Below are 72,089 nucleotides of genomic sequence, written 5' to 3'. Positions count from 1 at the left end.
TCAAGTTATATTACAAAGCTGTAATGATCAAAACAGTATGGTACTGGCACAAAAAAATAGACACATAGGTCACTGGAACATAATAGAAAATGCAGAAATCAACCCACAATTATATGGTCAATTAATCTTCAACAAATCAGAAAAGGATATCTAGCAGGAAAAAGTCTCTTCAACAAATGGTGTTGGGAAAACTGGACAGCAACATGCAAAAGAATGAATTATACCACTTTCTTAAACCACACACAAAAGTAAACTCAAAATGGATGACAGACCTAAATGTAAATCTTAGAGGTTCTGCACATTTTAAGTTTTTAAATGATAGGTCATTCTTCAAACATATTTACATTATGTTTGGAAAGTATACTCAAATTTTAAATTGTGTAAAATAGAAACAATTATCAGAAAGAAGAAAAATCAAGATGACTTCCCCTACTAGCAATAACTTCTCTTTTCTTGTTCATATTATTGTGAGAATTTCTACATATGTGTGTACCTGTATAAATGTATATAATGCATGTATATAAATGTCACTGGCATGCATTTGGGGTACCTTCTCTGATCCTGTGCTGAAAGATTTGGCAGATGTAAGAGTTCTGGGGTCAGAATCAAGAGGCTAGAACAGTGTGTGGAAACTATGGCATCCCATACTAATGATCAGAGGCACAGACTCCAAGGTGGAGGATGGCAGAAATATAGATGGTTTCCTCTCATTTCTCAACACATTTGGGATAAGTTAACTTACTACTTAGAAATAGCTTTGATTCTCATTTTTAATATGATGGGGTCACATTCCTTCTCACGGTTACATTTCCAGACACACTCTAGAAGAATTATGGTGTTAAGCATCTCTTTTATGGGAGGATAGAAGATGTGGGAGGATGGAAGAGGTAGGCTAAGGCCTGGAATAACATTTTTTTGCTACATACAAGTCACTTCATGTGGGTTTTCTCAGCTTCTGCTCACCACAATCCTGTGAGAAATATACTGTTAGTCTTATTTTACATATAACCCAACTGAGGCACACAATGACATCCACCCTGTAAGAGACAGAAGAGGAGTTCTGCATCTTGACCAACGACACCCAGAAACCTCCCTTCTGGAAACCTTGTGGTCTTCTAGTCTCAAGGATTAGGTGTCTGAACTTGCAGGGTTGCCTTCATAGGTTATATCTTGAAGACAAGAGGTAAGTGGCTTAGCATGGTGGCTTCATGACTCAGCCCAGTCCTCAAGTTACTAAGGTAGTTTTATAAAAGCACAGGCTTGGGGCGCCTGGGTGGCTCAGTCGGTTAAGCGTCCGACTTCGGCTCAGGTCACGATCTCGCGGTCCGTGGGTTTGAGCCCCGCATCAGGCTCTGGGCTGACGGCTCAGAGCCTGGAGCCTGCTTCCGATTCTGTGTCTCCCTCTCTCTCTGCCCCTCCCCCGTTCATGCTCCGTCTCTCTCTCTCTCTCTCTCTCTCTCTCTCTCTCTGTCTCAAAAATAAATAAACGTTAAAAAAAATTAAAAAAAAAAAAAGCACAGGCTTTACAATGGGGAAAGAAACCCTGGGAGAATGGTGATAAACTAACTATTTTAGAGTTTCATCTCATGCCAGCATTTTTTGAACCCTTGATTTCTAACTACAACCAATGGAAACCAGATCTGCAATTCCCACTATACAAGTGAAGAAAGCAAAGTAAGGACAAAGAGGGTAAGATTCTTGAAAGCTGAACCAAGCCTAAAACAAATGTTCCTTTCACATTATCCTGATGCTTTTCTAATATGAAAATAACTTTGAACTTTGTAAGCATGTAATTTACAGCTGAGGGATTATGTTATAGCTGAACTTGGTGGTATCCTGGAGGGAATATAGGGTTGGCAGTCAGAAAAGCATTAGTTAGCATCTCTGTATTTTTCTCCAGTGATTGTGAGACACTAGATAATATCTCTCTTGTTTTCAAAACTCAGTTTCCTTATCTAGAAAATGGAGATAATCATCTTCCTCGCAGGAATAAATAAAATAACATATGTGGGACAAATGTTCAGAATTATTGGAGTTCCCTACAGGGCAGGAACCAGGGAATCCATCTGCAATGGAACCATATACCAGTGGATATTTAAATAACAATAGTAATAGAAGTAAATTGATGGAAAGTACAATCAAGTATAGTGGTGAAAATAACCAGTAATCCAAACACCAACTGATAAACAAAGTTAGAATTTGGATACAGTTTCTTTAGATAGACAGATAGATAGATACATAGATAGATTTATAATTTATATAACCAGATTAATATCTAACATAGATGGAAGGAAAAGAAAATATAAGCTAATAACTTGTTTTGAGCAAATATATCAATTTTTTAATCAGTGAAAGTAAACAGTATAGTATCTTTTAAATATAGGAGAAACTTGTGAATTAAACCACAAAAATTATTTTAGAAATGTATTCAATTACTTGGAAAATATGTCATATGAAAAAGACATGTTGCAAACATGAGTTATGGTAAGATTGAATTTTCCTTTGAAAATATATTTGTCTTTATATTTTTATTATATATATATTAATATCTCAAACATGTATGTGTATGCACACAGATATGCAGAGTCCTCTTTAGGTGAGAGTAGTTGAAGGGAACTTGCTATCACTTACTGTGGTTTAAGATTGTGTACATTGTGGAGGAAAGTCAATTCCAATAATTTATTATAAAACCTCACATACTTCTTTTTTATTTTATTTTTTATTTTTTAAAATTTACATCCAAATTAGTTAGCATATAGTGCAACAATGATTTCAGGAGTAGATTCCTTAATGCCCCTTACCCATTTAGCCCATCCCCCCTCCCACTACCCCTCCAGTAACCCTGTTTGTTCTCCATATTTATGAGTCTTTTCTGTTTTGTCCCCCTCCCTGTTTTTATATTATTTTTGTTTCCCTTCCCTTATGTTCATCTGTTTTATCTCTTAAAGTCCTCATGTGAATGAAATCATATGATTTTTGTCTTTCTCTGACTAATTTCACTTAGCATAATACCCTCCAGTTCCATCCATGTTGTTGCAAATGGCAAGAGTTCATTCTTTTTGATTGCCAAGTAGTATTCCATTGTGTATATATACCACATCTTCTTTATCCATTCATCCATCAATGGACATTTGGGCTCTTTCCATACTTTGGCTATTGTTGATAGTGCTGCTATAAACATGGGGGTGCATGTGTCCCTTCGAAACAGCACACCTGTATCCCGTGGATAAATGCCTAGTAGTGCAATTGCTGGGTGTAGGGTAGTTCTATTTTTAGTTTTTTGAGGAACCTCCATACTGTTTTCCAGAGTGGCTGCACCAGCTTGCATTCCCACCAATGCAAAAGAGATCCTCTTTCTCCGCATCCTCGCCAATATCTGTTGCTGCCTGAGTTGTTAATGTTAGCCATTTTGACAGGTGTAAGGTGGTATCTTATTGAGGTTTTGATTTATATTTGCCTGATGATGAGTGATGTTGAGCATTTTTTCATGTGTCGGTTGGCCATCTGGATGTCTTCTTTGGAGAAGTGCCTACTCATGTCTTTTGCCCATTTCTTCACTGGATTATTTGTTTTGGGGGTGTTCAGTTTGATAAGTTCTTTACAGATTTTGGATACTAACCCTTTATCTGATATGTCATTTGCAAATATCTCCCATTCTGTCGGTTGCCTTTTAGTTTTGCCAGGAGGAGGTCAAACTTTCACTCTTCACAGATGACATGATACTCTATATGGAAAACCCAAAAGATTCCACCAAAAAACTGTGAGAACTGATCCATGAATTCAGCAAAGTGGCAGGATATAAAATCAATGCACAGAAGTCGGTTGTATTCCTATATACCAACAATGAAGTGACAGAAAGAGAAATCAAGGAATCGATCCCATTTACAATTGCACCAAAAACCATAAAATACCTAGGAATAAATCTAACCAAAGAGGTGAAAAATCTATACGCTGAAAACTATAGAAATCTTATGAAAGAAATTGAAGAAGACACAAAAAAAATGGAAAAGATTCCATGTTCCTGGATAGGAAGAACAAATACTGTTAAAATGTCGATACTACCCAAAGCAATCTACATATTCAATGAAATCCCTATCAAAATAACAGCAGCATTCTTCACAGAGAGAAAATAATCCTAAATTTTGTATGAAACCAGAAAAAAAAACATGAATAGCCAAAGCAATCCTGAAAAAGAAAACCAAAGCAGGAGGCATCACAATCCCAGACTTCAAGCTGTACTACAAAGCTGTAATCATCAAGACAGTATGGTACTTGCACAAGAACAGACACTCAGATCAATGGAACAGAACAGAGAACCCAGAAATGGACCCACAAACGTATGGCCAACTAATCTTTGACAAAGCAGGAAAGAATATCCAATGGAATATTTTATTTTATTTTTTTTATTTTTTAAAATTTACATCCAAATTAGTTAGCATATAGTGCAACAACGATTTCAGAAGTAGATTCCTTAATGCCCCTTACCCATTTAGCTCATCCCCCCCAAACAACCCCTCCAGTAACCCTGTTTGTTCTCCATATTTATGAGTCTCTTCTGTTTTGTCCCCCTCCCTGTTTTTATATTATTTTTGTTGACAGTCTATTTTATATTTTATAATGTTGACAGTCTATTTTATATTATTTTTGAAGACAGTCTCTTCAGCAAGTGGGGCTGGGAAAACTGGACAGTGTCATGCAGAAAGATGAACCTGGACCACTTTCTTACACCATACAAAAAAATAACTCAAAATGGATGAAAGACCTAAATGTAAGACAGGAAGCCATCAAAAGCCTCGGGAGAAAGCAGGCAAAAACCTTTTTGATCTTGGCCACAGTAACTTCTTACACAACATGTCTCCAGAGGCAAGGGAAACAAAAGCAAAAATGAACTACTGGGACCTCATCAAAATAAAAAGCTTCTGCACAGCAAAGGAAACAATCAGCAAAACCTCACATACTTCTAATTCAAGGAATTCTTATAAAAATAATTCATTTTAATTAATGATTCACTTTTCTAAATATAGAGGTTTGTATATGAAACCTATATATTTTTTAACCCATACTAACTGAAGACTCATCTCTATTTGTGTTCTCTGTCTCCACTGAAGTATGAAGCCCTCACTTTCACAATTGATCCCAAACTCTTCAGGCAAGAAATCCAATGGCTCATTTTTTCCATAAGTAAAGGCATAGTATATATTTAAAATTCAGTAATGACAGAGTAACTCATTTTGGACCAATCCTCCCATAGATCACAATTAACAACTCTGGAAAAAAATAACATAACTATCTGAAAGCACTTGAAAAAGACTGAAAACAAGCAGAGATTGGAGGGAGGTTGACTTTTGGAAGAGGGAATAGAATATGACTGCCTTTTTTATGACATTTTGCTTGGTTACCTGTGGAGTGTCTAAAAGTCAGATGGACATCTATAGTCTTACTTGTTTTGGACTCGGTGGACAGATTTTGGGACAGCCACAGCAGCTGGAAAACAAAGAAGGAATTCACTAAAACTCAAAAGCCAAAAGAAGGTACCACAAATTCTGTATAAATTCTTGGCCCAAACCTCTGTTTGCCCCCTGAACTGCATACACATGGAGAGGAAAATGCTAATATTCTGTTCTTTTAGCTTGAGCTAAAAATATTTCAGCTGGTGATGATTTCAGGAACTAGATTGAATTCAAAATTGAGCCAAGTTAACTTGCTTTCTAAAACAAATGGTCTTTAAATAAACAAAATTCAGAATCTACAGGGTATCATTCACAATATCCATGATACAGTCCAAAATTATTTGACATTTGAAAAAAATAAAAGAGTGTAACCCATACTAGAGTGGAAAGGTAATAAACAGAATTAACCGAGGATCAGCTAGATGTTGGAAACAGCAGATAATCTATTACAGCAGTACTCAAAAACATAAAGAAAAATATTCCCATAATACATGAAAACACAACAAATTTCAACTGAGAGATGGAAATATTTATAAATGGAAATGTGAGATTTGGAAAATGTATTTCAGAGAAAAAAATTCCTGGATGAGCTTCACAGAATATTGGAGGTGATGGAGGAAAGAGTCTGTAAACTTAAAGCTAAATCAATAGAAATTATACAATTTGAATAACAGGAGAAAATGTTTGAAAAAATTTGAGTCACAGTGACCTGGAGACAATTCCAGAGGTCTAACATATGTGTACCTGGGAGTGGCAGAAGACAAGGGAGGCAATGGGGAATAAAAAGTATTTGAAGACATAATGATGGAAATTTCCTCAATTTGGTGAAAGACATACATTTACAGATACAAGAAGCTGAGAAAACCCCAAGCAAGACAAAGACAAAGAATACCACCCCTAAGCACATCATGGTCAAACTGCTGAAAGCCAAAGACAAAGAGAAAAATCTTAAAAGAAGTTTAGGGTCAAGATAGGCCATTACATACAGAAGAGCAACAATACAAATGATAACTGACTTCTCTTCAAAAACAATGGAGGCCAGAACCTGTCAATCTATATATTTCTATCCAGCAAAAATATATGACACTAGTCAAAGCAAAACAAAGACAGTGTCATGTAAATAAAAACTAAGAAAAGTTATCGTAAGTGTACCTGGAATACAAGATAAATAATACCAGATATAAACTCTAATCTATAGGAATGAATAAAAAGCAGAAGAAGTAAATATGTGGGTAAATATAAAAAACTATCTTTTAGTTCCCTCTTAATTTCTTTAAAATACAAATGATTGGGGGCACTTGGGTGGCTTAGTTGGTTAAGTATTCAGACTCTTGATCTCAGTTCAGGTCTTGACCTCATGGCCATGAGCTCAAGTCCCACGTTGGTATCTTCACTGGGCATGAAGCCTACTTATAAATACATACATGCATACATACATACATATGACTATTTAAAGTAACAATTATAACATGTGTTATAGAATTATAATGTATGTGGATGTAATACATATGACAACTATAAGCATAAAAAAGAGGTGTAGTTAAAGGAAATGTATGACCACATGTTTCTTTCATTTTATGTGAAGTGGTACAAGATGGACTCTAAAAACACTGTAAAAGGTTAGTGATCTATATTGCAATCCCTAAAGCAACTGCTTAGAAATGCAAAGAGGTATAGTTAAAAAAATAAATAAAATAGAATGGAATACTAAAATCTATTCATTTAATCTAAAAGAAGAAGAACAGAGAATTTTTAAAGGAAATATATTAAAAAATAACAAAATATCACAATTAAATCTAATTTTATTGATATTTATTTTAAATGTAAATAGACTAAACACCTCAGTTAAATATATGGGAATGGATTTAAAATGCAAGATCTAAATATAGAATTTCTACAGGACATGCATTTTAAATAAAGGTTTTACATAAAGGCCAAATGTGATGAAAGTAAAAGGAGAGGAAAAGATACACGATGCAAATAGTAAGCATAAGAAAACTGTAGTGGTTATATTAATATCAGATTTTTGTTGTGGTGGCTACAGAACTCTGTGCCTCTGCTTCGGGATATAACCATGAACAAAATGAACAAAGTCCTTGCCTTTTTGGAGCTCGTGATATAGTGAAGTGGATAATAGACAGTAAACAAGAAGTAATATATAGAGTATGTGAGATGGTATAAGTGCTTTGGAGAGGAGCAAGAAGGTAACAAGAGCAGAGACTCTGGAGCCAATATGATGAGTTTCAGTCACAGCTCTGCACACATAACAGCTGTGTGGCCTTAGGTAAGGTACTTAAACTTCTCAGTGTCTACCTTTCCTCATCTTATAGGTGGAGATAGAGTAATAATAATAATAATACCTCCCTTTATGTGAGAAAATAAATGTGTTAGTACATATGAACACTTAGGTGAGCACTACCTAAGTTTTCCCTATCATTTTTATTTTGTAAAATTTAATGCAGAGAAAGGGGAGAGGGAATGCCTAGGATGGGGGTTTGAATATTTTTAAGTAGTGTAGTCATAAAAGTTCCCTGAAGAAGGTGGCATTTGAGTAAAGAATTATTTCTTTTTTTTTCCGAGGGAGAGAGTGAGAGAGCACAAGCAAGGGGCAGAGACAGAGGAAGAGAGAGAATCCCAAGCAGGCTCCACACCCAGGACAGAGCCCAATGAGGAACTCAGTCTCAGGATTGTGAAATCATAACCAAAGCCGAAACCAAGAGTCAGATGAGATATCAACTGAGATACTCAGGTTCCCCAAGACATAATTCTATATAGAGGATTATTGTGTGTTAGACATATTTCTATATAGAGGATTATGATGTGTTAGAGCAGAGGCCAGCACAGGGGGCAAGTGACTCACTAAAAGTCTGATGATCAGTGATGGGTCTGGTATATGAAGCCTATGTATCTTGATTCCAGTCTTCTGTTCATCATGACTATCACTTTTATCAAACTTAATGGGAAATTGTTTTTTATTATTCAACTAAAATGTGAGATAACAAAGAAAAGCACACAGATTGAAAAAAAAAGTTTCAAGTATGAATTCTGTTCCTCAGAGATTTTTGGCATTTCATTCTTATTACCAATGTTCTTCCTCACATTAACATCTTACCTTCCTCATTGTCATCACTTTCATAAACATCTTCTTTACCTTCCAAACTTAATTCCAAAATCACCATTTCTCACACACTCCTGACAAAGTCCTTCCACAGTATCAGTAGAATCACAAATTTTCTTTTTAACAATCATCATTAAGTAGTAAATGGATATTGATTCCAATTTTTTACAGCGAACTATATTATGAATTTATTTAGAAAAAATAATGAAAAGTTAAAAAGATTTTGTCTATCCATAAACAAAAAGAAGTAACTTTAAGGAAATGTGATTTGTGGGCAAGGTTTCCAGCATATTTCACAGACAGATATTAAATAAGCTTAATATAAAAATAAGTCTGAATACCTAAAAAGGTGTTATTCAAAATCATACTGGAGCTCATGATATAGTGAGTTTATATGAAACCTCTGCATCACAAACATATAAGTTTAAAGAATAAATAATTATAACATATTAAACAAAAGGTACATTATAAATAGAATGTATATGTACACATTTTTATATATGTAGTGATTAAAATTTAAAAGAACAATATATATGTTCATGTGAACCTACCTATACAGTATTATATACACAGACATATATCTGGAGAATATAAACTAAATTACCAAGGATGGACATCTTGCTATGTAATAGGATCAAAGAAATGTAACAAAAACTTTTTCACAAGCAGCACACATTTTTCTATTGCATAAAATTTTGAAACAAATACATATAAAGTTTTATAACATTGTAGTTCATATCTGATTGGGAATTTGGTCATAAATTAATGTTGTAAAAATATAATACCATATTTTATATTATATATACACACACATTTCATACACATACATACACACATAATTTTATTTTTATTTTTATTTTTTATATATATATATGAAATTTATTGACAAATTGGTTTCCATACAACACCCAGTGCTCATCCCAAAAGGTGCCCTCCTCAATACCCATCACCCACCCTCCCCTCTCTCCCACCCCCCATCAACCCTCAGTTTGTTCTCAGTTTTTAACAGTCTCTTATGCTTTGGCTCTCTCCCACTCTAACCTCTTTTTTTTTTTTCTTCCACTCCACCATGGGTTCCTGTTAAGTTTCTCAGGATCCACATAAGAGTGAAACCATGTGGTATCTGTCTTTCTCTGTATGGCTTATTTCACTTAGCATTACACTCTCCAGTTCCATCCACGTTGCTACAAAAGGCCATATTTCATTTTTTCTCATTGCCACGTAGTATTCCATTGTGTATATAAACCACAATTTCTTTATCCATTCATCAGTTGATGGACATTTAGGCTCTTTCCATAATTTGGCTATTGTTGAGAGTGCTGCTATGAACATTGGGGTACAAGTGCCCCTATGCATCAGTACTCCTGTATCCCTTGGATAAATTCCTAGCAGTGCTATTGCTGGGTCATAGGGTAGGTCTATTTTTAATTTTCTGAGGAACCTCCACACTGCTTTCCAGAGCGGCTGCACCAATTTGCATTCCCACCAACAGTGCAAGAGGGTTCCCGTTTCTCCACATCCTCTCCAGCATCTATAGTCTCCTGATTTGTTCATTTTGGCCACTCTGACTGGCGTGAGGTGATACCTGAGTGTGGTTTTGATTTGTATTTCCCTGATAAGGAGCGACGCTGAACATCTTTTCATGTGCCTGTTGGCCATCTGGATGTCCTCTTTAGAGAAGTGTCTATTCATGTTTTCTGCCCATTTCTTCACTGGGTTATTTGTTTTTCGGGTGTGGAGTTTGGTGAGCTCTTTATAGATTTTAGATACTAGCCCTTTGTCCGATATGTCATTTGCAAATATCTTTTCCCATTCCGTTGGTTGCCTTTTCGTTTTGTTGGTTGTTTCCTTTGCTGTGCAGAAGCTTTTTATCTTCATAAGGTCCCAGTAATTCACTTTTGCTTTTAATTCCCTTGCCTTTGGGGATGTGTCGAGTAAGAGATTGCTACGGCTGAGGTCAGAGAGGTCTTTTCCTGCTTTCTCCTCTAAGGTTTTGATGGTTTCCTGTCTCACATTTAGGTCCTTTATCCATTTTGAGTTTATTTTTGTAAATGGTGTGAGAAAGTGGTCTAGTTTCAACCTTCTGCATGTTGCTGTCCAGTTCTCCCAGCACCATTTGTTAAAGAGGCTGTCTTTTTTCCATTGGATGTTCTTTCCTGCTTTGTCAAAGATGAGTTGGCCATACGTTTGTGGGTCTAGTTCTGGGGTTTCTATTCTATTCCATTGGTCTGTGTGTCTGTTTTTGTGCCAATACCATGCTGTCTTGATGATGACAGCTTTATAGTAGAGGCTAAAATCTGGGATTGTGATGCCTCCTGCTTTGGTCTTCTTCTTCAAAATTCCTTTGGCTATTCGGGGCCTTTTGTGGTTCCATATGAATTTTAGGATTGCTTGTTCTAATTTCGAGAAGAATGCTGGTGCAATTTTGATTGGGATTGCATTGAATGTGTAGATAGCTTTGGGTAGTATTGACATTTTGACAATATTTATTTTTCCAATCCATGAGCAGAGAATGTCTTTCCATTTCTTTAAATCTTCTTCAATTACCTTCATAAGTTTTCTATAGTTTTCAGCATACAGATCCTTTACATCTTTGGTTAGATTTATTCCTAGGTATTTTATGCTTCTTGGTGCAATTGTGAATGGGATCAGTTTCTTTATTTGTCTTTCTGTTGCTTCGTTGTTAGTGTATAAGAATGCAACTGATTTCTGTACATTGATTTTGTATCCTGAAACTTTGCTGAATTCATGTATCAGTTCTAGCAGACTTTTGGTGGAGTCTATCGGATTTTCCATGGATAATATCATGTCATCTGCAAAAAGCGAAAGCTTGACTTCATCTTTGCCAATTTTGATGCCTTTGATTTCCTTTTGTTGTCTGATTGCTGATGCTAGAACTTCCAGCACTATGTTAAACAACAGCGGTGAGAGTGAGCATCCCTGTCGTGCTCCTGATCTCAGGGAAAAAGCTCTCAGTTTTTCCCCGTTGAGGATGATGTTAGCTGTGGGCTTTTCATAAATGGCTTTTATGATCTTTAAGTATGTTCCTTCTATCCCGACTTTCTCAAGGGTTTTTATTAAGAAAGGGTGCTGGATTTTGTCAAAGGCCTTTTCTGCATTGATTGACAGGATCATATGGTTCTTCTCTTTTTTTTTGTTAATGTGATGTATCACATTGATTGATTTGCGAATGTTGAACCAGCCCTGCATCCCAGGAATGAATCCCACTTGGTCATGGTGAATAATTCTTTTTATATGCCTTTGAATTCGATTTGCTAGTATCTTATTGAGAATTTTTGCATCCATATTCATCAGGGACACACATAATTTTAAATGAGAGATCACAGAAAGTTTTACAAAATATATACTTGTATGCAGGCATTTATGTATGTGCCTCACTATATATATCTATACATTTTTATTATCTCTCCCTCTCTCTCTCTGTCATACACACACACACATACACATACAAACACACACACACACAGCTTTTTATATCCTGGAGGAAGATGAAGAAAAGTTCTCATCACATGACTTAATGTGATTCAATGTCTGGGGACTCTGTCTAAATTATTTCATTTGCCAAGTAAACTTCCAAAAGAACCCTTTCCTGACTAAATGATGTACAAACCGCCATTCTGGGCTTTATCACTAGATGATACTAATCTCCAATTTTTAATTTTCTCCAATGAAAAAATATTATTTGGAAAAATTAAATATCTATTAAAAGTTATTATTGTGAAAGTGTACGTAAAGCAAAATCATGATTAAACCCATTTACTCAGCAGTTTTCTTCTTTTCCATGGTTCCACAGATGAAAATCATATTACCAGGCTGGGGTCAGAGCAAAGGGAGAAGGGGTTCAGGTACCACTACTACTGTGCTGTGAAGGTACACGCAGTTTTCCAGAGATGCCCAACAGCCGGGTAGTGGATCTCCACATGGGATTTCCTCAGGGACAAACCAAGTCATAGAGTATTTCCTGACTGTGATACCCAGTTAGGGTCTCAGATTAGCTCCATGCTCCCCTCTTTCCCTGGTTAGTGCCCCCTTACCCCTCAGGTCTCAGTTTAAGCCTTGTTTCCTGTGGGAAGTGTCCTCAGCCTAGTGGTTTGATTATCCTTAGTCATCTGATAACTCCACTAGCTCACCATTGCCAGATACACTTTTTCATTTGCAAGGGATCCAATGGGAGTGAGTTCAAAATTTCTCATGGGCTGTGGCTTCACACAATGCGCTGAGAACCCTAGAGCTTTCAAATGGCTTATTTGGAGCTTTGCTCCAGGATTCACCTCTTCCACTTTTGAGAAGGATGCCCAGGACACGGGCCATTTGAGTAATGGAACTGCAGAGCTGTTCCATAGAGAACAACTGGGGCACGTACTGTAGAGAACCTGTGGAGGCTGCGGATTGATGCTTCCTCCTCTAAAAGATCCAATGAGAGCTCTGTTGTGACTCTGTTCCTTTTACCAGACACGGTTGTCCATAGCAAAGACCACATGAACCTTCTAGAGGTAGAGTTGCGGGTTAGAAAGTTTTAAACCATTTACTTTGTGGAATACTGTTGAAAATATATTTCCAAAATATATAAATGAATTTGGAAAAGAGGAAAAATTAAAAAGTACATTTTTTAATGTTTATTTATTTTTGACAGAGAGAGAGACAAAGCATGAGCAGGGGAGGGGCAGAGAGAGAGGGAGATACAGAATCAAAAGCAGGCTCCAGGTTCTGAGATGTCAGCACAGAGCCCGACGTGGGGCTCAAACTCACAGATGGTGAGATCATGACCTGAGCCGAAGTCGGACGCTCAACTGACTGAGCCACCCAGGCACCCCTGGAAAAGAGGAAAAATTAAAGAAGCAAGCAAAATTCTCTATTACATTCTGGTTACATATAATCCTCTATATTCTTATTAACTATGTGTATAATATGACACTGAATTATCTTTTAATCTGCATAATAATATTGAATCTCTTGACATAACTTCAGGGTCCAGATGGTGTTTCTCTCTTTACAGATGAGGAAGCTGAGCCTCACATCCCAGGCATGGCTGAGACCAAAACACCTGAGTTACCGATGCTGCTTTTGTGATTTCATCAAATGCCCACAAGGACTCTGTGAGGGAGGGTCTTCTGCTCAGTCCCTGGATGGGGGGCCTGAGGCTTGGGGAGCTTAATGCCCTATTCTGCCATCTTTCCATTTCCTGGAACACTCTCCAAAATCACCTGACATAAGCCCAAATCCCATAAGACTTTCCTAATGCCCTCTTATTGAGATACTCCATGGGTCTCCATGGTGTGCATTCTCCCTAATTATAATGAGAGAAATGCCTAAATTTGGTTAAAGGTATATTACTGGTAATCTTTTGGCTAAAGAACATTGACCGAACAATGGTCCTGAATTGGTTGGTCATCTCAGAGTGGCAATGCAGTTTCCTAAGCTTGGCACTCCTTATTTCCACAGTATCTGGTCTCCATGTTAATCAAAGATCTTTACAGAACAGAGCCCATGGTGGATACCTATATCCAGGAACAGGTAGATTGTGGTATGATATGGAATGTGATGTAGGAAGACAGAAAGCAAATAGGAGACCCAGCCAGAAGCATCCAGAGGCAGCTGCTCTGTTCATTTCCCTATGCCCTGGAACACTCTGCTTAGGGATAGCTGGGGCTATGGAATTAGTGTGGGTTTAGGTCTGTGAAAAGGCATTTCCTGTGCATTGCTTCTTTCCTTTCCATTATGCATAAAGGTATCAAGTTCATGGACACCTCCAACAAGATGCACTTCTTACAAGGGTTCCTGGTGGAGTGGGGGGTGGGCCCCCCTTCCTGTCCCCTTTCAGGGCCTAGGAACCTCTGTGGGGAAGGAGTCCCAGAAGCATCTGCAAGTGTCCAAAAGGAGCAGCCATGATGATGCCCTTTTCCATCCCTCATCTCCAGCCAGTTTGTGTGCCTTCACTCCAAATACCTCTAGATCCCGTGTTACTCTTTGCTCCCAATACTTTGTCCCAGAACTCATCTCTGACTGATCAGATACCCTTAACCCTGGGATCCCTGCCTGTGGTCTCTAACCCCAAAGTACTGCATGACTGCTGATCTTCCTAAATTTGGATTCTATTGATCTTATTTGACTGCTCATAAATCCTTAATGGCATCATGCCCTTAATGATCCCAGAATTCCCCTCTATTTATGGTTCCTTGTCATCTCACTGTCTTGTAACCCCTGTGCTGGAAAAACAGTGGTTAGATGTTAGCCCTTCACCCTCTCAGTGGCCATATACAAAAGCAGAAACCTCACACCTAGAGCAGACAAGGTTAGACACTGTCCCCACTCCTTTAAAATAAAATAAAGTGGGAACAAGTGAAGCCTGGCTGTTCTTAGCATCCTAGCCTGCATCTGAAAAGGTGGTGAGGTAAAGGTAGGAGGACACACCTCTAACCAAGTATCTCCTAGGTCAGGCAAGGCTTTGATCTCACCCGGACTTTCTGGAAGATCATGTATTATCAAAAAGAAGCAAATACATAATAATCATACAATTGCTCCTAAACCAGGATGGTCTCAGCCCCCTGGAGTGTCCAGTCAGTTATTTCTGAGCCATGTCTGCTCACCTGGGAGCCCCCAGTCTTCACCAGTCAGATTGGACTCCCCGTCCCCTCCCTTCCAACCAGCCCCCATTAGTCCTGCCCACTGTGCCAGGCCCAGCTCGTCTTTGGGGAATCTCTGACGATTCCAGTGAGCTCTTCCTCCTCTTTATACATTAAGGAGGTTCTACAGAGGTTACCTCCACAAAGACCTGGACCATGTGGAACCATTACCATGACCTCTGCAACCCCTGGGCACTGGAGGTGTGAGGAGTGACATATGCTCAGTGAACACCCATGTGATAGTGTAGGGCATGCAGGGGAAGGAACTTACCCTGGGATGGCTCAGGCACTGAGATCCAGGAAGAGCTGCTGACCCGCATTCCAGTGTCCTTTCCAGCTGATCCCCAGTCACCTCTTCCTGGGCGTCAAGATGTTCACAGACACCCAGGTCATGGGCAGTCCTGATGCGAACATAGAGAGTAACAACTGAGGATAGGAAAAACATAATTGTTCCATGAGAAACAATTGAGAAAAAGAAACAATGAGAGAAAAAGTACTTTGCGCCGGCACATCTCCATTACACTGCATGTCACAGAGATGGCACTGAAATACCTATGTCAAATGGATGGGTATGTGCGGTTCCCTTCTTCTTACAGTTGCAAATATTTACTAAAACATGATAATGCTATTTAGGTTGAGAGAGAACATCCTTTTTAAAGATCAGAGTAGTTGGGATGGGAAGGAAGCAAACATTGGTATTGTGGGTGATGCACCAAATACCATGTTGAGGTCTTTACAAAGATTTCTTCTTGAATTCTTCACAACACTCCCGTGAGGTAGAGGTTAGAATTTCTTTTCAAACATCAAGAAGGAGAGGCTGAAAGAAGTTAAGTAGATTCTCCAGCCTCACTCAGCTGATAACAAATAAAACTATTATCATCTCCCCTGTTTGCCTAACTCCAGGGCCCATGTTTGTAACCAGAAATGCAATTTCCCCCTTAGATGCATGATATAGGCAAATAGAAATGACAGGTGCCACTGGTGAATGTACGGCCGCTCTGGAGAGCAATATGGCAACACCTAGGAGGTATGTAGTAAAGCTGAGTGTGATCCTACATAATAATCCAACAATTGCACAACCTTCATACACAATGTGAAAAAGTAGTTGACATGTGAGCACCAGGAAACAAATAACAAGAATATTCTTTGCAAAACTGTCATAATAAATCTTTAGGGGGGAAATGCCCATTAATACGACACCAAAAAAATAGTATATTCATTGGAATCATATATAGATGTGAACATCAATAAAATATAACTACTGGAATCAGCACATAGAGCATCTCAAAAACATAAAGTGGTGTGACAATAGTAGGGAATACAAGGACACTTACATTATGAGATCCTTTCTGATTCAAAGGGTGCAGTCATTGGTAATGAGAATATTAAGAAAACTAGGAAAATCATAAAACCCAATTTTAATAGAGTGTTTACCTCTGAGGAAGGGAAAGTACAATCAGAGAAGAGTAGACAATGGTATTCCAATGTAATTAGAGTACAAATTTCCCTCTTAAAGTGCCTTAGCTGCATTCCATACGTTTTGGTATGCTGTGCTTTTATCATTCATCTCAAAGTACACATAGAACATCCTCCAGAGTAGACCATATGTTAGGTCACAACAAAACCTCAAAAACTTTAAAAAGACCAAAAGCATACCAAGTATCTTCTATGATCACAATGACATGAAACAAGAAATCAATAACATGATGAAAACTAGAAAGTTCATAAATAGGTGGAAATTAAGCAATGTCCTCTTAAAATACCAATGGATAAAAAAAATTGCAAGATAAATTAGAAAATACTTTGAAACAAATGAAAATTAAAACACAACATACCACGATAACTTATGAGGTGAAGTGAAAACAGTGCCCAGAAGGAAATTTATAGCTACAAATGTTTACATTAAAAAAGAAAAAATTTTCAAATCAGTAACCTACATTTACACCTTAAGGAAACATAAAAAAGAGCAAACTAAACCAAAACATGTTAGAGGAAAGAAATAGTAAATATTAGAACAGAAATAAGTGAATAGAGAATAAAAAAACAACAGAATTGACAAAACCAAAAATCAGTTCCTTTAAAAAATCAATAAATTGGGGCGCCTGGGTGGCGCAGTCGGTTAAGCGTCCGACTTCAGCCAGGTCACGATCTCGCGGTCCGGGAGTTCGAGCCCCGCGTCGGGCTCTGGGCTGATGGCTCAGAGCCTGGAGCCTGTTTCCGATTCTGTGTCTCCCTCTCTCTCTGCCCCTCCCCCGTTCATGCTCTGTCTCTCTCTGTCCCAAAAATAAATAAACGTTGAAAAAAAAAATTAAAAAAAAAAAATCAATAAATTGACAAAGCTTTTGTTATAATGGCAAAAATAGAAGCTTTGAATAACTGAAATCAATAATGAAAGTGGGGGCATTACTACTGACCTTCCAAAAATAAAAAAAGTATTATAAGACAATACTATGAACAATGATAAGCAAACAAGTTATATAATCTAAGTTAAATGGACAAAGTCCTAGAAAAACACAAAAGACCATAAATGACTCAAAAAGAAAAGAAAATCTCAGCAGACCTATAAGAAGTAAATAAATTGAATCAGTAATCAAAAACTTTTCCAACAAAGAAAAGCCCAGGATCAGATAATTTCATGAATAATTATTACCAAACATTTAAGGAATCAACACCAATCCTTCCCAAACTTTTCCAAAAAATAGAATAAAAGGGAATATTTCCTAACTTTTTCTATAAAGTCAGTTTTCCTCTGACACCACAAGAAAAATATAGGCCAATATCCCTTATTAATAAAAATGCAGAAACCCTGAATGAAACAGTAACAAACTGAATCCAACAACATGGTAAATGGATTACACACCATTATCAAGTAAGATCTATCCCATGAGTGAAACATAGTTCAACACAAGAAAATCAATAAATGTACTATACCACATTAATAGAAAAAAGGGAAAAAAAAACCACAATCATCTCAACTGAGTCAGAAAAAGCATTTGACAAATGGAACACCCATTTAAGATAAAAGCACTCAGAAAACTCAGAATAGAAGGGCACTTCCCCAACATGATAAAGGACATTTATTTGGAAAAAAAAAAAAAAAAACAAACAAACTCAAAGCTAACATTATACTCAATTGTGAGCAACAGAAAACTCTCGCCCTAAGATCAGTAACATGACAAGGATCCCCTTTTTCACTACTATTCACCATAGTACTGAAAATTCTAGTCAGAGCAATTAGGCAAACAGAGAAATAAAAGACATCTAAATTGGAAAGGAAAACTTAAAACTATTTCTACTGACAGTTGACATGATCCTATATACAGAAAATCCCTAAGAATCCACAAAAATCTACTATAACTAACAAACATATTCAACAAATTTGCAGGGTATAAGATCAACACACAAAAATCAGTTGTATTTCTATACATGAGCAATGAACAATTTGAAGAGTAAATTAAGAAAACAATTTCATTTGTAGTAGATTTCAAAGGAATAAATAGAAACAAATTTAACCAAGGAGGTGAAATATATGTACCATGAAAACTACAAAATATTGTTGAGAAAATTAAAGAAGCCCTAAATAAATGGAAAGATATGTTCATGGTTAGAGAACATAATATTGTTAAGATAGTAATATTCTTCAAAGCAGTCTTCAGATTTGACACAATCCCAAAAGATATAAAAGCATAAGTCCACACAAAAACTTGAACACAAATGTAAATAGCTGCATTGTTTATAATAGAAGAAAAGTGGGAAAAAAACAAATGGATAGCAAAATGTAGTATATTCATTCAATAGGATATTATTTGGCAATTAAACATGAAGTACTATTGGGGCGCCTAGGTGACTCAGTCGGTTAAGCGTTGGACTTCGGCTCAGGTAATGATCTTGTGGTTCATGGGTTCAAGCCCCACATAGGGGTCTGTGCTGACAGCTCAGAGCCTGGAGCCTGTTTCAGATTCTGTATCTCCCCCCTCTCTCTGCCCCTCTCCCACTCACGCTCTGTCTGTATCCCTCAAAAAAAAAATGAATAAATATCAAAAAAAAAAAAACTTTTTTAAATGAAATACTATTATACTCTACAACATGGATGAATCTAAAATTAATATAGCTTAGTGAAATAAGCCAGACCCCTGTCCAAAAAAGAATATTTACTATATGATTCCATTTCTATGACATTCTGGAAAATATTAAACTATGGACACGAAAATCCGATCATAGATTGTCAGAGAATTGGTGGAAGGGAAGAGGAGATTGAACTTTATCAGATGATAGGAATGTTTATATCTCCATTTTGGTTGATGGATGCCAACCAACTGTACGCATTTGTCAAAGTTATACGCCTAAACACCTAAAAAGAGTCAGAGGGCCTATATGTAAAGTTTACCTCAATAACTTAAGTTGAAAAAAGTAAACCACATTTAAGACCACTTCTGAGTTAAAGAGGCTGGTAGAACACTTAGAGAAGAACACTTGTAGAAACCACAGGAAACATTTAAAGACAATTAAGAGGGGCGCCTGGGTGGCGCAGTCGGTTAAGCGTCCGACTTCAGCCAGGTCATGATCTCGTGGTCCGTGAGTTCGAGCCCCGCGTCAGGCTCTGGGCTGATGGCTCAGAGCCTGGAGCCTGCTTCTGATTCTGTGTCTCCCTCTCTCTCTGCCCCTCCCCCGTTCATGCTCTGTCTCTCTGTCTCAAAAATAAATAAACGTTGAAAAAAAAATTAAAAAAAAAAGACAATTAAGACAGCAATTTTTAACATTTGGTTATTTTTGTTCCCCTCTATGCAAAATTTCTGGTTTTAAAATAAAATAAGCAAATTATTTTATTTTATTTTTTTATGTTTATTCATTTTTGAAAGACAGAGAGAGACAGAACACAAGCAGGGGTGGGGCAGAGAGAGAGGGGGACACAGAATCAGAAGCAGGCTCCAGGCTCTGAGCTGTCAGCACAGAGCCCGACGCGGGGCTCGAACTCACGAACTGCGAGATCATGACCTGAGCCGAAGTCCTGACGCTCAACCGACTGAGCCACCCAGGCGCCCCATGAGCAAATTATTTTTAAAATTTAATGATAATAGCTAAAATAATAGTAAGTTAATGTATAATTTCCAGAGGAGTAGAATTAAACCAAGGATTTTAGAGGAAGAAAAGCCTAAAAGAATCCATAAGATTGCAAGAAAGTCGAAAAGAAGAAAAGCATAGAAAAAGCAGGAGAATAGAAAGGACAAAATAAAAAGAAATCCAAATATACAAGAAATCATCCTAAATATAAATAAACAAACCCAGCCATTAAAAAACAGTACTTGGTTGATTTGCAAAAGACACCTAAAATATAATGGCACAGAAAGGAAAAAATAATTCCAGATATAAGGAGTTAACGAGATTTACTACTAAATAACAGCATCAAAATGTTGAAAGTAAAAGGACAGAAAAGATATGTCAGGCAAATACTGAACAAAGAAACCTGATGTAGCTATATTATTGCCAGAAAAAAATAGTCTGTAAGGCAAAAAGCATTATTAAGTATAATGAGGGTCAGTACAGAATGATGAAAGGTATAATTCTCCCAGACGGTATCACAGTTATATGTTTTTATGCTTCCTGATAACACAGCTACAAAACCTACAAAGCAAAAATTGACAAATTACAAAGAGAAATTGACAAATCTACCATTATAGTGAGAGTTCTGAACATTCCTCTCTCATTAATTGATATATCAAGCAGACAAAAATCAGTAAAAATATAGAAGACTTGAAAAATAAAATTAACATTTGATCTGATGGACATAGGATTCTGCACCACAATTAGAGAAATCAAATTCTTCTCAAGCATTTTGTAAATGAAACATTTATAAAAATTGACATTATACTAGTCCATAAAATAAGTCTCAAAAAATGTATAAGCTGATTCTAAAGTACATTAGGAAGAACAAAAGTGCCAGGAATAGCCAAGATAATTCTGAAGCCAGAAAGATAGGAAACTTACCCTACCAGACACCATGACACATTAGAAATCTATACTAATTAAGATAGTGTGGGGGAGGCTGGGTGGCTCAGTAGGTTAAACATACGACTTCGGCTCAGGTCATGATCTTGCCTACTTCACCGTTGTGAGTTCAAGTCCTGCGTTGGGCTCTGTGCTGTCAGCTAATTATGGCAACCCTATAAATAAACCATTGGAGACTCTGAGAGAGCTTAGAAGTAGAACCATACACATATGGGACTTCACCCTATTACAGAGGTAGCAGATCAGGTCAGTGGGAAGAGATGTTATTCACTATATGGTATTGGGACAATTGTTTATTTATATGTAAAAAAAATACAATAAAATTGCTTCTGTATCTCACACCAATAAAAATTCAGTCCCAGGTGGATTAAAGATTAAATGTAAAAAAAAAAAGTCTTGAAACACATAGAGATAAATATAGGAATTAACTTTTTGACATTTGAGTAGGAAAACTTTCTAAAGCAAGACACGAGAAGAACAAACCATAAAGCAAATGACAGATAATTAAATTACAATGAAATATAAAACTCTTGTGTATCAAAATATGCATTTTATATTTTTTCAAAACATGCATTTTATTTTTTAAGTTCATTTATATATTTTGAGAGACAGAGAGAGAGCACAAGCAAGGAAGGGGCAGGGAGAGAGAGAATCCCAAGCAGGCTCCACACTGCCTGCATAGAGTCCAATGTGGTGCTTGGACCCATGAACCTGAGGCGAAATCAAGAGTCGGACACTTAACCGACTGAGCCACCCAGGTGCCCCTCAAAAAATGCATTTTAAAACACATGAAAAGGCAGACCTCATACTATAAAAATATATTTTCAACAAATATAATGAACAAAGGATTAGTATCTAGAATTCATGAAGAATATGTAATGTATTATATGAATCAGTAAGAAAAAGACGCCACACAGTCTATGAAAGGTTCTAGAAGATGCAAATATCTTGACTGCTTCCAGTTTTTGGTGGCCTCTGCTATTCATCCTGTAGGTCTGGTCAGGGATGGACTTCTAGAAGCCCCTTAGACTGAAGAGGGATGGAATGTGAAGCAGTGTGAAATTGCTTTTTCTGTATGGTTGCTATGAGTGATAGAAATGCCTTCATATGGGTCAGAGGCAACACGATGCCTCACTTTTCTCTTGTAAGCAAGAAATAGTTTTCCAGAGTTATTGTAAAAACAGAATCAGCCAAATGCTTTTGTCTGAAGGGCCTGAAGCAGGTACAAGCATTATATAACAAAGTCTTGGTAAGTAATGGATACTTTCAGATTTTACTTTATATGCTCATTTATTTTTTGAATTGTTAAAGGCACATATGGTGAACAATATTATTTTATAATCCACACAATATAAACATTAAAAATATCCTTATTTTGAATTTTGAAGCTCTCCCATTTGTCTTTCTCCTGGAATAGTCTGCTCCCTACTCCTTTCTGAGAGTATATTTCATGACATGTCTCACTTTAACACATTTTTAAGAGAAGAAAAACATGGTGTCCCATGTCTATGCACATTGGGAATTTTAAATTTTATTTACAAACAATAATAATTAATCTTATGTGTCATTTATGTAAGGTGGTACTTAGCAGTCCAGAGTAATCAGGAGATACAGAAACAGGAAACAATAATCTGTAATTTTACTTTACACATGTGTATATTGATAACGTTTAACAGGATAATATTTTTATTATTAAAATGATGGTATTAAGAGGAAATGAAAGTGAAAATTTTATTAAAGTTTAAACTTTTGAATGGCCTTGCTTGCATCTTCCTTCAGCTTTCTTTTTTTCAACTAGAATTTTAAATCCCAACCAAATTTTAGATAATAAAACGTGAATGGGTTAAAGTGATCCTGATGACTGAATCCATCTTTTTAATACCTACAGCTGACAAAAATATGGCACACAGATGTGCAGTAACTTGCCCAAGGTTATAGAACTACTATGCAGGAGGGAAAGGACTAGTACCTAGCTATCAGAAAGGAATACAAATATTTCTACTGTACCACACAATAAGACAACAAGAGGAGAAAACAATACCTGATTTATACCAGTCTTATTTACCACTAAGGTTTTGTATTATGCCAAGAACATAGTCCCTTGGTCCTTCTTCCTCAACCATAGGGTAAACCCCTGCAATATATAACTCTGTGAAGATTGTCCTGTAAGAAAAAAATTCCCTGCAAAATGGGTCAATGTGCATAAACCCGTTTTTAACTTATTGGGTGACTGTGAGGAAAGATGTCTCACTCATTGTCTATGGGAATGGAAATCAGTAAGTAGTGAACGTTTTAAATCTGCATTTGGTAATGCCATATGCCTTGGATGAAAATTTTTGCTCTCAAGAATTTATCCTATGGAGAATCTTACACAATTTCTAAAAATATATGCACAATCACCATGATTGTATCATTGTTTCAAATAGGAAATTCTTGAAACAAGTTTTGCTGTAAGATAAATTCCACAGAGCAAAATGGCTGGATCAAGGCTTCTCAGGATATATAATAATATTTAATTACAAAGAAGAAAGTAAGAATTACTTGAAAAAATAATAATCACCATTAATTGTTCTGCCACTAGTCAGAAATAACTATCTCTTTATTTTCTATTACTAGTATGTATAATATTTATGGAAATAATTACCAAGGGGGAGTGCCTACTATGACACTGCTTGACAGATAACATACATAATTTTTCAAGATTATTATCAGTACATTTAAAGATGAGGTAACTGAGTTTCAGAGGGGTTGAAGGAACTTGCAGGAGTAAGTAGCAAAGCTACAATGAGATCCCAACTGTATTACAGAATAAAATATAGCACATTAATCTATATTTGATATTCCATCAAATTACTTCAGTAACCCTGTGAAGAAAGAATTACTTTACTCCTTTTCAGAATGAGAAACTGAAGCTGAGAGGGGTTAAGTATCTTACCTTTGGGTCACTTTTTTTTTTTTTTTTTTTTTTTTTTATGAAGTTTATTGACAAATTGGTTTCCATACAACACCCAGTGCTCATCCCAAAAGGTGCCCTCCTCAATACCCATCACCCACCCGCCCCTCCCTCCCACCCCCCATCAACCCTCAGTTTGTTCTCAGTTTTTAACAGTCTCTTATGCTTTGGCTCTCTCCCACTCTAACGTCCTTTTTTTTTTTTTTTTTTTTTTTCCTTCCCCTCCCCCATGGGTTCCTGTTAAGTTTCTCAGGATCCACATAAGAGTGAAACCATATGGTATCTGTACAAACATATGGCCAACTCATCTTTGACAAAGCAGGAAAGAACATCCAATGGAAAAAAGACAGCCTCTTTAACAAATTGGGTCACTTTTTAATAATGCACAGAACTCTGATAAGAACACAGTGTGGGTGACCACAAAGCCTTTTCTCTTTTCAACTCATCACACTGCCTTGTGTTCTTTAACTATAAAAGGATTCACAAGCTTTGGTTCTGACTATAAAAGTAATTGGTGTTGGGGCACCTGGGTGGCTTAGTCGGTTGAGCCTCCCACTTCGGCTCAGGTCATAATGTTGTAGTTCATGAGTTCAAACCCCACATCGGGCTCGCTGCTGTCAGTGCAGAGCCTGCTTCATATCCTATGTCCCCCTCTCTCTGCCCCTTCCCCACTTGTGCTCTCTCAAAAACAAAACATAAAAAAAGTAATTCATGTTCATTTAGGATATTACCAAAAGCACAGGCAAATATTTAAAGATATAAATAACCTCCAATCTCACTCTCATTGATAAATAGTGTTCATGGTTTGTTGCATCCACAGGCAGCCAGAAACATCCACATGTATGCACATACATATCAGCTGTACATACATTTTACGTTACTGGAGTCACACCGGATTGATACATGGTATTGTGTACTAATTTTTGACCTTTACATTATATCATATGGTGTGAGGATAAGGTCCCCATTTCCTTTGTAATAATTTACCAATGATCCAGCACCAATTCTTATTGACTATAAATTCTCAAGCAATTGGAAACGCCACATTTATCAAATACTCAATGTTTCTGTGAACTTGGTTCTACTGATTATTTTTCTATTCTGACTCATTAATATATATGTAAATTCTTTTTTTAATGTTTATTTATTTTTGAGAGAGAGAGAGAGAGAGAGAGAGAGAGAGGAGCGGGCAGAGAAAGAAGGAGACATAGAATCCGAAGCAGGCTCCAGGCTCTGAGCTGTCATCACAGAGTCTAATGTTCAAACCCATGAACAGCGAGATCATGACCTGAGCCAAAGTTGGACGATTAATCAACTGAGCCACCCAAACACCCTTATATACATGTCAATTCTTGCACCAGGATTGAACTGGTTTAATATTGTATCTTTGTCGAAATTTGCCTTCCAAGTTAATACTTTACATCCCTTCCCAGCCACAATCCCTTTATCCTTCTTCTGATTGGCTTGAGAAAGCTAATAATAAAGGAACATAAAGATAGCATTTACTGAGCACTTAGTGCCAGACATTTCACTAAATGCTTTACATGTGTTTTTTCATTTTAATTTTCATTACAACTTAATATGTAGGTTGTTGCTGTTATAACAGCCATTTGAAAGATGTTTTTTAATGGGGCTCAAAGAAGTTAAGTAATTTGCCAAAGGTAATTCAACCACAAAATGGTAACGCCCACGAGCCAAACCCCTGACCATAGTCATATTGTGTGTGACTCCATATTACAGGTGAGGCCAGCACTGGGGAAATGACTCATCCAAGGTCCTGAAGTTCACTATCATACTTGGTTTGCCTGTACTGTATCCTCTTTCCAAGGCTTAGGGAAAACTGTTTCTTTGAAAGCAGCACTATCAACAATAGCCAAAGTATGGAAAGAGCCCAAATGTCCATCGATGGATGAATGGATAAAGAAAATGTGGTATATGTATACAATGGAGTATTACTCGGCAATCAAAAAGAATGAAATCTTGCCATTTGCAACTACATGGATGGAACTGGAGGGTATTATGCTAAGCAAAATTAGTCAGAGAAAGACAAAAATCATATGGCTTCACTCATATGATGACTTTAAGAGACAAAACAGATGAACATAAGGGAAGGGAAACAAAAATAATATAAAACAGGGAGGGGGACAAAACAGAAGAGACTCATAAATATGGAGAACAAACAGGGTTACTGGAGGGGTTATGGGAGGGGGGATGGGATAAACGGGTAAGGGACATTAAGGAATCTACTCCTGAAATCATTGTTGCACTATATGCTAACTAATTTGGATGTAAATTAAAAAAATAAAATTAAAAAAAATAAATACAATTAACCATATTGTTTTTAATAATAAAATCAATAAGATTTAAAAAAACTAGCATTACAAGAAAATAAAACAAAATATAAAATGGGAAGGAAAATCATTCCTATATACTACAGACATTGAGTTAATATTCATGATACAACTGAAGGTGACCATATGGCTTGATATGTTCCCAACTTATGTCTGTTGTTTAACAGTGCAACTTTCATTCTCAAAAGTGTCTCATTCAAACAATAAATTATATGGTCATCCTCAATACAAATAGCTAACTTTTTGGTCTAACTTTTTGATCAGTTATAGATGAATAAGGGGTAACTTGTAATTTTCATAAAAAGCAATATAAGGACACAACAAATCAATGAAAAGATAACCCAAACTCAATAATGAAAGAAATACAAACAAAAATCTTAATATTTCATAAGAAAAAAGAAAAGGTACAGATTAGAATGTTGACCCTTTTCTTTGTGCTGAATAATAGATATGTGTACCTGTATATTTATATTGTGCATATATATATATATATAGTGCATGTATTTGCACAAAAGTACTTACGTATGCTAGTACCATTATATTGGGATAAAAATATTTCTGGAATATATTAACACTCTATTAAGAATGTTTATCTTAGGAAGGCAAACAACAGTTTCATCTCTATACATTTCTCTATGATTTGATGTCCTTAATGTATATACCAATTTTGTCATCCAGAAAAGTAATTGATATACAATTTTCAAAGCACAAGAAACATTGTTATGATTTAGCTCATACAAATAATGTTATAGAACTATTCACTTAGAACGGCATTCACCTTTAAGCATAAAAAGCAGATTATACACTATGTACAATGTGATCCCATTTATTGTTGGTAATACACCTATGTGTATAAGTACATAGTACAAAGCAAATGTGTGTAAAAGATATGACCCAAAATACAAAATATACACATACGTATACACCACACACACACACACACACACAGATAAATACACTAGGTTACACACTCCCTCAGAGACACTCACACTGGCGGCTGTCTCTTCTGTGAGACAGGGATAGAACTTCCTGTCAAGAGCACAGAGAACTAAACAGTATCTGACGCTGCAGGAAGGCCTACCTGTGCCATTCAAGCCTCCAGCAAGCCCTGTTTGGTGGGTCAGACCAGAGGCCCCTCCCTCCCCAAATCCTTGCAGAGCCGCCTCCCAGATGTTGAAAGATGTAATTCTGACCCTGACCAGCAGGTGGCGATTACCTTTGTGGCAACTGAAAAGCATTGATTTCTGTAAGAAGAAACAATAATTGTTGTACTTTTTAATAACAGATTATGAAACAGTATGTACACTATGGTACAAAACATTTGAAAATTTTTATGGATATAAAAAAATTGAAATAGTGTATTCTTTGTTTTCCTGATGGCAACTCCCAAATCTGCACCTCTCGTTAATTTGTTCAATCAGGAAATATTTATTCAGAGAAACATCCTTTTATCTTAGCTGTGATACATTTCTATACAAAATTTCCTCACAGATACAGGAGTGCCTTTGTGGATTATCCGGCTAAATTTCATATTTAGCTCCTTCCTCTGCTTGTTGTCTATCTACTTGCCCCATCTTGCCAAACTGGGTTTTTGATCCATGGTTTTGTGGAACTTTGTGGTCACCTTTATTAGAAGGGTTTCCATTGAATATAGCTAAGACCTACAAAACCTTACTTAAGAGTCAGTTCAACGCAACTAGATTGGACAAAATATTTATTGAGATCTAATCATGGTCTAGAGCATAGTCAATTATCATTAAAGAGAAGGTTTCTATGCATCTCTTTCTGACACAACACAGTGGCAGATTTCTGGGAGAGATTTGGGCTTACCTCACCCCTGAAACGGTGACCTATGCAATTTAGAATTCCTGTTGTTCTTTATGCCCAATGTCCTCTCCTAAAAGAGAACTGTGTTTTCTATTTCAAGTCAGAGTTCCCTTCCCAAGGGCACAGGAAATTCTAGAGGGGAATGGAGGAAGGTGAAACCAAATAACATTATACATGCACTTCTTATGTTCCATGTGCTTTCCTGTCTTCTTACTTTACTTTCTAAATGTTAACATCAGAGAATACCTTAAAAGGCAAGACACTCAGAGGGGGAAAATTTTTTTTGGCTTGGCTTCTGGAGAGTCCAATTAAGTTGGGAGATCTTTCTGGTTCCTAACAGACCTAACCCAGGATCTCTGTGAAAACTTTGGGTAAATTCCTTCAAACTCTTTTGACCTCATTTATTTGAATTCCACTGCTTTTCAGTCATCCAGGATTGTGAAGGTTAAAAATGAGATGTATCTTATACTCAAATTTCCCAAATGTAAGGAACCAATATATTGTAGGTTAGAGCTAATTGCTGCCAAAGGCACAGGCCTTAGACTCATTACCATGAGTGCCATTCCAGCTTTAGGAGAAGAATGTGAAAATACTTTAAATCTCCATTAATTAAAGTTTTTGATTATCATTTTACTGCAAAATGGAACCCAGTTAAGCATTCATAGTTCACTCAAGTCCCCATCAAACTGAAGTATGTCCTTTGCTTTAAGAGATATCATCTAGCTCCCCTCTATCTTATCCATGGTGTCCTCTTCTAAACTAGAGGCCCCCTTTCTGTATTCAAGTGATAACACAGTAATGAGATACACCACTGTCACTTCTCAACAGCACCAGAATTAAAACTGCAGACCAGGTTTGTTCTTCACAATAGACCTCCATTCCTATAAAGTCATACACCTCTGCAACGAGATTATCATTGATCAAGACTTTGCAACTGACTGCACAAGCAGTTTATAATCCTCAAAAAAAATCAGAGTTACTATTTTATAGTCACAGCGAACACACTCAGGTTTTGTTTGATTTATTTCTTTTTTTTAATTTGTTAATGTTTATTTATTTTTGAGACAGAGAAAGACAGAGCATGAATGGGGGAGGGTCAGAGAGAGAGGGAGACACAGAATCTGAAACAGGCTCTGGACTCTGAGCTGTCAGCACAGAGCCCGACGTGGGGCTCCAACTCACAGACCGCGAGATCATGACCTGGGCTGATGTCGGACACTCAACCGACTGAGCCACCCAGGCGCCCCTGCTTGATTTATTTCTTAACTTTTTATCTAGTATAACCCCAACTCAAAGCCAAAAAATAATTTCTATATCCTTAACACTTCCAAATAAATATACCTTGTATTACTCTATATCCATATGATATTGTTATATAAAACAGAAGATTTATAGTTTCATTTTGTAATATTTTTCTTACTTTTAAAGGTTCGTTTTAGAAAGAGTTTCACTCCCAAAGTATTTAAGGGCATCTTTGCACACTGCTGCCATATAAAAAGAAAAAGAAGGCAGGGAAACAAAGGTAAATAATAGGCACAATGAAATAATAAATTATAGGACATAAAATAGAGAGTTCTTGACAATGACATCTAACTCATTTACTTTTACAAGTGATAAAATAGAGCACAGAGAAGTTCAATGACTTGCCCAAAATAAGACAGTTAGTGAATGAAAGAGAAAGGACTTGGACCTATGTATCAGAAAATACATATGCATTTTAATTTTGTTACACATTAACATAGTAAGAAAATAACCCCTGGTTTATAAATGTGAGATTTACAGCTGAGGCTCTGTGGTATACTCGAAGAAATGTGGAGCTGGCAGTCAAAAGGACACTTATTGTCATCTCTGTTTACCCACTTAGTAAATGTGTGGCCCCAAACAAAGTACTTCATTTTTTACTGCCCTAGTCTCCTGATCTGTGGAACGGAGATAAGAATTACTCACATCAGAGTTATGAGTGATGAATAAATTAGGTAAAACATACAATGGAGAAATCACAGTGCCACGCACATTGCAGATGCTCAGAGTTCTCTGGATTCCCTAATAGGCAAAAACAAAGCATCCACCTGAAATCCTGCCATGGACTATGGCACAGCCTGCCTAAAACAAGCCCTCCCTCTCATAGAGATACTCCATATTCTCCAGGTGTGGGATGGGCATTTGTACCATCCTGAGAGAATCTGTCCCCTTAAATGGTGTGCCCTAGGTGCCTCACTTCCCTCATTTCCCTCACCTTTGTCCTGGCCCTGGTTGAGAGGAATACTTATAGCAATAATGGCTAAAATTAACTGAGCACTCAACTATGTGCTAGTCACTATGCTAAGATGGTTCCATGTGTTACCTATTTAATTCTTCCCTACCACCATGTAGAATAGGTAGCACTATTATGCCCTGTGTAGAGAAAAACAGAGGCTTAGAAAATTAAGTTATTGTACAAGATCAATCAGTTATTGGCAAAGTTATGGTGGTGGACTGTGTGTATTCAAAATCCAGGTTATTAACAATTTACAGATAGGATTATTTTGTTATGAAAATGAAATTGAAAGAAGATAAGTGACATGAACATAATAACCGCAACTCAATCACCTGATCCTCAATGCAAATATCTCTCAAACAGACCAGCTATTATGCTTTGTTCTCATGTAGCATCTTGTCTTTCCAGGACTCAATGAAAAACTTCTCTAAAAGTAATGTGGAAAGTGAAACAACACAAAAGGGTTTGATTATTTTCTTAGTGTGTCATCTGTATCACACATATATGGTAACTAATGCAACAATCCTTTGTATTGACAATTGTAGGGCTAAAATGTGCACATTATGCTAAGACAACTAAGTAAAGAGTCACATGAATTAGCTGCTTCCTGAGGGTTCAGGCAGAAGTATTGGTGTTGCAATTTGGGAAGGTGAAATAAGGACAGTGAACGTGACATTTATATAGTTTCTACTCTATGGGGTAAACATTATATTTCATCTTTTTTATTCTTAATAACCACCATTCAAGGTAGCCAGAATTATTGCCATTAAACAGATGAAGACTATAACATTCATAGGTTAAGTAACTTGTCCCAAGTTTCCAGGTTACTTAGGCCCAAGATCTTTCCTAATTAACCAGAAGCCTCCTAGACCTTGAATCTAATTATTTAGGGAATTGAATTTACCTAGAGATGATCAGGACAGTGAAGAATGCCCACCAGTGCATTTTCAAACACATGCTGTACTGCCTTATAAATCAAAACTTTTATAAATAATAATGGAGATTTATAAATACTTAAGAGGCAGAAATCTCACAGAGGAATACTACTGACAATAAAATATGAAAAAAATTCAACTATAATTAATTATAGAAATGAAAATAAGACAATATTTCAGAATATTATGGATATAATTTCAGAAAATTATGAATATATTCTGCAAAAGAATATTAAACTATATGTGTATCTATATAATCTGTTGATATATTTTAGTAAGTAATTAGCAAGGAAAAACACCTGGAAGAACACATAGCCTACAAGCAATAGTGGCTTTGTGGAGTGAGATAAGAGACATAGAGGTTAAATTTTGCCTTCAAATAATGTATTTCCATAATTGTTTCATTTTATTTCAATAACCACATATTGATCTCATAATGTGAAAAATAATTGTACTGATACTTCCAACACACACACAAAAAAACAACTGGTTTTAAACCGAATCACAAAATGATCATGAAAAAAAATCTGTATTGATATTGAAAAGTGCTCACAATATACTTTACAACTGGAAAAATATAATTATAAACTATACAGTTACAATATACTTTACAATTGGAAAAAATCTAATTATAAACTGTACAGTAAGAGCCTATTATTTCAAGGGACACCTGGGTGGCTTAGTCAGTTAAGCATCTGATTCTCGACTTGGGCTGAGGTCATGATCTCACAGTTCATCTGTTCAAGCCCTACTTCGGGCTCTGTGCTGACAGCATGCGGAGCCTGCTTGGGATTCTCTCTTCCTCTCTCTCTGCCCCTCCCCCCTCAAAATAAGTAAATAAACTTTTAAAAAGATCCTATTATTTCAAAATAAAACAATATACGTGTAAAGTATGTTAAAATACATAGCCCCAAATATTTACACACAAATACATGCACACACACACACACACACATACACATCGCCTTCTTTATTTTGTTTTAATTCCAGTTAGTTAACATACAGTATTATGTTAGTTTCACGTGTACAATATAGTGATTCAACAATTCCATACATCTCCCAGTGCTCATCACAAGTGTACTGCTTAATCCCCATCACCTACTTCACCCATCTCCTTAACAACTTCCTCTCTGGTAACCATCAGTTTGTTCTCCATAATTAAAAGTCTGTTTCTTGATTTGCCTCTCTTTTTTTTTTCTTTGCTCGTTTGTTTTGTTTCTTAAATGCCACATATGAGTAAAATCATATGGTATTTGTCTTTCTCTGACTTACTTATTTGCTTATGATTATACTCTCTAGCTCCATCCATTTTGTTGCAAATGGCAAGATTTCATTCTTTTTTATGGCTGAATAATATTCCAATAGATAGACGATAGATAGATAGATAGATAGATAGATAGATAGATGATAGACACTTGGGCTGCTTCCATAATTTGGCTATTGTAAATAATACTTCAATAAGCATCGGTGTGCATGTATCCCTTTGAATTAATATTTTTGAATTTTGGGGGTAAACACACAGGAATGTGATAACTGGATCACGGGGTACTTCTATTTTTAACATTTTGAGGAAACTCCATACTATTTTCCCAGTGGGTGCACCAGTTTGCATTCCAACCAATAGTGCAAGAGGGTTCCTTTTTCTCCTCATCCTCGCCAACACCTGTTGTTTCTTCTGTTGTTTATTTTAGTCATTCTAACAGGTGTGAGGTGATATCTCACTGTAGTTTTGATTTGCATTTCTCTGATGATAAGTGATGTTGAGTATCTTTTCATGTGTCTATTGGCCATCTGGATTTCTTCTTTGGAAAAAAAATGTCTCTTTGTGTCTTCCACTCATTTTTTAATTGGATTATTTGTTTTTTGGGTGTTGAATTGTAAAAGTTCGTCATATCTTTTAAACACTAGCCTGTTATTGAATATGTCACTTGCAATATATTTTCCCATTCAATAGGTTGCCTTTTAGTTTTGTTGATTGCTTCCTTTGCTGGACAAAAACTTTTAATTTTGATGTAGTCCCAACCATTTATTTTTGCTTTTATTTCCCTTGCCTCAGGAGACATATCTAGAAAAATGATGCTATGGCTGATGTCAGAGACATTACTGCCTGTGCTCTCTTCTAAGATATTTATGGTTTCAGGTCTTACATTTAAGTATTTAATCCATTTGGAGTTTATTTTTATGTATGGTGTAAGAAAGTCTTCCAGTTTCATTCTTTTGCATGTAGCTGACTAGTTTTAACAACACAATTTGTTTAAGAGACTATCTTTTTCCCAAATCATTTCTTTCTTGCTTCATCAAAGATTACTTGACCATATAATTGTGAGTATATTGCTGGGTTTTATATTCTGTTCCATTGATCTATGTGTTTGTGTTTGTGCCAGTACTATATTGTTTGATGACTACAGCCTTGTAATATAACTTGAAGTCTGGAATTGTGATACCTCTAGCTTTGTTCTTCTTTTTCAAAATTGCTTTGGCTATTCGGAGTCTTTTGTGGTTCCATATAAATTTTAGAATTTTTGGAGTGAAGGGAAGATGGCGGCGTAGGAGGACGCTGGGCTCACCGCGCGTCCTGCTGATCACTTAGATTCCACCTACACCTGCCTAAATAACCCAGAAAACCGCCAGAGGATTAGCAGAACGGAGTCACCAGACCCAAGTGCAGACAAGAGGCCCACAGAAGAGGGTAGGAAGAGCGGCGAGGCAGTGCGCCCTCCACGGACTGGCGGGAGGGAGCCGGGGCGGAGGGGCGGCTCGCCAGCCAAGCAGAGCCCCCGAGTCCGGCTTGCAAAAGCGGAGGGGACTGACGGACTGTGTTCTGACAGCAAGCGCGACGTAGCGTCTGGGAGGTCATAAGTTAACAGCTCTGCTCGGAAAGCGGGAAGGCTGGAGGACAAAGGGAGGGAGAGCTGCGGAGCCCCCAGAAGACAGAGCTCAGTTTGGTGGGGAACAAAGGCACTCGCCAGCACCATCTCCCCCGCCCATCCCCCAGCAAAAATCCCAAAGGGAACCGGTTCCTGCCAGGGAAATTGCTCGCTCTGTGCAAACACCAACTCTGTGCTTCTGCAGAGCCAAACCTCCGGCAGCGGATCTGACTCCCTCCGGCTGCCACAGGGCCCCTCCTGAAGTGGATCACCTAAGGAGAAGCTAGCTAAGCCTGCCCCACCTGCCGCCGTGCACCTTGCCTACCCACCCCAGCTAATACGCCAGATCCCCAGCATCACAAGCCTGGCAGTGTGCAAGTAGCCCAGACGGGCCACGCCACCCCACAGTGAATCCCGCCCCTAGGAGAAGGGAAGAGAAGGCACACACCAGTCTGACTGTGGCCCCAGCGGTGGGCCGGGGGCAGACATCAGGACTGATTGCGGCCCCACCCACCAACTCCAGTTATACACCACAGCACAGGGGAAGTGCCCTGCAGGTCCTCACCACACCAGGGACTACCCAAAATGACCAAACGGAAGAATTCCCCTCAGAAGAATCTCCAGGAAATAACAACAGCTAATGAGCTGATCAAAAAGGATTTAAATAATATAACAGAAAGTGAATTTAGAATAATAGTCATAAAATTAATTGCTGGTCTTGAAAACAGTATACAGGACAGCAGAGAATCTCTTGCTACAGAGATCAAGGGACTAAGGAACAGTCACGAGGAGCTGAAAAACGCTTTAAATGAAATTCAAAACAAAATGGAAACCACCACGGCTCGGATGGAAGAGGCAGAGGAGAGAATAGGTGAACTAGAAGATAAAGTTATGGAAAAAGAGGAAGCTGAGAGAAAGAGAGATAAAAAAAATCCAGGAGTATGAGGGGAAAATTAGAGAACTAAGTGATACACTAAAAAGAAAGAATATACGCATAATTGGTATCCCAGAGGAGGAAGAGAGAGGGAAAGGTGCTGAAGGGGTACTTGAAGAAATAATAGCTGAGAACTTCCCTGAACTGGGAAAGGAAAAGGGCATTGAAATCCAAGAGGCACAGAGAACTCCCTTCAGACGTAACTTGAATCGATCTTCTGCACGACATACCATAGTGAAACTGGCAAAAAACAAGGATAAAGAGAAAATTCTGAAAGCAGCAAGGGGTAAACGTGCCCTCACATATAAAGGGAGACCTATAAGACTCGTGACTGATCTCTCTTTTGAAACTTGGCAGGCCAGAAAGAATTGGCACAAGATTTTCAGTGTGCTAGACAGAAAAAATATGCAGCCGAGAATCCTTTATCCAGCAAGTCTGTCATTTAGAATAGAAGGAGAGATAAAAGTCTTCCCAAACAAACAAAAACTGAAGGAATTTGTCACCACTAAACCAGCCCTACAAGAGATCCTAAGGGGGACCCTGTGAGACAAAGTACCAGAGACATCACTACAAGCATAAAACATACAGACATCACAATGACTCTAACCCCGTATCTTTCTATAATAACACTGAATGTAAATGGATTAAATGCGCCAACCAAAAGACATAGGGTACCAGAATGGATAAAAAAACAAGACCCATCTATTTGCTGTCTACAAGAGACTCATTTTAGACCTGAGGACACCTTTAGATTTAGAGTGAGGGAATGGAGAACTATTTATCATCCTACTGGAAGCCAAAAGAAAGCTGGAGTAGCCATACTTATATCAGACAAACTAGACTTTAAATTAAAGGCTGTAACAAGAGATGAAGAAGGACGTTATATAATAGTTACAGGGTCTATCCATCAGGAAGAGCTAACAATTATAAATGTCTATGCGCCGAATACCGGAGCCCCCAAATATATAAAACAATTACTCATAAACATAAGCAACCTTATTGATAAGAATGTGGTAATTGCAGGGGACTTTAACACCCCACTTACAGAAATGGATAGATCATCTAGACACACGGTCAATAAAGAAACAAGGGCCCTGAATGAGACATTGGATCAGATGGACTTGACAGATCTATTTAGAACTCTGCATCCCAAAGCAACAGAATATACTTTCTTCTCGAGTGCACATGGAACATTCTCCAAGATAAATCATATACTGGGTCACAAAACAGCCCTTCATAAGTTTACAAGAATTGAAATTATACCATGCATACTTTCAGACCACAATGCTATGAAGCTTGAAATCAACCACAGGAAAAAGTCTGGAAAACCTCCAAAAGCATGGAGGTTAAAGAACACCCTACTAACGAATGAGTGGGTCAACCAGGCAATTAGAGAAGAAATTAAAAAATATATGGAAACAAACGAAAATGAAAATACAACAATCCAAACGCTTTGGGACGCAGCGAAGGCAGTCCTTAGAGGAAAATACATTGCAATCCAGGCCTATCTCAAGAAACAAGAAAAATCCCAAATACAATATCTCACAGCACACCTAAAGGAAATAGAAGCAGAACAGCAAAGGCAGCCTAAACCCAGCAGAAGAAGAGAAATAATAAAGATCAGAGCAGAAATAAACAATATAGAATCTAAAAAAACTGTAGAGCAGATCAACGAAACCAAGAGTTGGTTTTTTGAAAAAATAAACAAAATTGACAAACCTCTAGCCAGGCTTCTCAAAAAGAAAAGGGAGAGGACCCAAATAGATAAAATCATGAATGAAAATGGAATTATTACAACCAATCCCTCAGAGATACAAACAATTATCAGGGAATACTATGAAAAATTATATGCCAACAAATTGGACAACCTGGAAGAAATGGACAAATTCCTGAACACCCACACTCTTCCAAAACTCAATCAGGAGGAAATAGAAAGCTTGAACAGACCCATAACCAGCGAAGAAATTGAATCGGTTATCAAAAATCTCCCAACAAATAAGAGTCCAGGACCAGATGGCTTCCCAGGGGAGTTCTACCAGACGTTTAAAGCAGAGATAATACCTATCCTTCTCAAGCTATTCCAAGAAATAGAAAGGGAAGGAAAACTTCCAGACTCATTCTAGGAAGCCAGTATTCCTTTGATTCCTAAACCAGACAGAGACCCAGTAAAAAAAGAGAACTACAGGCCAATATCCCTGATGAATATGGATGCAAAAATTCTCAATAAGATACTAGCAAATCGAATTCAACAGCATATAAAAAGAATTATTCACCATGATCAAGTGGGATTCATTCCTGGGATGCAGGGCTGGTTCAACATTCGCAAATCAATCAACGTGATACATTACATTAACAAAAAAAAAGAGAAGAACCATATGATCCTGTCAATCGATGCAGAAAAGGCCTTTGACAAAATCCAGCACCCTTTCTTAATAAAAACCCTTGAGAAAGTCGGGATAGAAGGAACATACACAAAGATCATAAAAGCCATTTATGAAAAGCCCACAGCTAACATCATCCTCAACGGGGAAAAACTGAGAGCTTTTTCCCTGAGATCAGGAACACGACAGGGATGCCCACTCTCACCGCTGTTGTTTAACATAGTGCTGGAAGTTCTAGCATCAGCAATCAGACAACAAAAGGAAATCAAAGGCATCAAAATGGGCAAAGATGAAGTCAAGCTTTCGCTTTTTGCAGATGACATGATATTATACATGGAAAATCCGATAGACTCCACCAAAAGTCTGCTAGAACTGATACATGAATTCAGCAAAGTTTCAGGATACAAAATCAATGTACAGAAATCAGTTGCATTCTTATACACTAACAACGAAGCAACAGAAAGACAAATAAAGAAACTGATCCCATTCACAATTGCACCAAGAAGCATAAAATACCTAGGAATAAATCTAACCAAAGATGTAAAGGATCTGTATGCTGAAAACTATAGAAAGCTTATGAAGGTAATTGAAGAAGATTTAAAGAAATGGAAAGACATTCCCTGCTCATGGATTGGAAAAATAAATATTGTCAAAATGTCAATACTACCCAAAGCTATCTACACATTCAATGCAATCCCAACCAAAATTGCACCAGCATTCTTCTCAAAACTAGAACAAGCAATCCTAAAATTCATATGGAACCACAAAAGGCCCTGAATAGCCAAAGGAATTTTGAAGAAGAAGACCAAAGCAGGAGGCATCACAATCCCAGACTTTAGCCTCTACTACAAAGCTGTCATCATCAAGACAGCATGGTATTGGCACAAAAACAGACACACAGACCAATGGAATAGAATAGAAACCCCAGAACTAGACCCACAAACGTATGGCCAACTCATCTTTGACAAAGCAGGAAAGAACATCCAATGGAAAAAAGACAGCCTCTTTAACAAATGGTGCTGGGAGAACTGGACAGCAACATGCAGAAGGTTGAAACTAGACCACTTTCTCACACCATTTACAAAAATAAACTCAAAATGGGTAAAGGACCTAAATGTGAGACAGGAAACCATCAAAACCTTAGAGGAGAAAGCAGGAAATGACCTCTCTGACCTCAGCCGTAGCAATCTCTTACTCGACACATCCCCAAAGGCAAAGGAATTAAAAGCAAAAGTGAATTACTGGGACCTTATGAAGATCAAAAGCTTCTGCACAGCAAAGGAAACAACCAACAAAACGAAAAGGCAACCAACGGAATGGGAAAAGATATTTGCAAATGACATATCGGACAAAGGGCTAGTATCTAAAATCTATAAAGAGCTCACCAAACTCCACACCCGAAAAACAAATAACCCAGTGAAGAAATGGGCAGAAAACATGGATAGACACTTCTCTAAAGAAGACATCCAGATGGCCAACAGGCACATGAAAAGATGTTCAGCGTCGCTCCTTATCAGGGAAATACAAATCAAAACCACACTCAGGTATCACCTCACGCCAGTCAGAGTGGCCAAAATGAACAAATCAGGAGACTATAGATGCTGGAGAGGATGTGGAGAAACGGGAACCCTCTTGCACTGTTGGTGGGAATGCAAATTGGTGCAGCCGCTCTGGAAAGCAGTGTGGACGTTCCTCAGAAAATTAAAAATAGACCTACCCTATGACCCAGCAATAGCACTGCTAGGAATTTATCCAAGGGATACAGGAGTGGTGATGCATAGGGGCACTTGTACCCCAATGTTCATAGCAGCACTCTCAACAATATCCAAATTATGGAAAGAGCCTAAATGTCCATCAACTGATGAATGGATAAAGAAATTGTGGTTTATATACACAATGGAATACTACGTGGCAATGAGAAAAAATGAAATATGGCCTTTTGTAGCAACGTGGATGGAACTGGAAAGTGTGATGCTAAGTGAAATAAGCCATACAGAGAAAGACAGATACCATAGGGTTTCACTCTTATGTGGATCCTGAGAAACTTAACAGGAACCCATGGGGGAGGGGAAGGAAAAAAAAAAAAAAGAGGTTAGAGTGGGAGAGAGCCAAAGCATAAGAGACTGTTAAAAACTGAGAACAAACTGAGGGTTGATGGGGGGTGGGAGGGAGGGGAGGGTGGGTGATGGGTATTGAGGAGGGCACCTTTTGGGATGAGCACTGGGTGTTGTATGGAAACCAATTTGTCAATAAATTTCATATATATAAAAATAAATAAATAAATAAATAAATAAATAAATAAATAAATAAATAAATTTTAGAATTTTTTTGTTCCAACTCTGAAAAAAAAATGTTGTTTTTTTGATAGGGATTGCATTAAATCTGTAGATTACTTGAGTAGTATAGACATTTTAACAATATTTGTTCTTTCAATCTATGACCACGGAATGTCTTTCCATTTCTTTGTGTCATCTTCAATTTCTTTATAGTTTTCAGAGTACAGGTCTTTCTCCTCTTTGGTTAAGTTCACTTCTGGGTATCTTATTATTTTTAGTACAATTGTAAATGAGATTGTTTTAATTTCTCTTTCTGCTGCTTCGTTATTAGTGTATAGAAATGCAGTGCATTTCTGTATATTGATTTTGTATCTTGCGACTTTACTGAATTCATTTATCAGCTCCAGCAGGTTTTTTCGTATAGTCTTTCAGGTTTTTTATATACAGTATCATGTCATCTGCAAATAGCGAAAATTTTACTTCTCCCATACCAATTTGAATGCTTTTTATTTCTTTGTGTTGTTTGATTGTTATGGCTAAGACTTCCAGTACTATGTTGAATAGAAGTAGTGAGAGTGGAGATCCTTGTCTCGTTCCTAAGCTTACAGAGAAAGATCTCAGTTTTTCCCCATTGACGATAATGTTGTGGTTTTTCATATATAACCTCTATTATGGTGAGGTATGTTCCCTCCAGACCTACTTTGTTAAGAGTTTTTGTCATGAATGGATATTGTACTTTGTTAAATGCATTTTCTGCATCTATTGAAATGATCATATTGTTTTTACCCTTACTCTAATTGGTGTAATGTATCATGTTGATTGATTTGTGAATATTGAGCCACCTTTGCATCCGAGGAAAAAATCCCACTTGATCGTGGTGATTTTTTTCATGTATTGTTGGATTTGGTTTGCTGATATTTTGTTATGGATTTTTTTATCTATGTTCATCATAGATATTGGCCTGTGGTTCTCTTTTTTAGCGGTATCTTTATCTGGTTTGGTATTAGGGTGATACTGGCCTCATAGAATGAATTTGGAAGTTTTTCTTCCTCTTCTAATTTTTGGAATAGTTTGAGAAGATTAGGTATTAACTATTCTTGAAGCCATCTGGTCTTGGACTTTTGCTTGTTGGGATTTTTTTGGATTACTGATTCACTCTCTTTGCTGGTAATTGCTCTGTTCAAATTTTTTATTTCTTCCTGCTTCAGTGTTGGTAGGTTATATGTTTTTAGGAATTTGTCCATTTCTTCTAGGTTTTCTAATTTGTTGGCATATAGTTTTTCATAATATTCTCTTACAATTTGGTTGTATTTCTGTGATGTTGGTTGTTATTTCTCCTCTTTCACCTTTTTGTTTGTTTATTTGTTTGTTTTGATGAGTTTTGCTAGAGACGTTATCAATTTTGCTGATCTTCTCAAAGAACCAGCTCCTGGTTTCTTTGATCTGTTCTATTGTTTTTTTAATTTCTACATAATTTATTTCCACCTTCATCTTTATTATTTTCTTCTTCTGGTTTTGACTTTTGTTTGTTCTTTTTTTTTTTTTTTCCTGGTTCCTTTAGGTGTAAGATTAGCTTCTTATTTGAGTTTTTTTCTCGCTTCTTGAGGTAGGCCTGTATTGCTCTAAAGTTCCCTCTTAAAACCACTTTTGCTACACCCCAAAGGTTTTGTACCACTTGTTTTCATTTTTCTTTGTTTTCAAGTACTTTTTGATTTCTTTAATTTCTTATTTGACCCATTCATTGTCTAGTAACATGTTATTTAACCTCCATGTATCTGTGGCCTTTCCGTATTTTTTTTAGTGGCTGATCTCTCTAGTTTCTTAGCATTGTGGTTAGAAAAGATGCATGATGGGGCGCCTGGGTGGCTCAGTCGGTTAAGCGTCTGACTTCAGCTCAGGTCACGATCTCACGGTCTGTGAGTTCGAGCCCCACTCTGGGCTGATGGCTCAGAGCCTGGAGCCTGCTTCCGATTCTGTGTCTCCCTCTCTCTCTGCCCCTCTCCCGTTCATGTTCTGTCTCTCTCTGTCTCAAAAATAAATAAACGTTAAAAAAAATAAAAAAAAGAAAAGATGCATGGCATGGCTTCTATCTTTTTTAATTTGTTGAGGCTTTTTTTGCAGCCTAATATGTGATCTATTCTGGAGAATGTTCCACACACACATCTCCTTCTAAGATGGGCTGGGCTTGCCTATTCCCCCTCTCTCAAGTTATAGGCAGTTCCTGAGTTCCTCAGAAATATCTTGCTCTAGGATACTTCCAGAAAGCTCACTCTGGTTGATGGAACACAGCTTCCTCATTCCCCAAATTCCTGCTCTATGATATTCAAATTGATATCCACATTAATGACAATAGGTATTTTTCTAAATTTTATTGAAAATAAAAAAATATTTTTTTTATTTTATTTTGAGAGAGACAAAGCAAGGGAGGGGCAGAGAGAGAGGGAGAGGGAGAATACCAAGCAGGCTCTGCACTCACGAACCATGAGATCATGACCTGAGCCGAAATCAAGAGTGAGTCGCTTAACTGACTGAGCCACCCAGGCACCCCAATGAATTTCTAGTAATAATAAAAATGAACAATATTTTAAAAATCAGATTAGGGGTGCCTGGGTGGCTCAGTTGGTTGAGCGTCTGACTTCAACTTAGGTCATGATCTCACAGTTCATGGGTTCATGCCCTGCATCAATCTCTGTGCTGACAGCTCAGAGCCTGGAGCCTGCTTCAGATTCTGGGTCTCTGTCTCTCTCTGCTCCTCCTCCACTTGCACTCTGCTTCTCTCTGTCTCTCAAAAAAATGAATAAACTTAAAAAAATTAAATCAGATTAGAAAGCAGATATATAACATGATCTCAATCTATGTCAAAAGATAAATATGGATGGAAAACGCCTGAAGAGATAAACACACAGTTTCATTTTCTGTTTTCTCCAAAATCTTTCATTCATTCATTCATTCATTCATTCATCCATTTATCATGCAGTGTTTGAGTGTCTTGTGTGCCGCCCAGTGCCACCCTAAATCTTTGCTTCCTGACCTCATCTTTCCTGAGCTCCAGAAGTATAATAGTCTACACTTCACTAGATCTGCTCAGTGTTAGTGTTCATCTGGACACACATGACCAGGCTCAGACATCATACATAGCCCACTAGCATAAACCAGAGTCCAAGAATCCTGGTAGTCCAATCCCTCCTTCTAAAGGGAAGGGGGAAGTAGTCGAGTAGAATTATCCTGATGTTTTGATCATTTCAGCCACCGTCTCACTTGTGCGTTCACTTATTTTTAAATTTGAGTATAGCTGACACACAACGTTGCATTACTTTCAGGTGTACAACATAGTGATTCAGCAACTTTATGCATTATGCTATGCTCACCACAACTGTGGCTGCCTTCTGAGATTTGTGTCTTCCTGACTGAGCTCATTGCCAAGATGGTGTAAAAAGAGTTAAAGATTTGACAAATCTTGGGAAGTCTCATTCATGGTTTCTCTCATGGGCATGAACTGCAGAGTTCAGGCACTTTCTACAATTGTGCTGTTAAGTTTCATGCACTTTTCCGGACATGCCCAAATGCTGGGAGTGGATTTCCACACAGGATTTCCCTAGGGATGAAGCAGGTCATAGAGTATTTCCTGACTGTTATATCTGGATAGGGTCTCATATTAGCCCTGCCCTCTCTTTACTCAGCTAATGCCTTGTTATTCCTCAGGTCCTAGATTAAACATCACTTCCTGTGGGAAATTTCCCCAACACACACTAGCCCAGTCGGGTAATTGTGCTATCTGATCTGCTCTCACAGCACACTGACTTCCCCTATGATAGTAACTACAATACTTGATCATACTGTTAGCTTCACTATCTTACCCTTTAGACTGCAAGCTCAAGGAGGTTGAGGATGAGGTATGAGGGTTTTTGTTTATTTGTTTGTTTGTTTACAATTGTAATATGTTATACCTCTAAAGTCTTCATATCTGTATTTTTATTTGTGTTCAAAAGTGACATGGATTGTTAGTGCTGACTTTTACTATATACCAAAGAATATCCTCACTCTTTTATAACTTTGTTATAATTTACTTTGATTTAGGTCTTACCAAATGAGTTTCCACATACTATTAAAATTGCAGAAGCTTGTATACTTATATTAATGAGAACGTTCATTCTTTAATTTATGTTTTATCTCATAACACCTATCCATGAAAGAAAAATTAATACAGAATATCAAAAGAACATATCTTTCATAATCCTACTGCACAACTAATGCATTTTTCTTATAAAAAATAATGGTGAGATAAATGACATTGTCAGTTCCCTTGCTAAAGAAGGCATTTCAGATTTGTGTTTAGAACAGCTTATTTATGGGGATGCCTGGGTGGCTCAGTCGGTAAGCGTCTGACTTCCACCCAGGTCATGATCCCACAGTTCATGAGTTTGAGCCCCACATCAGGCTCTGTGCTGACATCCCAGAGCCTGGATCTTGCTTCAGATTCTCTGTCTCCCTCTCTCTCTGTCCCTTCCCTGCTCACACTCTGTCTCTCTCTGTTTCTCAACAATAAATAAATGTTAAATTTTTTTTAATCTTTAGAATAGCTCATTTATGAGTTTGCCCTTGTGCCCCCAAAACTCATACGGGTACTTTTTAGGTTTTTATGAATAGATCTTTATGACTACTTTGATGTGTGTACACATGAGTATTTCTGTGTGTTTGTGTATTTCTAAAACACTTACCTATGTTTCCATATACCTTTCATTTATAGGCATCCTTTGTTTTATTTTTATCTTTCAATAAATTTATGTCTGTAGTGAAGACTAAAATTAAGTATTTAGGCTGACGAATTTTATTGTTTCCATGCTCTTGTGCACATTCTTAACCATTTCTTTAGGGCACATTTCAAGACATATAATTGCTGCCTCACATATGTATACACATGCTTAATTTAATTCCCCACCTGCCACCCAGAAAAGTTGTACCAATTTAAAGTCCATAAACTGGAATTAAGTGAAAAAAAAGCCTCAGGGAAGTGAGGAGCATGGCTGCACTGATGTCCTGTTAGAAAGTACAGGCCTTAGATTGCACTGAGCAGCATCTTTAAGGTCACAATAATTAAATACATCTCAGAGTGGTCAGTAGTAAATGGTGATATTAAACACAAGCACATCATGAAACAGCATGGGGGTAAATAATGGCAAGTGTAGTCACCTTGGATTACAGTTGCGATTTGATGTAGAATATATAAAAAAATGTTTTAAAATGCTTGTATAATAGTTATTATGAGAGAAATTGTACCCCAAGGCCAGAACCATATTTGGCCAAAGTTAATCCAGGTTATCACTGAACTAATGTGTGGGTCAAATGATCTCCTACTTTATCTCATCAGCAGAAGGAGACTGTTCTGTTCACTGATCACAAGGATCTTCTGAAAGAAGGATACAGCTCTGTTTTATTATCTGAGCACTCATTACCAAAGATACCGTGATAAAGAGAAAGATGCTTAGACTTTGCAAGATGTTGCAGATGCCTGCTCTTAATGCTTAGCACCTCTTTTGAAACCTAAAAGTTGGTACTTTCCCATTTTTGATGTCTAAGAGATAGAAAGGTTCAAATAAATGACTTGAGCAGAGATTGTTGATTTTGATGCTGGATTGGCCTAGGTTGGTCCCCAAGAGAAACTTCTGAAAAGTAAAAGGTTTACTTAAGGGTCATATGACGGAGGCAGAAAACAAGCAATTCCAGACATTCTGCTTTAGACCCTGTAAACAGAGAGTCATTACTTTTCCTACTTGCATGTAAGCTTTTCTTTCTTTTTCAACAGATATAGTTTGGCACAACAGAGAACAGTACTACTCAGCCAAATGCTGTAGAAAGAGGCCTGAATAGAGGCCTGAAAAAGCAGGTTTGTTCCATTATATTACATGAGAATTTGCAAGAGGTAGACAAAGGCATTACATAATACTGTTTAGTTTTGAGGGCTAGACTTTCACATTTTACTTCAGACACTCCTAGAATGATTGACATTTTTTACAATTACCATCAACATTTTTTAAGTTTACTTATTTTGAGAGAGAGAGAACCAGCGGGGGAAGGACAAAGAGAGAGGGAGAGAGAGGATCCCAAGAGGGGTTTGATCTCATGAACTGTGAGATCATGACTTGAGCCGAAATCAAGAGTGGGACACTTAACCAACTGAGCTATCCAGGCACCCCTGCCATCAACATTTTTTCATGCTTTACCATATATTACTCTTTGTGATTTGGAATTAAAAATCAAGTTTTTAAATGGTCAAGATATAAAATAAGAGGGAAATAAGGAAAAAAAAAGGATTCCCATGATAATATGAGTTTTACAACAGTGCTCACTTTTTTTTCAAGTAAAATTTCAATTCCCAACAAAATGCCATTTTCTACTCTTTCATGTTTTATGTTTTTCCATAGATACACTCCGTGTTAAGCTATCTTCATTCATGTCATTCTGATTAAGTGAATTATGAACTGGCTATTCTTATTACATAGAGATCTTATAGCACAGAGTCCTCTGAAAGAGAGTCAAATTGCTAATGTTTAAACTACTATTTAAAGTTATTGTCTATTATTCTAATATTGAAAGGGCAGATGCACAAAAATGTGAAGGTATATGGAATGCCCATTGAAATAACACATCAAAGAAAGTAAAAAGGATAAAACACCTTGATCAATCCAGTTTCCTTATTTTTGCTTGAGGAAACAGAAGCTAAAGGAGGTTCAGTGACTTGATGATAGAGCTGATTTATCGATGAGAAAAGGCTAGGTATCAGAAACAGAAATCAGCAATGATTCTGAAAAACAGACATGTATTTTCCACTCTCCCTGTAATAGACCTCCAACTTTCCTTCAATTTCCCACCACCACAAATAATCCTCATACATATTCCCTTATTTAGCTATATAAAAAATGACTCTGAGGTATACATCCAGGAATGGAATTGCTGTACCATTGGTATGACTAAGCACCTCTATATAGATCCCCAGAATGAATTCACTAGTATATACTCCTACCAGCAGTGTGACCAGTCTTCATAACCTCCAGCAACACTTGGCATTACACACCATTCTAATTTTTGATTGTTTATGAGATAAGTGATATTTCATTTTTGTTTAACTGGAAACTACTAATGACTTTGAGTCCTAAATACTTAAAATATATACAGTGTGATTTGGTTAAACTTCTGAGCTTTAAAAAATTCCTTGGGGTACCTGGGTGGATCAGTTGGTTGGATGTCCAACTATTGATTTAAGCTCAGGTCATAATCTCACAGGTCAGAAGTTTGAGCCCTGTGTCAGGCTCCATGCTTACAGTAAACTTTGTAAAAAAATTTTTTTTTATAATTTAAATAAATAAATAAATAAATAAATAAATAAAATTATTTACCACTAAGCTATATATTAGTTTTTTTGTACAAATACCATGGTATGTTTTTTGTTTTTATTTTTGTTTTTTTAAAGTTTGTTTATTTTGAAAGAAAAAGAAAATGGGGTAGGAGCAGAGAGAGAGAGAGAGAGAAATCCAAGCAGGCTTTGCACTGTCAACACAGAGCCCAAAGTGAGACTCAAACTCACCAGCCATGAGATCATGACCTGAGCCAAATCAAGAGTCACTTAACTGACTGAGCCACCCAGAGGCCCCATGGTGGAGTTTCTTTACTTCATATTTTGTGATGGTAAGATGATCAAAAGTTACATTTTAATGAAGAATTTGCTGACTCTCCAAACACCACTTCCTGAATAATACATGTTATCTAATGGTTAGAAATGCCATAAAACCTTTTTAAGACTGAGTTTATATTCTATTGTATTAAATTGTATATCAGATTTTTCCACCAGTCTTATCCTGTTTTAATATTGTTATTTCGTAGAACACTTTAATATCTAAAAAGTAACATTTCCCCCATTATTTGCTCTCTGGAAAGTCAAGAGTAACAACACAACAATAAATGAAGGTAGTATTTATTGAGCATTTGCAATGTATCTAACACTTTACTTACATTATAACACTTAATTCTCTATTACACATAGTGGTGTAAATACTGTTCTTATCCCCATCTGAAAGCAAATAAACGTGAAATACAGAAGATTCAACTGCTATAATGTGGAACCTAGTGTCAAACCGACGTCTTCAGCCCATACTCCTAACCACTGTTATATAAAAATGAATTGTATGAAATAGCCAATACTGGACCATTTCTGACCAAAATAATATCAATTTCTTATTGCCCAATCTAATATACAGCATTTTCATTTTAGAAACGAGGCCATCTTGGAGGAAGAAACATGTCCATGGTACAATAACTGGTAATGGGTGTACCATCTGAATCCCTGATCTTCAATCTCCAGTCTTCTAACCATCAGAGACTTACTGTTATTTATTTCCTGGATTCAGTAGGAAACTTTCTCTGATGGCCCACTAGAAGGTAATATAAGAGAAAGGAGAGCACATGAAATTAAAGGAAACGGAATAATGTTTATTTTTACCTTTTCCCATATTTATCAGGTGATCCATCCTACAATTCAGAAATAATGCTGAAGCTCACAGATAATTAAGAATGTATTTACATTTTATTTGTTGCTGCCAATATCTTCAAATATTCTCTATAAAAATTTCCTATTTAATTTATATAAAATCATATCTTTAATGGGAGAGACAGGAATAGTATTTATTCAAAGCCTACTGTGTTCTAGACAATACTAAAGGTGTTGCAATTTTTACATTGCATTAGTTCTGTGAGTGTACAATGTACTATATCTACTAAAAATATCATTTTTCACAACATAAAAGAAATACACTTTATTTACCAAAAAAAAAAAAAAACATTTCATGAAATAGCTGATACAGAACTAATCCAATTCTGTATTCAATCACATAATTTGAAAAAGGAGATATTCTTTAAGTTTTATTTTCTAAATTTTTAATGTTTATTTATTTTTGAGAGAGAGAGTGACAGAATGCAAGTGGGTTAGGGGCAGAGAGAGAGGGAGACACAGAGGCAGAAGCAGGCTCCAGGCTTTGAGCTGTCAGCACAGAGCCCGACGCGGGGCTCGAACTCACGTGAGATCATGACCTGAGCCAAAGTCGGACGCTCAACTGACTGAGCCACCCAGGCACCCCAAGTTTTATTTTCTAACTGATGACTAACAAATATAAATTTCTTTCTTTCTCTCGTTCTTTTATTCATTCAACAAATACTTACTCTACCCTCAGTAAGTGCAAGGCACTGCCAGATCAAACCATATCTCCATCACAGGCTTTTCTTCAGATTTCCAAGCCCTGCTATCCAACTATAGCCTAATACATATTTACATGTATGACCAGGCATGGACACTTTATCAAGCTAATTCAAATTAGACAATACCTGAACTCTGAAAGCTTACCATCTAAATAAAAGGCTACATGGTATTAGCATGGAGAGAGCATAGGGTTTGGAAATAGGCAAACATGGGTTAAAATTCCTGTTCTGCCACTCATTTACAGTGTGTAAACTTGGAATGTTTACTTAGCATCCCCAAGACCTAACTTCCTGATCCGTACAAAGGGATTGTTATCCAAGTTTCAAAGGAAAGCATATGGAAAGTAGTGCGCTCAATCATTCTGACTGAAAATTTAACACGTGTTTTCCCACTCCATCTCTTCTCTTTTTTAGCAGAAATAACTCTGCCATTAACTCAGTAGCATAACTATGTCATAGGGAACATTCAGAAATGTAAAACAAAAAGAAAACTAACCGTATGCTTATATCATGAATGTGATCCAATATCATTTCTGTATAATGGAACCAGTTGGCTGATAGGGTTCAATCATTGTGCTTTTCCTAACCCATTTTGGACTTTTTAGACTGACATGATGAATACCTATGGCTTGGGAGGGTCTAGTATTCCTTGAGCCTCAGAATGTTAAGATATAGTAGAAACATCATGCATAATGATGAATCTGCCGGAAGGAGACAAGAACAAGAGTCAGGAACTCTGTCTGTGTCCCAGTTCCTAAGTGATACCTGATGGAAGCACAAAGCACTCCCAAGCATTCAGAAATGTTGTGGAGATCAATGAGGTCTCCATTTCTGCAAGCACTCTGAGTCTCAGAAGAGAAAGAAGAAACTCTCTTATGTGCAAAGAATCAATTTGACAAGAATTATATGTAAGAAGATTAGGCTTCTAGAGAGTACTCACCTGATACATGCTTTCCATTAATTTTATCTTATAAATGCCCTAAGTACCTGATAGAATTCAGAGGCCACCCAAAAATACATGAAGCCTACCCATTAGGGAACAAGCTAAGGGAACTCTCACTATGATAACCTCTTTACATGGTCAATTAATTTAATTATGCCAGCAAGCCTCTGAGATAAAGATTGTCCTGGAAGAAGGATTGTTCTGAGAGAGCAGGGCTCTATAAATACGCACACGCACACACACATAGATGTGTTGTTTGTATCTCTGCTCCTGCCTACAATTTTCTGCATGCCTTTCTGCAGTTTCATTGCTGCCCTTTTGTTAGGGATTCTTTTATCTCTAAATTTGGAACTTTACTGAACAATTTAAGCTCAATTTTATGTTATTATAATAACTGAACTGGGTTCCCACTTTTGCTAATAGGGAAATGGATGTACTAAATGCTAATGAATGTTATTGTGACTGTCTGGAACAACTGTACATCCCATTCTAGAGAGGTAATCATGACAACAAGGTGCCCAAATAGCCAATATTCAGAACCCTTTCTTTCTCTTAAAATATGGTATATTTTTTCTTATTCTGTTTCTTTCCTTCTCTTCTCCCTTGCTTCTGCTCTGTAACAAATTGAATTGTAGCAGTAGCTCATGTATAGTCATTTTAATTGTATTTGATACTAAAAGTCCGTTGGTAATTATGGAATACTGCAGCACTCCCTGGATGTTGATCAAATTCTTACTTCCAAAGTGAAAGAAGTCAGTCCAAGATATGAAATAATCAGAGAGAAAGAGGACATTTCATTCCTTTCTTTATATTTCAAAACCATGGGACCATTCTTACCACTCTTCAAAAAAAGAATACAGTCACATTGCATCATATGCAGACATTAGCCTTTAAAACTCATTAACTATGTAGTATCATCTGTAAGCAACTCTCTGTCTTTTGGAATTTTTAAATATAATCTGAACCTTGTGTCTCTCTTTTCTGAGAGTTCCCCATATAGGAGAGGACCTTTCATGAGGTGGGTCAGGGAGTCATGGTTCATCAGATCTTGAGAGCTTTCACAAATAATATATATATATATATATATATATATATATATATATAGTCTTTCCCATATTCTACCAATCCAAATGTAGGCAGTGTTTGGTTATCTGCTGCTCCATAACAAGTCACTCCAAACACAGACGCTTAAAACATCAACATTTTATTATTATTTTTTGTCATGATTCTATGGTTTGGTTAGGTGGTTCTTTTGTTTAAGGTGGCCTCAGCTGGAGTGCTGGGATGGTCAAAAGGTCGAAAATAGTATCACATACTAAGGACTCAGATGCATGCCACTGACTTGGAGCTCAGTTGGAGCTAGCAGCAAGGAGACTCAATTCTCCACGTGGACCCTTCCACGTTACTGCTTGTAATTACTCCTCACAGCATGGCAGCTGAGTTACAGAAAAAGGAGAATTCCAAGAGATAAAGGTGAAAGCTGAAGACTTTTTAGCGCACAGACTTGGAAACTCTACAGCATTACTTCTGCTGAATTTTATTGGTCAAAAATAAATACAGGGACTCTGGAAAGATTCAAGGAAAAGGAAAATAAACTTATATTCTTGACTGGTTAAACGCAAGGTCACATTCCAAAGGAGCACGTGGAATGACAGATATTGTTGCCACCGTCTTAAGAAACATGATCTACCACAGACAGCACTTTGAAGCACCATCTCTCCCAGACTTTTACAATGTCCTTTGCCCCATAATCCACTTCAAGCTTCTCCCACAAAGATCCTACCTCTTCTCACCCCCAACCAGAGGAAGTCATGCTTTCATCTTTCATAAAAATCTGTATTCTGTATTCTGTATTCTGTTGAGTCCTCAGGCCTCAGTCATCCCTCCCTGTGTCAAGTACTACTTGACACAATGATAGAATGTTCAGATACAATTTACCTTCATTCAAGTTTTTACTGATAATTTGGTACTCATCTAAGTAGGAAGGGCATTGCTTAATCAGTATACTATTTAGTTTATATCACAGTCATCACTATAATTAAAGGAAAGCCATATGAGGTTAGATAACATCCCAGAAGCCTTAGCACATGCCAGAAAACTTCTTTAGATTGACTCATTTTCTCTTTGGAAAAAAATTCTTTAAAGAAGGCAGCAATATTTTACATTTTTCAGATGATTAACCTTAGGTTTATAGAAAGTAAATAACTTTTCTAAGGATGAGCACATAAGAAATGGCAATAAGATGATTCTAACTCTCATTCTCCCTATATGCCTTTCTGCTAGATGTCTTTTCAGGGTTCAGGGAGTGGTTGCTTTAAACGTGTTAGTCATGTTGTCCAAGGTAGATAAAGAGGGGGGAAAAGAGGAGGAGGAGGAGGAGGAGGAGGAGGAGGAGGAAGAGCAGAAGGAGATGGGGAAGAGGAAGAGGAGGGGGAAAGAGAAGGGAAAAAAGAAGGAGGAAAAACATGACATCAACATACAATGTGAAACTATGCCCCTTAGCCTAAAAAGCTAGAATAGAGGAATATCATAGTGATAACTTTTTAAATATCCTTTAATAATGGTGAAACCTCTGGAGGCTTAGATAAGTTGCTTATCCCAAATCACCAAACATATAAATGTGAGAGCAGAGATACAAAACTAGAACTGACACTGAGAGCCCTGCCCCTTACACTAAGTCCTGCATTTACTAGGGTTTCAATTTTGTAGATTTCTGATCTCCTGCTTAGCTGACTTTGAGGTTTATACAATTAGCAATGATGCACTGTTATTTGGTCCAAATTTATTTATGTTGAACTTTGTGCATAAGCAAAATGTAAACACATTCTATATGACAAAAATTATCATGAATACAATTAAAAGCCATAAAAATCTTGAGAGAAAATATTTGTAAAGTATAATATAAAAGTGGTCAATAATCTTAATATATAAAATGCACTTACACACCAACAGAAAAATAGGGTAAGGATATGAACACTTTTTTAAATTTATTTATTTTGAAGGGGAATTAAACAACTGAGCCACCCAAGTGTCCCAGATATGAACAACTTTTGTGTGTGTATATATACATAGGTGCTAGTATAATAAATACAAAGAAATTATTAAAGGATTTTTAGATCAAAAGATATCTTTGGAAAAAAAGAGGTAATATAAACAGATTCACCTTATTCATGTCTGCATTATTTAAATTTTTTACAATTATTTATTTCTGTCACATGTCTTAAAGAGTTCTGAAAATGGGGATTCTAAGAATGTTTCCTTTACTGAAAAAAACTTCCAGACAGATGTCTGGAGTAATGATCCTCACCTTTGTTTCCTTCTTTTGTCTGAGATATTTAAGTTTCATTTCTGGTTCTGATCAAGAGCTGAAATTCTGCTATGTTTTGTAAAATTCCTCCAATAAATAAATATAATTTTTACAAGGAGGGAAAAATATGGCAGGTGTGAATTTTCAAGACACAATAAAGTACACAGTATATAAGAAGTGTCACTTTGTGTATTTTCTATATTGTAACTAAATCTAATCTCCATTTTGAGCTCCAAGTCTGTCGTGAGTAGGAAGTATATTGTCTCCAATTTAGTGTAAATTCGGTTCTTCTCATTTTTCTTTGTTAATGTATGATAAATCCAACCCATCAATATGTCTCCACTTCTCATTATATGACATCTAAATTATCAGAGCTTATGTAGTGTTTTGATCTTTACTACTCTTGGTGACATCCCTAAGATATTTTAATTAATTCCCATCTAAACTACAAAGATATGGTTCATGTTGCCATGCTGCAGCCTCTCAACTTGACCATGAGACTGGCTCAGCACCATAGGCACTCTTGCTCAGCTAACTTTTGAGCCTGCTGGGAACACAGAAAAACTGGACTATGTTCCACACCTCTGAAAGATATGGGAAACTCAGTGGAGCTACCTTGGACATTCTCTGACCTTTATATGAAAGAAAGCCATTTCTATTATACCACACCCACATTAGGGCGACACCAAGAATTCCTGTGAGGCTATAGTTTCTCAGGTATCCAAACAGGAAGAGGGAAATATCACAAGGTAAAAATATATGTGAGAGGGCAGGAAATATACCAGATAATATTTCACCTTGCCACATTTTCTACCCCTAGCAAATCCTTTTCCCTCACAAAGAAAATATAGGTATCACCCCTTAAAGAAGGTAAGAATGAAGTTGCTGTAAAAATTTGTCTACAATAGTAACTCCCATATACAAATCAGCAGGCAGGTATTATCTTCCCCAGGGTCCCCTTTTGTCAGGTGGATAAGGATGGATACTGGATATATTTTTTTACCCTCCTCATTTAAGGGTAGTTACTTGTTCTTCCACACCTAATTGCTGTCAGACAAATTATTTTTATTTAACCACCCCCATTCATGATTCAGTGATGTAATGTAAGTCCCTTACATCTGGGACTTAAATTTCAGCTTCAAATGATTTACCCCACACTGAATCGATTAAGAAAACCCTAATATAGCTGAGTTTACCTTCAATTAGCAAGATTAGGTTTTTTGCAGTAGGCAGAATGGGGCTCAAATGCAGACTAAGATTAGTTATATAAAAACAGAAATTTCTTTACCAGATGAGTTTTAAATCCTAGAAATTTATACCTGTTAAAAATCAATAAAAGTTATTTCTAAAGAAATGATGAAATAGTTTATATAGTATAATCTCAAATACTTTGAATAATGGATATGGATAGAAAAATATAGAAGGATATACATTCAATGTTACTTACTGGTGACTCTCAAAATCTGTAACTCATCTAATCATTCATTCATTCGACAAACATTTATAGGGAATTATTATGTGTAATTCCCTAGCTTCATCTCATAATTTATTTCTCCTAAATTCCAAACTCATATAGGAAACTCTGTATTACACATGCCTATTTGAAGAAGACAGATATTACTAACCAACTCAATATCTATGGCCCCACATGGACTGTACCAAACAAGTTTAAACCAGCTTTGGTCCTGCCATCCTAAAAGTTCACCATAAAAGGAAGGCCATATGGCAAAGTGGAGAGAGCTTGGGCCTTTAAGTCAGATACAACTGGGTTAGAACTCGTCTGCTTCCAGGGGCACCTGGGTGGCGCAGTCGGTTAAGCGTCCGACTTCAGCCAGGTCACGATCTCGCGGCCCGCGAGTTCGAGCCCTGCGTCAGGCTCTGGGCTGATGGCTCGGAGCCTGGAGCCTGTTTCCGATTCTGTGTCTCCCTCTCTCTCTGCCCCTCCCCCGTTCATGCTCTGTCTCTCTCTGTCCCAAGAATAAATAAAAAACGTTGAAAAAAAAATTAAAAAAAAAAAAAAGAACTCCTCTGCTTCTTATTGACTACAAACTTGGAAAATTTAATTAACTTCTCTGAGCTTCACAGAGCATACTTAGTGAAAAGGTGAATATTGAAGAGATCCTGATGTCCACCGTACAACGTTTTTGAACATAGACTAAAAGCGGGTAAAATGCCTAACAGAGTTTCTGGCCCATCCTTGGCACTCAGCACAAGTTTACTTCCTATCCCATTCCCTCCATTCTATAGCAGATGTGGCATTGCCATAAACACAATTGAACAACTATGTGATGGAAAACATTTGGAATGGCTACAATAGAAAGTAAAACCAACAGACATTTACTTTGTGTAGGAAACACAGCTCACTAGTTGTTATATTGGACAAAACAACATGAAATTGCTGAAATTCAGTCATTTTTGAACTACCAAAACAATTTCATATCTTTCAATCTAATAGAATGACTTGTGTGTTGAGTTCAAAGAGGAAAGCAATATTGACTATCCTTTGAACTTTCTCCCCCTCTTCTCTTTCTGTATCTCAAAGAAGACATTGCAAAGTCCATAATATGGGTGCTTCTGCTATCCTTTTAGCCCCAGAAAGACTATGAGAGTATGAAGCTACAGAGATAAATACATTAGGCAGGATGCCAGAGAGAGGGCCTGAAGAGCTGCCTGATTCCAAGACTGGAAGTATCCTGATAACAGGACATTTGGTGAGTCACTTCCCCTCTTTTGGCCTGGACTGATCACCAGGATGAAATTGGGGAGCCCACCCAACCATCCTGGAGAGCTGTGGAGATCCTTGAGACTCAAGCTGGGCAAGCACTCTGGGTTTTCAGCTGGGAAGATCTGTTAAGGCCAAGAAATTATTTTAACAGAAATTAATTTGCAAGAATAATAGAACACTACACATTAAGCACTCAAGTGGCTATTATTTATGAAATATCAACAAGCATTTGTAAAACACAAATGACAGTCGAACATGAATCCTGCTCTTTACAGAACTAAGAAAACTCATGTGAGCTGTACCTGCTAGTGTGTTATAAGCTTTCCATGTGCTAGCTCTTTTAATACTTAAAGTAAACCTATGAGGCAATATTTACATATGTAAATAAATATTTACAGTATTTATATATGTAAATAAATATTTACAGTATGTAAGCAGCAGAGCCTAGAATTCACCTCTGGCCTCTGTATTTCCGCAATCTGTATTCTTTCCTCTCCAAAACATTGGCATGGGGCTAATTCAAGTTCCTAGAGTGTTCAACCCTAGCCTTTTAGCCCAAATAACAAGCATGACATGTCTATTATAAACACCAACAAGAAATAAAAAACATTGAATCAGTACTTGTGGGTGTATAACACGACATGTAAAGGGAGCAATGTGAGTGAAGCCATGGAATTCAAGAGAACATTTGGTCTGCTTGAGAATTTGAATTGGGCTGCTGGGGCTGGACACTGCAGAAAGGAGTTCTTTGGACTAGGATGGTCCCATCAGTCAAAAATGCAAATATATATCTCAGACAACAATATAGAACAACTGCAAAGCCAAATAAGTTGTAAATATTATTTGAAGCTTAATGTTCTTCACTGTCCATTCACACTCATAACTTAGATCAAATTTTAAAAGCAAACTTTAGTAGACACAGAGGTAAGTTGGGTAAGATACTTCCTTGAGTCTTCATAAATCTACCTACGAGAGATGCACAAAATTTGAAAGAAATAGCTTTCTCTTTGCTGTTATCTTCTAACTCAAATTGAAGGTTGAATTTTCTCATCAGAATTGTGGAATATGTCCTTTTTGTTCATCTTCAAATGCCCCTAGGTTAATAATGAACTGGGAGATGAAAGTCACATCAGTGGTAGAGTATGGGGAGTGGTTGTCCAGAATAAGTTTTGCTATTTATGTCTATGTTTGTGTGAATGTGTGTATGTGTGCATGTGCATTTATACCTAGATCAATGTTGTGTGTTTCTCTTTTGTTGCTGTTGCCATTCTTTCAAAGTTCCTCTTTTGTTCTCTAATTCAAATCTTTGTCAAAGCAGTTAAGGCAAAATTCAAATACATACAGCAAATGTATTTGGATTGACTTCCTTGGAAGTTCTGTATAATATGTCCTTGATGTCAATCTTTCTGACTAAGAAGTGGACCCACAAAATGTTGATAGATATTATGGTGACAAGCTAAAACATCTCTCAGACAGCATATAACATTTTAAAGATATAAACCAGAAATAAAAGGGAGAACTTTAAGGTCAAGATAATGGAAATTCTAGGCAGCCAATATTTGAATTCTGACTCTCCATTTAAGAAAAAAAGGAGGGTTTAATTTTTGTTTTTTCCTTATCCAGAGTTTCCCTCATCATTTATTCATTTATTTATTCATTCATTCTTATATTATTCCCAATGCTGGTAGAATCTAGTGTTCAGTTCTTTTCATTTGAAGTTCTGCTCACATTTTGTTGATGAATTTAAGTTGCTACAATAGCCCTTGTATATTGGTATCATTTTTCCTTAACAAATTCAAGGAAAGAGTCTAATTATAAAATGGTAACTGAGAGAAAGAAGCCTTTTCATTTCTTCATTTCTTTTCCAAACTCACTCCTACAAACAAGCAACTCTTCTGAACAATCCTGGCAGTCAGAGACATCATTTGCAAACGTCAAACTTCAGACCCACCACCTGTCCCTGCCGTGACTCATAATATAAACATAGACCCTCTATGTAGCCTGTTTCCTAGAAGTTAAAAACATAACTCACAGCTGGTGTCTCCCCTTCTGAGAGGCCACTGTGTATGAGAGGCCCTTTCATGGAGTGAGCCAGGGTCCAGCAAAGCCTTGCATAAATTTTCAGTCTTAAGAGCCTTCACAAGCTTATGTTTTTCTCCAAATGTATTAGTATAATCTGAAGCACCATCGCTCCAAGATCCCTATAAAGTCCTAAGGGACATCCCCATCATCCACTTCAAGCTTCTGCCACAAATATCCTGCCTCTTTTCCTCACCCTCATCAAGATGCAGTTATTCTTCACTCTTGCCTAGATATTTGTATTCTATTAAAGAGTGCTCAGGCCTCAGTCATCCATATCTGTGAATTAGATTGTGCTTGACACAATGACAGAATGGCCACATTCAATTGCTTCTCATCCACGTTTGATACTATATATTTTTGTTTGTTTACTTTCAAAATATTTTTTAGAGCTCTTTTGCTCAGGCCTGTGGTGCCAACAGAATGAGCAAGTGCCAGAAAGCTCGGTAGCTACCAAGGAGATGAGAAGTAGCATGACAAACAATACAAGAAAGCACATTTGGGCACAGCCCTGAAGGCCAACCCTTTTGGAAGTGCTTCTCATGCAAAAGGAATTGTGCTGGAAAAAGTAGGGGTTGAAAGAAAACAGACAAATTCTGCCATTAGGAAGTGTGTGAGAGTCCAGCTAATCAAATGGCAAAAAAAATCACAGCCTTTGTACACAATGACGGTTGTTTGAATTTTATTGAGGAAAATGATGAAGTTCTGGTTGCTGGATTTTGTCTCAAAGGTCATGCTGTCAATGACATTCTTGGAGTTTGCTTTAAGGTTATCAAAGTAGCCAATGTCTTTGGCCTTATGCAAAGACAAGAAATAAAGACCAAGATCATAAGTTTTGATGGTGAAAACATGACAATAATAAATTTTCATATGCCAACAAATAATTAAATAATAAATAAATAAATAAATAAATAAATAAATAAATAAATAAATAAAATATTCTTTAGAAAGAAATAAGGGTTGTATGAATCTCTTAAACCTATTGTTCATAGGAAGACTCTAATTCACTGAGGACAAAGGTTTGTGTAAACAATTCCAGAAAAATAGAGGATGGGCAAAAAGAACAGACCTGATATAGAATTTCGCAAGCTGGGGCACCTGGGTGGCTCAGTTGGGTAAGCCTCCAATTCTCAATTTCAGCTCAGGTCATTGTTCATGGGTTCCAGCCCCGAGTTGGGCTCTGCTCTGACAGCATGCAGAGCCTATTTGTGATTCTCTCTCTCTCCCTCTCTCTCTGCCCCTTCCCCACAAGAGTGTGCTCGCTCTCTCTCTCTCTCAAAAATAAATAATAAATAAAATAAACTTTAAAAAAGTATTTGGCAGACAGACCAAGGAGTGGATCTTCTGAAAGATTTATAGTGGTTGTTATATATCTGCTTTGACCATCTAGCCCAGGGAGTAGCAAATTTTTTTTAGTAAAAGGCCATAGAGTAAAGATTTTAGCCTTTTTGGGCTATGTAATTTCTGTCTCAACTACTCAACTCTCCCATTGCAGTGCCAAAGTATTGTGGGTGTGTTCCAATAAAACTTTATTTATAAAAACAGAGGGTGGGCTGAATTTGGCTCGCAGGCCATACTTTACAAACTCTGATCTGGCAAATGGTAAAGTCCATAAGTACATGTACCTGCATATCCAAGCAATCAATACTCAAATTCTAAGAGTTAGTTAGGAGATGGGGCTCTTATTCCTCAATCCAGTGCCTATCATCTAACTGATTCATGTTATAAATGGATCCTTACCATTGGTTAGTGAGTTGATGCTGAGGTTCCACGGGTACTTGTAAATCACTACAATATCTCTTGGAAGCTGAATCATTATCTTTTCACAAGTGAAGTGAAAGGGTTCAGGATACAAAAGGCTAACAGGGAAAAACAGAAATTTCCATTTCCTAATGCTTGCCACCACTCTTCAGTGTAGTAACAACACTCAGAAGTAATATTCCAGATCAGCTGTTTCTGTTGCTACTGTAAAATGCAAACATAAATAACCTTTAGATTCATTTTCAGGGCACCTGGGTGGCTCAGTCAGTTAAGCATCCGACTTCAGCTTAGGTCATGATCTCACGGTTCGTGAGTTCAAGCCCCACATCGGGCTCTGTGCTGACAGCTCACAGTCTGAAGCCTGTTTCAGATTTTGTGTCTCCCTCTCTCTGCCTCTCCCCTGCTCATGCTCTGTCTCTCTCTGTCTCTCTCTCAAAAATAAATAAACATTAAAAAAAATTTAGATTCATTTTCTAGTTGACAGTATTCTTGCCTTCTTTTAAACAATAAATGTGGCTAATACTATGTTAATGTTAGAAAGAACAAATTTTGAATGTCAAATGAATAATACAATAAAATTAAGAGATAATAATTATCATAAGGGTACAAGTTTTTGTTCCTTCATTATTCCAACATTTACCTAATCAAACTACTATAATTTTTGCTCTCAAGTTAGGAAATCTGACCTTAAAATTTTAAATGACTGGCCATATATACATATATATATATATATATATATATATATATATAGCATAGTTTTTAATTGTTTGTCTTTCAGAAATTCATTTTAATTCAAAGTTATAGGGAGAAGGTTTTCTTTCATGGTCTCCCAAAGAGATGTTACCCTTTCCTTTTATTTTATTTTTAAGCAGATCTTATTTTCATCTTGAGTATCCATGGATTGTCAATCTGATCATATAGCCCACATTGGGCCAGATGGATACAGAGTTCTCTTAGATCACTTTATTCTAATTTCCTGGAGCTGTACTTAAATTCTGGAATGTGGGGTCTTATATAATATGAGAATATTTTTGAGGAGAACCTTCCAGTCTCTGAATCTCCTGTCCAAGAGGGTATTTGCTGATACATCTCTATTCCATCAGTTGCTTGGCCATCTATTTGTAATCAGTGGCCTCATGAGTACTGGAATTAATCATGCTGAACACATAGTCCTTTGCAACAAAGTCATGCCTACTGTCTCTGTACCGGGCTTCTTCTGATTACCTATTAGGCTTTCTCACTATAGTCCTGCATTTATCCACAAGTGTGTTATATAGTCTGGTGCATCAGTATGATTATCTTCCCTTGCAGATATCCATCCTTAAAGGCCAGAGATCCAGTATATCTTAGATATGTTTGGGTGATTTTACCTCAACTTTCCCTCTTCTTGAATGTTTCCAAAGTTCTGCTACCTCATGAGTCAAACTTATGCCATCCATTTGTTAGTTTTCTTCCAAAAATGTCTTTTACATTTTCTGTAGGACTTCTGATATCTATTTTTTATTACTGTTCCTAATGTGTCCCCTGGACATAGCTTAGATTTTTCTGAGTGAATGCAAATGCATTTCAGCCCTGCCACCATAGAATTACTGCTGTTTCTCTTTGGTTGTAAGAATGAAACACAGATCCTTCAGAAATACATGTAGTGATTACCTCCATCTTTAGTCCCAGAGTTGGATAACAATCAACACTGCCAGTAGATTATTATTCTTAAATTCTCTGGCTGTATGCTTATATCCAAATTATTTTGGGGATTTGGGAAAGCACTCTGCTGCAGCTTCCATGTATTTATATCATTCTTATTTTTGGTCTTCTTTAAAAAATAAATAATTGATGACAAGCATATGACCAGTTCCACAAGCTGTTTGAGGAAATGGTTGTACTTTCCTAGTCACTAGAGGCAGAATTTGGGCAAATATTACCCTAATTACCTGGTTGAGTTTTTTATTACAGGTCTCTGTTCAATCCGAAGTCTCTGAAAGCATGCTCATTGTCATCCTTCATGCTAGTTTCCCTTTCAGAGGTCGTTTCTCTCAGAGGAAAGCAGGAAATTTTGACAAGGCTGATTTAATTCAGCTGTTATGCCAAGGCTGCTTCAAAATGTCAATGCTGAATGTCAAAAGAATGTTTTTGATGCCAAACTATGTATGCAACAGCCACCCCTGGCCCTCACCCTATCCTTGACCCTTTCTTCCAAAGAACACACCAGCTTTTCTCTTATTTTCCACTTACAACGTCTGTGGTCACTAAGTCTCCATGGGATCTGAGGCAATTTTCCAAACCCTCTTTATTCAGTCAGCTTCTCATTGGAAAGTGTCTTACATGATATTTCCCCATCATTCACATAAGATCTCTGGCATTTCTCCTGCACCTGATTTACATAGTTTAGGGGATTTACATATCCCCCCCCCCTTTTTAACATATTATTATTAACTAAAATTCATACTTTATTCAGATTTTACCCAATTTTACCAAATGTTTTGCTGTTTCAGGATTCCATCCAGGATTCCACATTAAATTCAATTAATATGCTTCCTTCTAGGCTTCTCTAGACTGTGACAGTTTATCAGACTTTCCTTGTTTTTGATAGTTTTGAAGGTCTTGAGGAATACTGGACAGGAATTTTGTAGAACATCTCTGAATTGGGTTTTCTTTTTTTCTTATGATTAAACTGGAGTTATAGATTTTTGGGAAAAGGGCCACAAAAGTAAGATGCTATTCTCATCACACCATAGCAAGAGTTCATGCTACCAATGTGATATCACTGTGAATATAAACTGTGATCACCTGCTAGAGGAGTGTTTGTCAGATTCATGCTATAAACTTACTATTTTTCCCCTATTCTGTAATATACTATTTGGGAGGAAGTCACTGTACACAGGTCCCACTTAAGGAGTGGGAAATTATGCCCATTCCCCATACCTTGAGAAGGGAGTACCTACGTAAATTATTTGGAATTCTTCTTCAGAAGAAAGTTGCCCATTCTTCTTTGTTTGTTTGTTTGTTTTCTATTTATCATTTATTTATATGAGTATGAGCTTATGGATATTTATTTTATACTTTGTTATAGTCCAATATTGCATCACTTATTTGCCCCTTAATTTGTTCAAGCTTTGGCTATAAGAAGTTCTTTCAGTTGGCTTCTGTGCCTTTTGGCATACTCCCATAGTTGTGTGTGGCATTTTGTTTAGGTTTGTTTTCAGTTTCTCCTACATTCTGGCACTATAATATGCTCCAGGCTTATCTTGTATATACCTACCCCAGTCCTAGAATTAAGCTTTTCTTCAAAGAGCTTTGTGTCATTTTATTTGGAGAATAGTGTTAGAAACCAAAAATTTCTATAAGTTCATCTGTGTCTTTTACAGAATGAAAGATTTTAATTTTAACAAAGTCCAATTTATCATCTTTTTCTTTCATGGATTGTGCTTTTTGGTGTTATATCTAAAAGGTCATCACCAAACTGAAGGTCACGTGGATTTTTCTCCTATGTTTTCTTATAGAATTTTTATGGTTTTACGTTTAGGTATATAACACACTTTAATTTTGTGTAAGGTATAATATCTGTGATTAGGTTCACAGTTTTTAAGTTTATTTATTTATTTGGAGAGAGTGAGAGAGAGCACAAGCAGGCAAGGGGAAGAGAGAAAGAGAGGGAGAGAGAGAATCCCAAGCAGGCTCTGAACCATCAGTGCGAGCCTGATGCAGGGCTCAAACCCATGAACCGTGGGTTTCCTTAGAGAAGTATCTATTCAGATTTTCTGTCCACTTTCTGATGGTTTGGCTTTTTGCTAATGAGTTGTATGAGTTTTTCATGTATGTTCAATATTGGCCCCTTATCAAATATATGATTTGCAAATATTTTCTCCCATTTATTAGGTTGCCATTTTATTTTGTTGATGGTTTCTTTTGCTTTGTGAAGATGTTTAGTTTTTGTAGTCCCACTTTTTATTTTTGTTTTTGTTGCTTTTGCTTTGGGTGTCAAATTTAAAAAAATCATTGTCAAGACGTATGTCAAAGAGCTTATCACCTATATTTTCTTTTAATAGTTTTATGGTTTCAGATGTTATATTCAAGCTTTTAATGCATTTTGAGTTAATTTTTGTGTATGGTGTAAGAAAGTAGTTCAATTTCATTCTTTTGTAGGTGGCTATGCAGTTTTCCCAATCTTTTATTGAAGAAATTGTTCCCTATTGTATATTCTTAGCTCTTTTTCATAAATTAATTGAACATATATATGTGGGTTTATTTCTGAGCCCTCTATTCTGTTCCACTGATCAATGTATACATTTCTATGCCTATACTACACTGTTTTAATCACTCTTGCTTTGTAATGTAGTTTGAAATCAGATAGAGTGATGCATCCAGCTTTGTTCTTTCTCAAGATTGCTTTGGTTATTCAAGGTCTTTTATGGATTTACACTTTCTTATCTATTTTTTCTTTTATTTTTTGAAATAATTTCAATTATTAAAAATGGCTTTGGTACAGTTTCCGCCGTCACCAATGTGTGACATCACCCTTTTATTTTTTTAAGTTTATTTATTTATATTGAGAGAGAGACAGAAGAAAGAGTGTGTGCATGTGCGTGGGTGAGGGGCAGAGAGAGAGAGAGAGAGAGAGAGAGAGAGAGAGAATCCTTAGGCAGGCTCCACTGTCAGCATGGAGCCCAGTGTGAGGCTCAATGCCTGGAAACTTCAGACTCAATGCAACGCCTCCATGCTTGTGGGGCTTGATGCCTCCATGCATGCGGGTCTGGAACTCACTGTGAGATATGACCTGACCCAAAGTTGGAGGCTTATCCAACTGAGCCATCCAGGCGTCCTGGCTTCACCCTTTTATTTTTTTTTATTTTTTTTTTTTAAGTTTTAAATTTTATTTTTTTATTTTTTTTTTATGAAATTTATTGACAAATTGGTTTCCATACAACACCCAGTGCTCATCCCAAAAGGTGCCCTCCTCAATACCCATCACCCACCCTCCCCTCCCTCCCACCCCCCATCAACCCTCAGTTTCTTCTCAGTTTTTAACAGTCTCTTATGCTTTGGCTCTCTCCCACTCTAACCTCTTTTTTTTTTTTTCCTTCCCCTCCCCCATGGGTTCCTGTTGAGTTTCTCAGGATCCACATAAGAGTGAAACCATATGGTATCTGTCTTTCTCTGTATGGCTTATTTCACTTAGCATTACACTCTCCGGTTCCATCCACGTTGCTACAAAAGGCCATATTTCATTTTTTCTCATTGCTACGTAGTATTCCATTGTGTATATAAACCACAATTTCTTTATCCATTCATCAATTGATGGACATTTAGGCTCTTTCCATAATTTGGCTATTGTTGAGAGTGCTGCTATGAACATTGGGGTACAGGTGCCCCTATGCATCAGTACTCCTGTATCCCTTGGGTAAATTCCTAGCAGTGCTATTGCTGGGTCATAGGGTAGGTCTATTTTTAATTTTCTGAGGAACCTCCACACTGCTTTCCAGAGCGGCTGCACCAATTTGCATTCCCACCAACAGTGCAAGAGGGTTCCCGTTTCTCCACATCCTCTCCAGCATCTATAGTCTCCTGATTTGTTCATTTTGGCCACTCTGACTGGCGTGAGGTGATACCTGAGTGTGGTTTTGATTTGTATTTCCCTGATAAGGAGCGACGCTGAGCATCTTTTCATGTGCCTGTTGGCCATCTGGATGTCTTCTTTAGAGAAGTGTCTATTCATGTTTTCTGCCCATTTCTTCACTGGGTTATTTGTTTTTCGGGTGTGGAGTTTGGTGAGCTCTTTATAGATTTTAGATACTAGCCCTTTGTCCGATATGTCATTTGCAAATATCTTTTCCCATTCCGTTGGTTGCCTTTTAGTTTTGTTGGTTGTTTCTTTGGTAAGCAATCAACTCTTGATATAGGCTCAGGTCATGATCTCGCAGTCATGAGACTGAACCTTGTGTCAGACTCTGCACTGAGCATGGAGCCTGCTTGGGGTCTCTCTCCTTCTCTCTTTGCCCCTCCCCTGACCACGTGCTATCTCTCCCTCTCAAAATAAATAAATATTTAAAAATAAATAAGTAAAATAAAAAATAAAAATTGTCATTGCCTGTAACAAATAATTATTTAAATTTACAGGATGAGATCCTGAGCATATTAAAAAGTTATTAACAATGAGCTTATTTTGAAAATCAAACTAACAAGGGCTAGGTGTACTCAAGACAATGATCATCAGACATACTCCAATAGAAGGTCTTAACTATTATCCTCCAGCTGTAATAAGAGATTTGTTCTCAGGTGAATGGATTTTTATTTACTCACCCTCCAAACAAATCTAGCCACTACTAGTACCACTGGTAGTTATTTAAATTCCAAGACCATGTTTTTAATTTTGAGTTCTAATTTCTCTAAATTTTAATTCAAATGGTATATTTCCAATCACATTGACATTCCAAAACTTTACATTGAATCATATGAAACAACCATTTACAGAGGTTAAAATGATAACACCATATTTGTGAAAAAGTAACTTTTACTTAGTCAAAATATGCATCAATAGTAATCATAGTTTTTCCCATTGGGAGAGTATAAATAGTTCAAATCCCCAATTTACTGCTTCTTGAATGAGAAATGTTTTCTTAGAGTGCCAAATGATGAAAAGGGTGGTGAACTTTTGAGAAAAGTTCCAGTGGATACAGTGAATGTGAAAAAATTTTTATAGCCCAATTCCCAATTCAGTTCATTCTTAACTGGAGCACTTGGCTGCTTCAGTTAAGTGTCTGACTTCAGCTCAGGTCATGATCTCACAGTTCCTGAGTTCGAGCCCCCCATGGGCTCTGTGCTGACTGTGTGGAGCCTGCTTTGTATTCTCTGTCTCCCTTTCTCTCTGCCCCTTCGCCACTCACGTGCTCTCTCTCTCAAAAATATATAAACGTTAAAAACATGTTTTTATTTATTTTTTTTTGAAATTTATTGACAAATTGGTTTCCATACAACACCCAGTGCTCATCCCAAAAGGTGCCCTCCTCAATACCCATCACCCACCCTCCCCTCCCCCCCACCCCCCATCAACCCTCAGTTTAAAAAAGGCAGTTTGTGATGGATGTAGTCAAGAGTTGTCATGCAAAAGTATGGATCCTTGTCTATTAATCAATGTGGGTTAATTTTGAATCCATTTTTTAAAATAATAAGTTTTATTGAGGTGCAATTTACATACAATGAAATCAACTATCTTTACATGTATAGTTTGATAAACTTTGACAAATATATCCAGTCATGTAAAAACCACCACAATTAAAAAATGAAATATTTCTGTAATCCCTGAAGGAATCCATAAGTAGTTACTCCCCATTTCCTCTCACTTCCACCCCCCAGCCCTAGGCAAATATCAATCTACTTTCTGTCTCTACTGATTGGACTATTGTGTATATTTCATATAAATAAATCATACAAGATGTGGACTTTGTACTGGTTTCTTTCACTTACGCTAATCTTTTCAAAAGTCACCTATATTTACCATGTACTTATACTTCATTCTTTTTTTAAAAAAACATTTATTTTTGAGAGAGAGAGAGAGAGTGCACTAGCAGAAGAGAGGCAGAGAGAAGGGGAGACAGAGGATCTGAAGCAGACTCCACACTGCCAGCACAGAGCCCCCAGTGCAGAACTCGAACTCAGGAAGGAACCTTGAGATCATAACCTGAGTCAAAGTCAGATGCTTAACTGACTGAGCCACCCAGGTGCCTCTGTATTTCATTCTTTTATACTGACAAATAATATTCCACTGTATGAGTACACTGCATTTGTTTATCCATTCATCAACTGATTATGCATTATCAAATAAACATTTGGGTTGTTTCTACTTTTTGGCTGTTGTGAATAATGCTGCTATGAACATTTGTGTGCAGGCTTTTGTATAGATATATTTTCATTTCTCTTGAGTATATAACTAGGAGTGGAATTACTGAGTCATATGGCAACTCTATGTTTAACACTTGGGGAAAGTACCAAATTGTTTTTCTATGGAGGCTGCACCATTTTACATTCTCACCGGCAATATAAAAGGGTTCAAGTAGCTCTATATCCTCTCCAACATTTCATATTGGCTGTCCTTTAAGTATAGTCATCCTAGGGGGAGTTAAGTGTGATTTCATTGGGTTTTTACTTTGTATTTTAATTACGACCAATGATGTTGAACATCTTTTCATTTGTTTATTTGCCTTTTGTGTATTTTATTTGGTGAAGTGTCTGGTTCAAATATTTTGCCCATTTTAACCTTGGACTATTTGTTTCTTTACTATAAAATTCTTTATGTATTCTGGATACAAGTCCTTTATTAGATATATGGTTTTTGATATTTTCTACCTTATCTTTTCTTATCTTTTCATCTTTTAACAGTGTGTCTCACAGAGAAATAATTTTTAATTTTGATAGGATACAATTTATCAACTTTTTAGTGGATTGTGCTTTGGGTATCATGTCTAAGGATGTTTTGTCTCACCGAGAGTCACAAAGGATTTTTTCTACATTTTCTTCCAAGAATTTGAGTTTATATTTTACATTTTGGCTATTGTGAATAATGCTGCTATGAACTATTTTGAGTTGATTTTTTCATATTGTGTGAAGTTAAGGTCAAGTGTTTTGTTTTGTTGTTGTTTTTTCCATGTGGATATTACATTGTCCTAGCGTCATTTGTTGAAAAAACTGTCTTTTCCCCCATGGAATCACTTTAAATTTTTTGTGGAAATTCAATTCAACTGACTGTGTAAATGCACGTCTATTTCTGGATTCTCTATTCTTTTCCATTCATTTATATGTCCATACTTACACGAAAACCACACTACCTGGATTACTGTAACTGTATAGTTAAATTTTAAAATCAAGTTCAGCTTTACTTAAAGAAGATATCTTTCTTTGTTTAGGACTGGACAGATGCCAAATCCATTATTATTTTTTCCCTTAAGCCTAGGGACAACCCAAACAGCCATGATAGTATGTAGGCTAAACCAAATTATTTGTTCATGAAAGGAGAATTGATTCTAGCTTCTATTAGACAAAGTCACTAGCACATATTCTCTGTACCTTTGTCCCACTAGGTTTCATGATCTAGCAAACTACTTATCACAGAGTAGATGTTGAATATACTATTAAATAAATGAAATAATGAATGAGTTATAGCAATTTTTCTCTCCTATTATTTTTTTCTCTTATTCCATGGTACCACTGAGCCTGAAGGTGAGGTATTTTTCTTTCTTTGATCTTCCTTACCATTTCCATACTATGTCTCTTCTCAACTTTTACACTTTCCAGTTCTTTTGAAGCGTAAGCTATTACACCAAACCACTCATTATCTTCTTTCTTGATCATCTACAATCCTCCTGGTTGTCACTTCTCCTTCACTGAAGACTTTAGCATCTAGTTCACTGTCTTCATTTCTCTTCCCTACAAATCTTGTTATTCTTGGTGACTTCAACCCCATGTAAACAATCCATCAACACTTCTCATCTCCATGGATCTTATCTTCCACACATCAGCTAACTACTCCCATTCATCATTCTCTGGACTTTATCTACCCCAACAATTCTTCAATTCCACTGGGATCTCCAAACCATTGGCCCTACCATGTTTCACTTTTCACCACTCTCCTTCTATTTTTACTTTCCTCCATACCCAGCTCATATCTATTTTTAATTTCATAGCCGCATATTTGCCTACACCCTTATTTCCCCTTACATATTTACCTCCATCTTAAATATCTGAGAAAATCTGACCTTTAGTTAAACCAATTTAATATCTATTCTTCTGCTGCTCTTGACAAGGTAAAATAATCAACTCTGCCAACTATTGCTCTTTTAGATTTTGACAAGTGGGCACTGAAAATTGCCTGGCAATCTTACTACATTTCCCTAGTAAGTTCATTCTTTCTAATTTCTAAAGCACCATATACCATCTCCTTGCTCTTCAAAGCCTCCAACACCAAGTGCAAAGTTTTTGACATATGTTTGGCATATTTCCACATTAGACTTTATTATTATTATTGAGAAGATATTGTAACTAACAGCTACTCAGACAAGTCCCTGCTGTTTCTTTCTGCAATTTCATTGCTGCACTTCTCTTGTGGTTTCTCCAATACTCTATAAATTCAAGTTCATGTCAAAAAATGATAAATAATGGATTCCTGTTCCCAATTATTCAGGCCACCAGATCTCACCAAAAGCAAGGAAAAAATACTGAATAAAACATTTTAAAACTTTTCTTAAAAACATCAAAGAGTTGACAAGATTTTAAGAAATCACCAAGCCAAAATCTGAGTGAAAGCAAAAACTCAATTGTTAAGCAAAGCATCAAAACTGTTTTTACTCTGAGGTCATTTACTAAGCTACTGAACTTGAGATAAAATTTCTTGGGCCAGTGAGATTTGTGAAACAGAAAACAAAGTCAAGAATCTGCTTATGGTGATTAGTCTAATAAGCTAAAAGAAACCCCCTGATAAAGCTGTGGATGCTAAAAGTATAAAAGTGATTTTCCCTACTCCAGGGAATGTGGTTTTTTTGGCACTGAACAAAGAGGCTATTAGGATGTTGCAGACTCTGGTGGTGCTCTCATGTAATTTGCAATCCAAATTTCTAACACTTAGTAATCAAAAAACTTCATATGACTATCAGCAAAGTAGACTTTGAAGCAAAAAGCAAAACAAAACTATGACAATAGAAACAAACAAACAAAACATTACTAGGGATAAAAAGAGACATTTATAAGAATAATAGTTCAATTCACCAGGACTCAATAACAATTTTGCTTTGCACCTAATAATACAGCTGTAAAAAAGTATAAGTGAAACTTGACGAAAGTATATGAAAAATAGAAAAATCCATAATAATAGTGAAATATTTTAATATACCTCTTAGTAATTAATAGTACAAGACCAAAAAAGAAATCAGTAAGGACTTAGAGGACTTGAACATCACTTTATTTTATGAGCTTATTTTTTGTTACCTATTCTGCATGAAATAATTTTTCTGAGATTGAGACTAAGAAGTTAATAATAGGTATATATATTTATATGTTGACCAATGTCAACAAAACCACATTCATCCAGTGACACATTTGTGTGTATTCATTGAGTACTTTTCTTCTTCCAAATTGTTAATTTTATCTTTAGGATAAATTCCTAAATTAATTCACTAATTTACTCAACATGTATTAATGAGTGCCTATTATGTTTCAGGCACTGTTGTAGGTACTGAGGAGGTACAGGGAACATAACCGACAATAATCTGTGTCCTCATGAGGCTTACATTGTACTGGGGGAAGACCGATATTAAATAGTAAATATAGTAAATAAGTACACTATAACATATGTTAGAAGGTGATAAGAACAATGGAATACAAATGGAATGTGTTAAAAGGGATTGGAAGGTCAGGAGATGGATTGCAACTTTAAAATTTTTTTAACATTTATATATTTTTGAGAGACAGAGAGAGACAGAGCATGAGCTGGGGAGGGGCAGAGAGAGAGAAGGAGACACAGAATCTGAAGCAGGCTGCAGGCTCTGAGCAAGCTGTCAGCACAGAGCCTGATGCGGGGCTCAAACCCACAAACTAAGATCATGACCTGAGCTGAAGTCGGATGCTCAACCGACTGAGCCACCCAGGCGCCCTGGATTGCAACTTTAAAAGAACGAAGTAAATAGACCTCATTGAGAAGGTGACATGTAGGCAAAGATTTGGAGGAGAGGGGTTGAGCCATACAGATATCTAGGTGAGAAAAGATTTCAGGTTAAAGCAGCAGACAGGTCAAAACCCTGAGGTAGTATAGGAGTAATGGCATTGTTTCACCCAGATCTCTTTTATCCCTTTTGCTGTTTCTATGCATCTATCCCCCAACTTCTGTACACTTTGCTTTTAATGGCTGACCCTGTGACTTTTCTGTCCTTGGGCTGCTGAAGTTGCTTTGTACAGAAAGCTGGAAATCCTGGGAGTTTATGTTCCCCAAGGTGGCCCCATAGGCAGTGACTAACTGGTTTGGAGGTAGCAAAGCCCAGGTCCTTGCA

The 72,089-nt window shown here is 36.9% G+C and overlaps 1 pseudogene; it reads left to right on the top strand.

The window, feature by feature from the left end:
• Positions 1 to 16,177: 16,177 nt before the first annotated feature.
• LOC115506830 lies at positions 16,178 to 59,131 on the top strand (annotated as a pseudogene).
• The last annotated feature ends 12,958 nt before the right edge of the window (positions 59,132 to 72,089 follow it).

This window comes from Lynx canadensis, chromosome X (assembly GCF_007474595.2).
Source record: "Lynx canadensis isolate LIC74 chromosome X, mLynCan4.pri.v2, whole genome shotgun sequence".
In the NCBI taxonomy this organism is placed as follows: domain Eukaryota; kingdom Metazoa; phylum Chordata; class Mammalia; order Carnivora; family Felidae; genus Lynx; species Lynx canadensis.
Note: the sequence above shows the minus strand (reverse complement) of the source record. Positions and strands in the feature narration are given on the sequence as shown.